The 52,892-nt window shown below is 43.6% G+C and overlaps 1 long non-coding RNA gene across 1 annotated transcript; it reads right to left on the reverse strand.

Annotated features, from left to right (window-relative positions):
- Window positions 1–10,021: 10,021 nt before the first annotated feature.
- Gm40857 lies at window positions 10,022–11,705 on the reverse strand. The gene is made up of 3 exons (XR_872550.1): window positions 11,663–11,705; window positions 11,400–11,460; window positions 10,022–10,064 (listed from the first exon to the last, which is right to left on the reverse strand). It is a non-coding gene; the product is annotated as a predicted gene, 40857 (long non-coding RNA).
- Window positions 11,706–52,892: the final 41,187 nt, after the last annotated feature.

Genomic DNA, 52,892 nt, shown 5'->3' on the forward strand with positions numbered 1-52,892 from the left:
CCCAGAGGAAGTCCTGAGGACACCCTGTGCCATGAAAATCCCTCTATGATTGCTGTAGGAGCTTGGGTGTCTGGGGCTAGAGGTAGGGGTGAGGGAGACCCAGCCACTCCCAGGTCTGCTGGGAACTGCTGGTCTAAGTCTCTAGAGAACTAGCTGCATTTACCAGAGCCAGGAACAGAAATACCACTTGACATTTGCCTCTGCATCTTGCAGACCTCTTGAGGTAGCAGCCATTGGGATTAGAAAGAACCATGACACATGCACAAGCTCTGAAACAATGGTGGTGATGCTAGCCTCAGAGTTAAGTAGGCCTGCCTCATCCTGGTACTTACAGGGTTCTTCTTACCTCTCAGCCTTAGTTCCCAGACCTGTGCTCTGAGATCACTGAAGAGACTGTCCCCACAGTCTCTGCAAATGGCACCCCTTTCATCCATAGCTCTAATGCTCTGCAGGACTATTGGCCTTGGGGTGACTTATATAGGACCAAGTGGAGGACAAGGCAGAGCAGGGATCAGAACCACTGAGGGATGATGCACAGGCTTGACAAGCTGCTAGACCATGCCCGTGGAAAAGAAGACCAGAGATCACATAGGGCACTGGCACCTGGATGAGCTCACAACATCCCTTCACTTACCCCAAGTACCCAAGTAAAGCTGACTGTGTGTGTGTTTACGTGAGTATGCACGTGTGTACCATATGTGCATTTGTGTATGCATGTTCTCTGTGTGTGTGTCTGTGTGTAATTCCTATGATCCCCCATTAACAGAAGCCTGGTGAGATACTGGTGACTCTCAGCTGGAATAACATTGTCACAAACCAATGTGGGTGATGGTCATGGCCATGGCTCTCTGGACTCAGAATATTAATTATAAATCAACTGGTGACTGGGCTATCCAGATGCAGCTGTGTGTGGCTCCTGGACCTTTTCCCCTTGTGGTCATTAGGATACCTGATGGAGCATCCTGGCTTGGCTTGGGAAGGCTCAAAGGAGCATCCAAGGTCCTGCTCTGGACCTTATTGGGGCTGACCTGAGCCAGGCCTTTTCCTCAAAGCCCATATTGCCCAGACGTGCTTCCCTGGCTCAGAAAATGGCACATAGAAAATGTACACATGGAGTAAAAATATATCCCAACTCAGACAGAACACCAGCCCTCACCAATCTGGGCAAAGATATACACAGTCAGCACCATGAATATACCTTAGCCACCCTTGTAGAGCCAGCTCTGAAGACCATCTCTTTCCTCCCTGTCTGCTCCCCACATGGGGACTGGAGGCCTCTTCCCAGTGAACAGTATTGTGGGAGTGTTCCTAAATAGTCTTGTACCTCACTCAAAGCTGTCATTGTCCCCTGAGATCCTCAGGACAGATCAAGGAGGGAGGCCCTGTGTTACCTCCATTTCCTTGAGAGGGAAAATGGGGCTCACAGGGAGGCTAGTAATTGACTCAAGAGGTCAGTGGCAGTCAGAATGGGACAGGAAAGTCCTGTCACCCGAGCACAACTTCTCTTCCTAGGCTACAGCACTGTCTCAGTTTCCCCTTATGGTGCAGTTTCTCCATTCATAGCAATGATCATACTTGCAATAATGTTCTTACTGATCCAAACACTGGTTTGCCCCAGAGCCTGTTCTAAAGAGCAGGAGGACCTAGGACTTCCCTTGCTCTGCAGACTGAGGGTAGGGGTGGGGACCGTGTGTTTGCCATCCTCCCACCCAGCCAGGTTGACTGGACACCATGAAGTCAAGAGGGCATCACTTCATTAATTACCTTGCATCAGTGCCTAGCCAGGAGCTATAAACAAAGCAGGCAGTCAATACTCAGTGCTTTACAAAGGACTACCCCTGAATTCAGACGCAGACCAAAAATCCAAGATCTGGACTAGAAAAGCCATGCACTTCCCTACCAGATATGTGCTCATTAATGTGGGAATATGCATGTTAGTGCAGGTGCCCGTGGAGGCCAGAAGAGGGCACCCGATCCCCCAGAGCTGGAGTTACCAGTGATTGTGAGCCTCTCAACATGGGAGGAAATGAACTAGGGTCTGCTCAAAGAACAGTAAGAACTCTTAAGCAGGGAGCCACCCCACCAGTCCCCATATGTATTTCTTATTAGATATTTTCATTATTTACATTTCAAATACCCCCTTTCCTGTTTCCCCTTTGAAAATCACCTATCACTTGCCTCCCTTCCTATGCTCCCCAACCCACACACTCCAGCTTCCTGGCCCAGGTATTCCCCTATACTAGGGCATAGCACCATCACAGGACCAAGGGCCTCTCCTCCCATTGATGACTGACTAGGCCATCCGCTGCTACATATGCAGCTGGAGCCATGGTTTTCATTTTTGTTGGTGGTTTAGTCCGAGGGAGCTCTGGGGGTACTGGTTGGTTCATGTTGTTTCTCCTATGAGACTGCAAACTGCTTCAGCTCCTTGGGTCTCATATGTATTTTTAACTGACTTTATTTTAGGGCAGTTTTAGATTCATAGAGACATTGAGAGAGAGGCACAGACATTCCCTGGGCCCATCTGGTCAACACCCTCCACCAGAATGTAGCATGGACAATCATTGTCTTCACTCAGTCTACAGCCTACACAGCATTCATGCTTTGAGCTGCATGTTCTGGGTTCACAGATCCATCTCCTCTACAATGTATACAGCCCAGCTTCACTGACCTCGGATACCCCATGCTCCACCTTGTCCATTCTCAAAGTGCTTCAAAGCCCCTAGATTCAATAGGTCCCGCGAGTTCTGATTTGACACTCATGGGGTCAAAGTGCAGGCAGATGGTAAAACCTGTGGAAGGTCATCAGACACACAACCTGGTGGTTGCAGCAGAAATCACCAGGCAAGTAGGTATACAAACAATGTCAGCAACTGATTTCCTCATCCTGCCTTCCCCACAACCTTAGCCAACAACCATGCTCCAAGGGGCTCACTGAGGGAGAAGAGACTCTGGGACACGACATGTCACTCTTTGCTAAGTGGAATACCCACAATGCAAATTCCTCAGCCCAGGCCCTGCTTTATACATTCATTCTTGTTAACCAAATTGATCACAAGGTGTACACATGACATGATTTCATGCAGTCAGGAAGAAAAGTGAAATCATGATACTTGCACAGAAACAGAAGGAACTAGAAATCATTGTTACGCAAAATGAATCAGAAACAAAAAGGGAGGGGTGTGTGGTGTGTGTGTGTATGTGTGTGAATGTATGTATATGGTGTTTGTGTGCATGTGCTGTGTGGTGTATGTTTGTGAATGTAAGTATGTGGTGTGTGTGCATGTGTATGTGGTGTATGTGTATATATGTGAATGAATGTATGTGGTATGTATGTGACTGTTTGTGTGGGGATATGTATGATGTGTGTATGTGCGTGACAATACGTGGTGTGTGTGCATGTGTATGTGTGGTGTATTGTGTGAATGTATGTATGTGGCATATATGTGTGTGCGTGTTTTTGTGGGGGCATGTTTATGTGTGTGTGTTTGGTGTATGTGTGGTGCATGTATGTTTATGTGTGTGGTCCGTGTGTATATGTTTTAATGTACGTATGTAGTATGTGTGTGTGTGCATGTTTGTGTGGGGGCATGTGTGTGTGTATGTGTGTGTGTGTGACCTTATTAGCAGAGACCGCAGAGGACTTTCTTCCTGTATCCCAAGAAAATAACTGTTGGCCATGTTTCTGTTTTGTCTGTTGGCTTCTGAGGTTACAAGTGTGTAAAACCACATCTTACTTTCAATTGCATTTCAGTCATTGGGCACAAGCTGTTTTTACAGACAACTTGTTGTGGTAAATATTACTTGTGGATTTCTTACCACCACATAAATTATAGAGGCATGAAATAATAATAAAAATAATATGAGTAAGAGGAGAAATGATAATAAACTAATGGTAAGAAATAATAATAAGAAATAATATGAAATAATAAAATAAGAAATAATATTAAATAATATAGTAAATAATAATATGAAATATTATGAAATAATAAAATAATTATTAATAATAATTATTATTATAAGCATTAAAGCACCAGCATGGGGTAGGTACCATTACACTATGCTAATTTCTCTAGTTCTTTACTAAGAACTGTGAGATATCACTCGCCATATTCTTTTTTTTATTTTTATTTTTTTAAAATTTTTTTTCGAGACAGGGTTTCTCTTTATTGCCCTGGCTGTCCTGGAACTTACTTTGTAGACCAGGCTGGCCTAGAACTCAGAAACCTGCCTGCCTCTGCTTCCCAAGTGCTGGGATTAAAGGCGAGTGCCACCACGCCCGGCTCACTTGCCATATTCTGCCCAGGCTGCTCATACTCTCAGGATAGCCCTGGCTATGCTCTCCCAATCCATCCACCCATGGGACCTTTTTCCTGCTTCCTCTTCCCTCTCCTTCATGGTCTCTTCCAAAGACACCAAGGCTGGGAACTGAAATGCCATCAACCTTTCTTCTTGCCAGCTGCAGGCATTAGATGTGTTTACTGATTGATCACAGGAGGTAGGAATGATGTAATCATAATCCCCAAAATTATCGTAAAATATGGGCCCAGAGTCGAGGATCTGGTATTAGATCAAATGTTACTCATACTGTTTCCTCTCAGGCTGAACGTCTAAAACTTAGAACATAACTGTCCTTTTAGACAAGGCTACATCAAGTGAAACATATAGACAGGCTTATAGATAGATAGATAGATGGATAGATAGATTAATATATATATATATATAATATATATACATATATAAATTTAAAGATATATAGACTTTTATATATAGATTTATATCTATATGAATATATAGATGATATATGTATAGATTTAGTGATATATGTATGGATATATAGCTATATAGTGTATAGATAAGTGTATAGATATATAGATATATACATATAGATGTATAGATATGTAGATATATAGATTTATAGGTGATATATAGATATATACATGTATAGATTGAAGATCTATAGATGATATATAGATATAGAGATGAATAGATAGATATAGAAATATATAGATCGATATATAGCTATATATTGATATATTGTTGTAGGGGGAAATGTCACATAAGGACAGGTCAGTGTACTGACTTCAGGGGCTGAAGAGGATGGCAACCGGATAGGAAGAACAAAACTGTGAGCTAACCTGGACATTTCAGACCTCCCAGCCAAAAACCAAGGAGCATCCAGGGTTGGCTCATTACACCAGGCACATGTGTAGCAGAGGACTGCCTTGTCTCTCTGTCCATATGTGTGTGTGTGTGTGTGTGTGCTATCTGGCAGAAAAAAATGGCATTAATTCAATACTCTTTGACCTGGCTCCTGTGTGCAATATCAGTTACTGTGATCTGTCACATGACACACAACTACAGCCAATGGCCTGTGTCATAATCGTCTGAGCTGACTAAACCCTGAAGGTGCATTGGACATATCTCCAAAATCAGAAATTCAATATTCCCTGGGTCAAGCTAAAGTCCCCAATTTGCATATATATCAATCTGGTCTTTCTTCATTCACCTGACATGAATAAATACACGCTGAAAAACTACAAAGTTGCTCACCCTGTCACCATCAGGTCTTTTTTTTTATAATGGTGACCCCAAGGATAGTGATAAAAACAGGTGTCTCACAAAAAGTAACTCTTTCAAAAAATGCCTCACTTGGCTACCTGTCCAGTATAAGGAGAAAGAAAAACCTTGGAATTAATCACACATCTGATTAAATCTAAGCTGAATACTTAGCTTAGATAGCGCCATTCCATTCCATGACATTGGTACTCGATAATGTAATAAGGACCAGCATTTATCACTCTCTGGCTAATGACTCTGAGCTCATTTATATTGTCAAAGAAGGTGTTAAATATTCCAACAAAGCTAAATTACAAGAAAAACACTATAACCCCAAATGTATGGAGATGACAGAGTTCCTTAAAGAGGAAATGACCAAATCACTTAGAGAAATCCAGGAAAACAGAAAAAAAATTGGAGGAAATCAATAAATTCCACAAAGAAGTCCAAGAAAACACAAACCAAAAAGTAGAGGAAGCCAAAATTCCTATAAATAAAGCCAAGAAAGAACACACCAACGGGTGAAGTAAACAAAACTATCCAATACATAAAAGTGGAAATATAAACAAAAAAGAAAACTAAATCTTAGGAAATAGTGGAAATAAAAATTTAGGACTGCAAAAAGCAACTACAGAGGCAAGGTTCACCCACAGAACACAGATACGGAAGAAAAATCTCAATCATTGAATAAGCAATAGAAGGAATGGGTAAATCAGAAAATGAAAACGATAAGTCTAAATCTTCCTAATATAAAATATCATGGAAATCCAGGACATTGTAAAAGGACTAAACATAAGAATACTTAGGAAGAGAGGAAGGAGAATCCTCCCTCAAAGTCTCAGAAAGTATTGACAACCAAATCCTAGAAGAAAAACTTCCTAACAAAAAGAAAACACAAGAATCATCAAAACACCAAACAGAAGGGACCAAAAAATAAAGATTGTTTGATGTGTTCTTGGATTCGGTTAGCAAGAACTTTATTGAGGATTTTTGCATCAATATTCTTAAGGGATATTGGTCTGAAGTTCTATATCTTTGTTGGATCTTTTTGTGGTTTAGGTATCAGAGTAATTGTGGCTTCATAGAATGATTTGGATAGAGTACCTTCTGTTTCTATTTTGTGGAATAGTTTGTGAAGAACTGGGATTAGATCTTCTTTGAAGGTCTGATAGAACTCTGCACTAAGCCCATCTGGTCCTGGGCTTTTTTTGGTGGGGAGACTATTAATGACATTGATGGATTTCCATATATTAAACCATCCCTGCATCCCTGGAATAAAACCTACTTGGTCAGGATAGATGATTGCTTTAATGTGTTCTTGGATTCGGTTAGTGAGAATTTTATTGAGGATTTTTGCATCCCTTATGAATATAGATGCAAAAATCCTCAATAAATTCTTTTTTTTTTCCTTTTTCTGTTTTCCCAAACAGGGTTTCACTGTGTAGCCCTGGCTCTCCTGGAATGCACTCTAGACTAGTCGGGCTTCGAACTCAGCAATCTGCCTGCATCTGCCTCCCGAGTGCTAGGATTAAAGAAGTGTACCACCAACCCCCAGCCCAATAAATTCTTATCCTTTGCATTGTCCTGGAGTGTGAGTTGTGTTGAACCTGACTGGACCCAACAATGCAAAGGCTTTACCACACTGCTGACATTCATAGCATCTGTCACCAGTATGAATAGTCTCATAAAAAGAAGAATATACATAAAAAGAAGCTCAATGAAAAAGCTTCACCATACTAAATAGATTCACAATGTTTCTACCCAGTTAAAATTCTTCCATGATGAACATAACTACAAAATTGTGCAAAGGCTTTACTAAATATACTCAGAGGGTTTCTCCCTCAGCCTTTCAATGGCTAGGAACAGATTTCATGACCAAACCAACTCTCAGAAAAGCAAACGTTTAAATTGGGGTTTCTCCACCTGTCGGTTTGTCTTGTGTGTGCCTAAAGAACTATGACATGCAAAGGCTTTACTACATTCATAACACTGACATGGGTTCTCACTTGTATGTGATCTTTTATGTCATCGTAGATGATCGTGTCATCAAATGCTTTACAACACCGATTACCTTCTTAAGGTCTCTGTCTTCTACGTGTTCTTTAAAAATAATGGAAACTATAAAGTTGTAAAAAGTCTTTAACACATTGATTATAGAGACAATAACTTTGAGAAAAAGCTTTATCACATTGATTACATTTCTAAGGTTTCTCTCCATTATGGGTTCTTTTATGATACTGGAGACAATTGTGACCTGCAAAGGCTTTACTACATTGATTACATTCATAGAGTTTCTCTCCAGTATGTTTTTTTTTATATTTCAATCTTTTATTAGATATTTTCTTCATTTACATTTAAAAAGCTATCCTGAAAGTCCCCCTATACACTCCCCCAACACTGCTCCCCTACCCACCCACTCCCACGTCTGGGCCCTGGCATTCCCCTGTACTGGGACTTAAAAATTTTGCAAGACCAAGGGGCCTCTCTTCCCAATGATGGCTGACTAGGCCATCTTCTGCTACATATGCAGCTAGAGACATGAGCTCTGGGGGTATTGGTTAGTTTCTATTGTTGTTCTGCCTACAGGGATATAGACCCCTTCAGCTCCCTGGGAACTTTCTCTAGCTCCTCCAATGACGGCCCTGTGTTCCATCCAATAGATGACTGTGAGCATCCACTTCTGTGTTTGCCAGGTATTGGAATAGCCTCACAAGAGACAGCTATATAAGGAAAGTATGTGTTCTTTTATGATATTGGAGATGACTGTGACCTGCAAAGGCTTTACCACATTGATAACATTCATAGGGCTTCTCTCCAGTACGTTTAGTTTTCTGACGTTGGAGATGACTGTGGCATGCAAAGGCTTTACCAATTACATTCTTAGGGTTTCTCTCCAGTATGTGTTCTCTTATGACATTGGAGATGACTGTGACGTGCAAAGGCTTTACCACATTGATTACATTCATAGGGTTTCTCTCCAGTATGTGTTCTTTTATGATATTGGAGACCATTGTGACTTGTAAAGGATTTACCACATTGATTACATTCATAGGGTTTCTCTCCAGTATGTGTTCTCTTATGACGTTGGAGATGACTGTGTTGTAAAAAGGCTTTACCACATTGATTACATTCATAGGGTTTCTCTCCAGTATGTGATCTGTGATGACATTTTAAACTACTGAGTCGTGCAAAGGCTTTACCACATTGATTACATTCATAGGGTTTCTCTCCAGTATGTGTTCTTTTATGATATTGGAGATGACTGTGACCTGAAAAGGCTTTACCACATTGATTACATTCATAGGGTTTCTCTCCAGTATGTGTTCTTTTATGATATTGGAGACAACTGTGACGTGAAAAGGCTTTACCACATTGATTACATTCATAGGGTTTCTCTCCAGTATGTGTTCTGTGATGACATTTTAAACTACTGTGTTGTGCAACCGCTTTACCACATTGATTACATTCATAGGGTTTCTCTCCAGTATGTGTTCTTTTATGACATTTTAAACGACTGTGTTGTGAAAATGCTTTACCACATTGATTACCTTCATAGGGTTTCTCTCCAGTATGTGTTCTTTTATGACATTGTGAAACATTGTGATCTGCAAAAGGCTTTACCACATTGATTACATTCATAGGGTTTCTCTCCAGTATGTGATCTTTTATGACATTGGAGATGACTGTGTTTTGAAAAGGTACCACATGAATACATCATAGGGTTTCTCTCCAGTATGTGTTCTTTATGACATGGGAGATGATTGAGATGTGCAAAGGCTTTACCACATTGATTACATTCATAGGGTTTCTCTCCAGTATGTGTTCTTTTATGATATTGGAGACCATTGTGATTTGTAAAGGCTTTACCACATTGATTACATTCATAGGGTTTCTCTCCAGTATGTGTTCTTTTATGACATTGGAGATGACTGTGACGTGCAAAGGCTTTACCACATTGATTACATTCATAGGGTTTCTCTCCAGTATGTGTTCTTTGATGAGATTGGAGAACATTGTGACCTGAAAAGGCTTTACCACATTGATTACATTCATAGGGTTTCTCTCCAGTATGTGTTCTTTTATGACGTTGGAGATGACTGTGACGTGCAAAGGCTTTACCACATTGATTACATTCATAGGGTTTCTCTCCAGTATGTGTTCTTTTATGATATTGGAGACCATTGTGACTTGTAAAGGATTTACCACATTGAATACATTCATAGGGTTTCTCTCCAGTATGTATTCTTTTATGATATTGGAGATTACTGCATTTTTTAAAAGCTTGACCACATTGATGACATTCATAAGGTTTCTCTCCAGTATGGGTTCTTTTATGATATTGAAGATGACTGGGTGTTGGAAAGGTTTTACCACATTGGTTATGTTCATGTGTTTTCTCTCCAATTTGTCTTTTTTTATGACATTGGAGATGACTGGGACATGAAAAGGCTTTAGAACGTTCATTACATTCATAGAGTTTCTCTCCACTATGATTACTTTCATACCTGCAATGAAAATTGGCACATGTGATATGTTTACTACATTAATTTCGCTGTTCAATCATTTCATCAAGATGAATAAAGTTTACAAATTGGTTTAATGATAATGATGTACCAGATCATCTGGTTTTATCACTTTATATGTTCATGCTGCTTTTCCTCATTATGGGTTGTTTTGCATCTTTTGAGATATCTGTGATGGTTATTACATGGCTAACATTTATAACATCCTTTTTATACGGGATATTTGTTTGATGTATTGCATCTATATGAGGAAAATAGAACAACTCATAGCTTTATAACAGTAAATGCTTTCATATTTTTTTCTGTAGTGTGAATTGTACCACATTTGAATGTAAACCAGGACAAACAAAAGAATTTTCAAATTCCTAGTACCCATAAAGATTTTCTACAGTGTGAGCTTGGGGAAGTTCCCAGTAAAATTAGAAAACCAATTCATTGCAAACTTTTATCATATTCAGAATGTCTACCAAAGATAGAATCTGACAATTTTCTCACAGTTCTGGGATAGAAAGCAGTACATTGCTTCTTTCAATATCCCTATGCTCACATGGCTTTTATCACTTGTGACACATGATATATATATTAATAGAAGAGTAACAGATGAAAGGTTTCCACACTGCATTCACACTGTTTGACTTTTTGTTCCTCATAGACGTGTAATACATGAATTAAGGTTTCTCCTATGACAACACTCTTGACTCTCATAAACTGTACCCTAAACAAATGATCAATTTCACTATAAGAATATGAGTATCACCAACTTTCCCATGGATTATTTGCTTATCGGGAGGTTTTGCAAATATATTTATCACTATTCGATGTGCAATATCTAAGTCTTGTGAGTCTATACACATTGTCAGATCAGTATAGCTCTAGTAGAGGTACAAATTGAATAAAGGTATCCTTTAAGGCAATGTTTCCTTGTCTTTTTTTTAAAAAAAAGGAATGCTTTGATAGATAAATCAGATAACTATATCTAGGTAGTACATTTTTTTAAGAATAGTATAATTAGGGCTGGTGTGATGGCTCAGTGGTAAAGAGCACAGAGTGCTCTTCCTGAAGGTCCTGAGTTCAAATCCTGGCAACCACATGGTGGCTCATAACCATCTGTAACAAAATTTGATGCCCTCTTCAGGAGTATCTGCGGACAGCTACAGTGTACTTATATACAATAAATAAATAAATATTAAAAAATATTGTAATTATAGTTATACTTCAAGTATTGACATTTTACACTCCTGCTTTGATTTAGAGCTTCCATATCATAGTAAAATTTCCTTAGAGGCATAATTGCATACGCTTTCATGCGAAAATTACCTTTCATTTCTTCTTGAACTTTGACAATGTCTTTCAATATGATGGTTTTCCCAAGTGTAGCCTAAAAGACAATACCAGAATAATGAATGATACAGTATTGGAAATAAGGCAAAATTAAAGGTACTGTGAATTTTCACATCACTGGACACTATTTATTCAGCTCAGTCTTCCTTGTTCTCAATTGTAATAACAGAGCACCATCACTCACCAAGAGACATGTCTTCCCACTATTTTGAAAAGCAAAAGAAAATTCACAGTCATACCTATAACAGTGAGGTTCCAGTAGGTCTCCAGCATCACATCTTTGTAGAGACTCTTCTGGGAAGGATCCAGCAAATTCCACTCTTCCCCAGTGAAGTTCACATGCACATCATCATAAGTCACTGCATCCTAAAATATCCCATACATGTGTACATCACAAAGCACAATACTGACATCACTGTGAAGCAAATGTACGCTTCCTTGACCATATATTCATGTAATTCTGGTGCTTCCTCCACTGACTTCCTGACACAGAAGTTATAATGTAAGTACCATAACATTTTAAAGGAAATTGAGTTGAAGGTTCACCTGTGTTGCTTATGAACATTTTAAATAAATAGGGTAAAGACTTTCCAGAGGAATTCCAATTGAGAGGGAGATGTAGGGTGAAATAGATCAACAGTAATGAGGACACATCCCAGAAATTGTAAGAAGAATCACTAACGAGAAAAATCATGGACAAGCAAGATGTATGTGTTCATTCATGTCTTTAATCCCAGAGTCACGGGCAGGTATACGTCACTGAGCTGGATCCCTGTCTGTTCTATGTAACACATTCCAGGACAGCAAAGGTTACATATTAAGACCCTTACTCCACTGCAAAAATCAACCACGGAGACAAAAATGATAGAAAGAACTCAGTTGTTTACTACAGTTCCTACAAAGAAGTATACATTCCCTGCACTTCTGTACTCATCTAGCAGAAACAGGAAGTGTACCGCTTTAAACTGCAACATTAGTAAAACTTTACTAGCAATCAAGGCACATTTAATGGACCAATGGACAGATGAAAATATTATTAATATAAGTGTAGAACAAAAAAGCAGCATAAGGCAGCTTTAACTCAGAGAGCGATAACTCAGCCGTGGAAAGCTCTTGCTGGTCTTCCAGATAACAGTTGTCAATTACTAGCATTTACGTGACCCATGGCTTTATGAACAGGAGTTCTGATTCCACCTTCAAACAACACTAACGATGTGGCACACATGATATTCATATTCACACACACAGGCCAAACACTCCTATTTATTTAAAAATTTCAAAACAAATACAAGAGTTTGGGGAAACATCAACACCCAGAATACAATGACTCTGAACCCTCAGGCAGTATTGATGTCATGAGCATATGCCATCCTAAAAAATAGACTATAATCTATGTGCCCATGGGGTACATAGGGGGCCCCAACCCCACTCAAAGGAGAAACAGAGGAGATTGGGAGGAGGGAATCTTGAGGGCAGGGACCTAGAGTAGGGACAGTGATCAGGGTGATAATGAATTTCTAAATTATAGGATAAACAAAAAAAAGAAAGAAAGAAAAAGGAAAATTTTGAGTGTATATACACTTTCATATTCCTCACGATGAATCTAGAAAGGCTCCTGAACTGTTCAAATGTCTAAAGTCTCTGCTGACACTCAAGACAATATCTTGACAGCCACATCAGAAAGCAAAGTTGCAAAATCAAACAGCAATTTATATCTTTCCAACATAAAATGGCATTGAATACCCCTTCCCATTCCAATCAATAGGAATGTGCACACAGGGAGAGAAGATTGGACAAAGGCAAGAAAAACAGCAGGGCAAACACCAAATCCTATAGCTTTGTCTCAAACACATTGGACTTCAATTGCTTAAGGCATAGATGGTGCTCTTCCTATAACTTCTCATACATCTCTCAGTTTGGGTATTTCATCTCCCTGTAAGCATCTCTCCATGGCAGATTTCTCAATGTGTTAGTTTTCTCCACAACCTGTGGTCACAAAATGCAACTCAAGCATCAACTTCACCACCTAAATGCAAGGAACTCAAACAAGAGTCTTCCCTGGGATCCTGACTTTGTCAAAAGATGGCTGGAGTGGTGCTAAACTGAAACCATAGAGAAGGTATGTATGACCATAGTATTTTCATCTTTCAGTTTCCAGAAGCGGCACAATGTGGATGATCCTGTGAAGTTTGGCTTCTAAATTAATGGACCCTGCCTCCCTTGGACCACATTTGCAGCAGCTTTTGTTTAAAGTTCCATCCTGGGATGAGGAAACACGTTGAATACTCCTTCCATTAATTTAAAACATACAAGCAGGAGGAAGTGCTACACTTAGGGTACCTTCATAGGTATATACACACAAGGGCATTTGCTCCACTAAGTTCATAGCCACTTTATTTATAAAAGTTAGAAAAAGGAAAGAAGGCAGATGTTCCTCAACTGAAATGTGGACACAAAAAAACATGTTTCATTTACAAAATGGGATGCTACTCAGATATAAAAAACAAGGACATCATGAATTTTGTAGAGAAATGGGTACAATTAGAAACTAATATCTAGAATGAGGTAACTCAGGCCCAAAAGGACATGCATGTACATACTCACTTACAAGTGAATAAAATCCATAAGTACAGGATACCCACACTGCACTTCATAGTCGGAAAGACAGTAAACAAGACAAGGCACAAATGAGCATGGTTGAATCTCACACAGAAGGGGGTATGAAAGAGACAGAAGAGGCAGGTAGAAGGGAGAAAAGTGGATGGGACTGTAGTTAAGAAAGAAGACTCAGAACAGACTGAGAACAGGGTTGTCTAGAAGGGGGAAAAATGAGGTCTTTGTCCTTTCCACCCTGTTTTGCAGAGTCTGATTTTGCCCTGAATGCGGTCATAAAGAGCTCTCCGTCAGGGGCAATTTAATGGGTACAGGTCCTCTTGATAAGAAGGACTTAACCCAAGTTGGAGGGTGAGTAACTATATCAATTGGGATGGAGACAGTCTCACTTCCTCTCTCAGTAAGGGAATACTAAAGTGGCACACACATAATAGAGGGCCACGAGGGGCGGTGAAGGCTACTCAGCAGATTCCACCACTTGTACAGAGGAGAAAATGAAGACAGGATGGCAGCTGTGAGCCATGGAACACGGTTCCAAGACTGCTCTAACTTCCCAGAAATTAAGACCAGGGGCACACGACCCCTGTTCCAGGCCCTGGAACATCTTCCTAGCCCTTTCATGCCATGACTCTCCAGCATTTCCACTTCACTGGAGTTCCACATTCAAACAGCAATGACACATCTTAACAGAGGTCTTTCAACCCTTCAGATGGGAGTCCAGAGGGTCTTGGGGTTCCAGTCAAAGCATCAAGGTTTTATGCCCAACTCACAGAAACTGCAATGACCAGCACAGAGCCTATTGCAATGCAAACACACAGAGGTCTTTTTTATGAGCTCAGTAACAAGGACTCTCAGCAGTCAAACTCCCATTAGGTACAAACTGAGAGATCAAGTCTAGAGGTTTTGAGTATTTATTGTAGTTACAACAAGAGTGGGGAGTTTGCACACAAATCAGCATTGTTAATATTTTAAAAAGTGTATGTCTGGCATAATGTGCAGGAACGAAGCAAGGGGGGAAAAATCTGTCAACCATGATGGGTAAGCTGTTTCTGTTTTTGTTTTCTATAGGAGGTCTTAGTTATCTCTATGTAGCTTGACCCTGCTGATGTACCTTAACTGGCTGTTCATAAGGGGATTTTGTCATGGGATTTTTGCTGGAATGTACAAATGTACATTCTCAAAAAGCAAACTCTTTGGGATTTACAAACTCATCTCTGTTCCTAAGCCCCTGATTATAGACAGAAACTCCTGGTTAACCACAACCATGCCTGTCTGTAGACTAGACTTTGTCCAAAGACCTACCTCACTATCTGTTACTGCAGACACTATTATCAGCTGCCGTTACCACTGGAACAGAGGAGCAGTGGAAATTTCCTCTCCTCCTGTGCAAGCCTCCTATAAACACCATAGACGATCCCCACTGCCCATCCATTCCTGCCTCATCCCTGTGTCTCAGCCCCCACTTGGGCAGATACTCCCTGTTCAACCACATTCCATGCCTGAAAGGACACAAGGTAAGCTTCCATAGATCAACTTCATGATTGATTGATTTACCCCAGATTCAATTTTCCCAGTTGTTCCAACATTGTATTAAACACCATGGGCTGCTTGACCTCTCTCCTGACTATGTCTCCTTGTGGATTACTAAGATCTTCTGTTCCTGCCTGTCTCTTCTCCCAGATTTTAATATCACAAAGCATCCCCTGTTGACCATACCCACCAAACAGGTCAGTAAAATAGGAAACTGTCAGTGAACACTATCTTCAAATTCATGCATCAAAGAGTAACCCAGGAACAAAACTCCCACCCAAAAAGCCAAACCCAGAGGCCAGTATCTAGGTCAATAATCACCCAAACAGAGATGGCTACACACCAGCATAGCAACATAGAGTAACAGCCAGGAACAATTGCAACCAAGAAATCCAAGCTATCTCATCACAGCAGGTCTGAGAAATTAGAGCATGCAACAGATAAAGTGCAAAAGAGATTTTTTGGGGGAAGGGAGAGGAGTGAGAACCTGGGGAAGGGATAGAAGTACACAAGAGGACCTGCAGACAGGCACACAGACAGGGAGGAGAAAGAGAGCCATGAGGGGAGAGATGACAGAGAGTGTACATGTGCAGAGAACAGAGACAGGGAACAAAAACAGAGAGCTGCTATAGCTGGTGGTCCATGTATATAAAGCACACCTGACAACAAACACAGGGGATGGAGGCAGGAAATGACATAAGCTGTTGCTAAGTCCCTAAGAGCAGGACATGAGATTAACTGTACACTGACAACTACAGAGGCAAGGTTCACCCGCAGAACAGGAAAGGAAGATAGAATCTCAGGGATTCAAGATGAAGAGAAAAAATTGATATTGTAGGACCCCCAAATATGGGGACCCCCACTCTAGTCCAGGGACAGGAAGCACCCATGAACACAAGAATCCTCTCTTGTTGCAAGACCTGCGAGGCTTTATTGACAGAGCTCTGGGCTGACATGTACCTCATGCAAGAGGCAGGGGAGTCGACCCTGGGGCTGGGAAGCTAGGGGTTTTTAAAGAAGCAAAGGGTTAGGAGTAAGAGTTATTTTGACAAAGGTATGGGATTGGTTCGTTTAAACAGTGACAGAAAGATAAAGGTTACAGGTCAGCAAGAAGAGGCATCAGGGCTTTGTTCCTTGGGTTTTGTTCCTGTGGGCTGGGGGCTTATCTTTGTTCATATAACAACCAGTTGATGTATGGCTTTACCGGGCGCCAAGGGGTAATAGACAGAGGGGAGGTTCCGGCCAGGTGGTGATGACTCAGAGGAGATAACCCTGCTTGTCCTCAGATTGAGGGGAGGTTCCGGCCAGATGGTGTCAACCCAGATAATGTAGCCCTATTTGTCCTTGAATACCTTTTCATCTTTACAGCCAAGATGTTCTTAGGAATGCCTTAACAGCAGCCCTGCCCTGGCATGCCTGGGGGCTGTTCTGCTTTGTTCTCAGTCCCAGGCCGGGCCCGTGGGCTCTTAAACAAGTTACAATATTTCATCTTCCTTCAATATCTCAGTCAAAAAAATGTGGATTCTAAAAGGTTCATGGCAATAAACAACTGGGACTTCGGAAAATATGTGAAGGCGAAAATTACAAACGATTAGAATAGAAGAATATCCTCTCAGAAGTCTATCATTTTTCAATAAAACCATAAAAAAATTCTGAAATTATTAAAGTCCCTTTGCCAAATAATAACCAAATCACTAAACATATGAAGTAAAAAATATGAAAAACTGCAACAGAAAAAAATTAACAAAACCTAAACAAAACAAAAACAAGTATAATGTATGAAATCAGACCTATTAGATTTTTACCTGTCTTTGTAATGTATACTAAAAGACAAAGGGGTTTGGACATGTGTGCTACAGACTCAAAGAAACCACCCGTGTTTTCACAAGCCAGCCTAACTAAGGTCCAAAGGATTTGGGCAATGATAGGGAAGTTATTCAGAGGTCAACCCTGATGGAGCAAGTCAGGAGCAACACCAGAGACCTCACAGGTGCTCACATATGGCTTATACTTCCCATCCAGCCCCAGAGAGGACTCACCACCCCAGCTTCCACTGCTCAGCACCCTGCCCCTACCCTCTGTGGGCAGTAACCCTGTGCTCACCATGCCTTGAATGAGCTTCCCTGAGGTCCTCTCACAGCACCCAACAGCATAGCTCAGAGCAGGACACAGAGAACCATTCAAGCCTGCACAATCACAGTGAACTTGGGAAAAGACACCCGGAAGATCCCACCATCTTGTCTGACTGGCAGGCGTGCCTGTGGAGACCTTGATTGGCCAGTGGATCTCACCCTTCCTCAAGGTTGAAGTGTGCTTCAAGTCCAGGGCCAGAGCTTTTCCAGATCTCAGGTGTGGTTTGCACTATATTAGCATTTGAGCCTGTCCTGCAAGAGGACTCTCACCCCTCCCAGCCCTGGGGGAGAACTCAACATTCATGTGAGGAATTGGGCTATGCACAGACAAATTGGTCTCCAGTTGAGCTGAGGTCTGAACCCCAGAAGGGTGATAATTCCCTTACTTGACAAGGAAGGCATCAATTCCCTCATGCTTCTGGAACTCAGGCTCCTGCCTAAGTTACAGTCCACCACCCCCACCCCAGCCACCACAAGAGAAGCCTGGCTAAAAGTCACAAAGGCAATGTCCCAAGCTTCTGACCTTCAGGCTAAACTCCTCCCCAGTTACCTAGCAACAGTAAAGACCATAAAAAGGACTGTTCAGCCCAGCCTATCTCTCTTGATCTCGCTCCTTTGTTCTCTTACCTTTCACTTCTCTCACTCCTCTCTCCACCTTCTTTTCTCTTTTTCTTCTCCTCTCCTCTCCTCTCTCCCTCTTGCTTTCTTTCTATCTAGCTTTCCCCCTTCTAGCCTTCTAGGGGGGCCTCTCTTTCTCTTCTACCTTCTCTCTTTCTCCCTGCCTTTCTATAATAAAGCTCTAAAACCATAGAATGTCTCTGCTCATCAAGGCCCACTGTGCTTGGAGGATGGGATAGGCTTTCTTGTAATGAGCCGTTTCTAATCTCCAGATGGAAGGCCTTCATGTGCTCCAGTCCAGATCCACTGTGCTCACTCTCACCAGTGTGGGAACCTCTCATCCCTCATCCCTCTCTCACATAACCCCAGGGCTTTAGAAAGTAGCCCCGGGGCTCCCAGGTTGGGCTGCCCCTTGTTCAGACCCAAAGAGTGGGTCAAAGGCTTAGATGCACACCCGGGGCTGAGAAGGGAGTGTATGGCAGCTCTCCCACATCTCTGTCCAGAACATAGGTGGAACTCTGGCAGGGTGTGGGCCTTCCCCCCTTTCCTTTCTTCCCCAGGGCCCCCTTTTAGTTCTCAACACATTCCAGCTCAGGCTAGTCAGCTGCCTGCTCCTGCCCTCTGTGAACAATGATCCTGCATTAGCAGGACCTGACTTCAGACCTTGCCTGAGCTTGCCTCACAGCACTTGCCTTCCTCTTCCTGAAATCCAGGGGAAGAGCTTGCATAGCCCATTACCCAAGGTGCAGTGGGGTTACTAATCTGGGTGGAGAGTGCCCAGGCAATGAACATTAAAGAGGGATTTAGGAAACAAGAGTTTGTTTGTGGCTCAGTACTGGGCTCAGGGAGACTGCAGGTCCCTTTCCCAGATGATGGGTACTAACCAACCCTGGGAGGAAAGCCAGAAATGTAAGGGAAACACTGTTGAGCCCTCTTCTTATCCATCACATCGCCATCAGTGGCTAAGTAGAGAAAAATCACACTTGTATTAGGACAGGTTCTCTAGATAAACATATCTCAAATCAGAATGAATTTCTCTGTGGATACAGAAAGGAAATTTAATAGAATGTCTCTCTAATGTCTAATATAGAAAGGCTCTCAGCCAAGGGAACTTAGAAAAATCAAGACGGGTTATCTCATGCTGCAGTTTATTACAGCTGATATTCACTATGTACCAGAATTCTGAAGAAATAAGTTCTTAGTACTTGCACTAAGGAAACCCACCTCTATACAGTGAAAGGCCATAGAAGAACCAACCAGAGTGGTCAGAACTCCTGTTTTGTCAACTGGTGAAACCCAGAGTCACATGACTCCATTGTGCCTATATGACCTCTCTCAAAAAGGAACACTCTTAAATAAGCCCATTTAATGCTTTCTTACTTTAAAATTACTTTATTTTTTGAAAGTGTAATATAATCTCATCGTTTCTATTCTCTAAACCAACCCATATATCCCTGCTTGTTCTCTTTCAAATTCATTACCTCTCTTTTCATTTGTTATTTTATACATATATGTATATTCCCTAAATATATAAACACAGCCTGCACAATCTGTATAATATTATTTATATGTCTGGCTGGCAACCAACTGGCAAAAGCACATTTTCTTAACATAGAATTAAAGCACATAAAAATACTGGTTTTAGCCAGGCGTGGTGGTACACGTCTTTAATCCCAGCACTCGGGAGGCAGAGGCAGGCAGATTTTCTGGGTATGAGGCCAGCCTGGTCTGAGTGAGTTCCAGGACACACATGGCTATACAGAGAAACCCTGTCTTGAAAAAAAAAAAACAAAAAACAAAAATAAAAATAAAAAACCAAAACCAAAGACAAACAAGCAAGCAAAAAAGGACTGTTTTCAATACAAGTCCTCCAGCCAGCCAATCTTCACAGTAGAGCTGGTCTCTACCACTAAGGCATGCTGGACAGTGCCACTTTTACCTTGGAGATGATAGGAGACCCATGATTCAAGTATCAGAGAATGACTCCCAGTTCAAAGGACATTTCTACACTACCACCACTGCAGACACAAATGAACCCCTACTCCTTTGCTGGTCTCCCCACTTTTCTCTTGGGCCTATGAACAAGCATTGAAATGTCTTTAAACTGTGAAACAGTGACTGGAGAAATGGTTTATTGTAAGAGAACTTCCTGCTCTTCTGGAGGTTCCAAGTTTCATTCCCAGCACCCACAACCAAGCAATTCACAGCTGCCTACAACTCCGGCTGCATGAGCTCTGAGGGCATCTGCACTCCAAGTGTCACACACAGATACAAACCAAAAAAAAGTAAATTCTAAAGAGGAAATCAGACCATGGGAGTCTGAGCCCCAAACCCTCTAACAGCTTTGAGCCACTCCACAGCCAAAGTGCAAATTCTCTCCCCAAGGTAAAGCCCAGTGCTATCTGGACCTAAGCCACCCCTCCACACAGGCCCCTCTACTCTCCCTCACCTCTGATCACAGGCCTTCTGTCTGCCCTGATACTAACGTCTCAGCCCTTTTCCAGGACTCCTCTATGCCTAGGTCTTTGCAAGCAGGCAGCCTCTACATTCCAGACTGCTCAAAGGTCACCTCTGCAGAGATGCCTGTCTTGACTTCAGTTTCCTCCCTTCTAAAACCACATCCTTTCCCCAAGTTATGAATAACCTTGACTTATCACTACCTGGCACACAACTTGACATAATCACTTGTCTATCAGTGATTATCAACTAGGGAGGAGCCTTTTACAAATATAAAAGCTCCAGGCCTCAACCAAATCTTATGAAATCAGAATTCAGGAGAGCAGAACCAGGTTCTTCCAGTCCACAGACACCCCCTCCCCCACCAGGCAACTCTGAACACAGCCAGGACTCAGGGCAGCCTACAACAGTACTTTCAAACCCTGGTGCACACACTGCTCCTGAGAGTGCTATTAAAATGCAGACTCTATTTCCACAGCTCTACCATGGAACCTGAGGCTCTGCAAGTTGCACACCACACTGACTGGTGCTTTCAGGTGAAGCATTTTGCAGTTGCAAGGGCCTATGCTCATAAACAGGACTTTCTGCAAGTAGAACAAAGTCCTGAATCTACATCATGCAACAGAGTGGCCACCAACCAATGTGGCCACCAAGCATCTGAGACCAAGTAATGTTAACAAAGAGCTGACTTCATTCTTGGGCTACAATGCTGACCAAAATCCAAAAGCGCAGTCCCCCACCATGAAAGGCCTCTGTAAATTCTTGGCCTAAGCAGCCTTCTGCAGCCTGGATGGATAGGAAAATTCCACCAAAGGCCTAGTTGATCACCAGCCCAAGAGTGGATAAAAATTTCCCTAAGGTAGGGACACAGATATAGAAGACTGGATTAAACCACCCTGGAGCCTCTTACACCAGACTTCCATTCAAGGCCCTTTCATCCACATCCCGGATCACATGTAAGCAGTCCAGTCTTCCTGTTCTCTATATCATCACCATAGATGCTCTGATCACATGTAAGTGGTCCAGTCTTCCTGTTCTCTACATCATCACCATAGATGCTCTGATCACATGTAAGCAGTCCAGTCTTCCTGTTCTCTACATCATCATCACAGATGCCCTGATCACATGTAAGTGGTCCAGTCCTCCTGTTCTCTACATCATCACCATAGATGCTCTGATCACATGTAAGCAGTGCCAGTCTTCCTGTTCTCTACATCATCACCATAGATGCTCTGATCACATGTAAGTGGTCCAGTCTTCCTGTTCTCTACATCATCATCACAGATGCCCTGATCACATGTAAGTGGTCCCAGTCTTCCTGTTCTCTACATCATCACCACAGATGCTCTGATCTCATGTAAGTGGTCCCAGTCTTCCTGTTCTCTACATCATCACCATAGATGCTCTGATCACATGTAAGTGGTCCAGTCTTCCTGTTCTCTACATCATCACCATAGATGCTCTGATCACATGTAAGTGGTCCAGTCTTCCTGTTCTCTACATCATCACCACAGATGCTCTGATCACATGTAAGTGGTCCCAGTCTTCCTGTTCTCTACATCATCACCATAGATGCTCTGATCACATGTAAGTGGTCCAGTCTTCCTGTTCTCTACATCATCACCATAGATGCTCTGATCACATGTAAGTGGTCCAGTCTTCCTGTTCTCTACATCATCACCACAGATGCTCTGATCACATGTAAGTGGTCCAGTCTTCCTGTTCTCTACATCATCATCATAGATGCTCTGATCACATGTAAGTGGTCCAGTCTTCCTGTTCTCTACATCATCACCATAGATGCTCTGATCACATGTAAGTGGTCCCAGTCCTCCTGTTCTCTACATCATCACCATAGATGCTCTCGCAGACATGACCTCATGTCACTGATCTGCCTGGAGAATCGGTTTCTCCCCACGGAACCACAGATTCTTTCAAAGAGATGTCTAATCCCTTCACCTAACACACAGCAGCAGGTCCCAAGTGAACCACAGCAAGAGCTGGGATGCACAAGGAGTGGTATCATAGTAACTGCACTACTAATCATAAAAGAGAAATTGAATTCAGCTGGAGGGAAACCAATTCCACCCTAACTGATTCAAGACGTTCCAGAGACACCAATTCAGATTTCAGGGCAGCATAAAATGATCGCCTGTTAACCTACTCCCTTCCAAGGATACACTGAGAAAAAGGGGGCATCCTTCTGACCATAGATTCAAAATCTGTTAGGCTGGGATTCTGAAGGAGCTGGTTTACAAACAAGTCACAAAGGACTACAACTCAGAATCAAATGCAAGGCCAGTTCCCACGGGAACTGCTGGGCGGAGCCTGGCCCCATGAACAGCATCCCCCTGAGAGTCTGTACAATCCAGATGTTCATTCTCCTTTTGCAGTTAGAACAGCAAAGCGATTTCCAAGGTAACCAAGGACAACAGAATAAGAGACTCATGGCCATGGAAGGAAAAAGTTAAATTTTAATACTTAAGAGTCAATATCAAATTTATTTTTAAAACTACATCAATGCCAAATAAGCAGGGTAGGAATGAATGGAGCTATGAAGAAGCCCGAACAAACAACAGGAGTGTCCCAAGAATGCCCACAATGTTTCTCTATTTCCAGAGTATTTTGAAGTAACCAGAGGCTTAAAAAAACTAAGATACAAAAATCAAAGCTGGGAAGAGGGTGGGGGGTGGCGCAGCTCAGTTTTCAGTTTTATGTCACAACTACTTATTTTCTCCCTTATTTCCAAAGCACAAAGCTGACCCCAGTTGCACTCTGCACTTTGCAAACTGGGCAAAGTAAGTCACCCAGAGAAAGTCATCAGGAAGTGAAAAGTTTCAAACCAGCTACACTCTCACCTGTTACCAAGACAATAAGCTCCTTAGAGAGAATGCATGGGGGCGAGGAAGGCAGCTTAGGGGGTCAGGTGCTTGCTGCACAAGCTTGTGAACCTGCATGGGGATCCCCAGGATTCAGGGGAAGCAGAAACAGGCCGTGGGGAACTGATTCAGGAAAGCTTTGCAAGTTCTGCCTCTGTGCTCGGTCAGCACAGGAGCCATCACACACACACACACACACACACACACACACCCATCCACACACAGGCACACCTAGGGGGAGGGATAACAATTTACATTTATATGCACACCTTCATCCATTCATCCATTTTCTTCTCCCCTGCTCCATTCTCATTCCAGGGTCTATACAGTAACTACAGTGAAATCTGGTAAAGCAGCTACCATTTACTAAGTCTACTGGGTACTGTACCAGAACCTTCAGAAATAGACATGATTATCTAGACTGTGGACTGGACTGAAAACGGTAAAAGTATATATGGGCGGTTAGGGTCTCATCCCAATTCATACAACTGGAAAGTGATGGAGCCTGACTTGGAGGTGGCTGATCTAGCTATGGGCAGTTTTGAAAATGTACCATCACTAAGCATTAGAAAAAGCCATACAGTTTGAGTATGCAGCATCCAGCCAAGTTCAAACTCCACTTGCTGTGTCTATAACCTGAACTAATCTCCTAGCCTCAAATTCCTTATCTGCACAGCAGGGATAGAGATTAAACACAACAGTTTGATACCTGTAATACAGGTCAGGCACTGGCTAACTACTGACATTCTAGTTACAGATGTGCAAGTCTAGAAAGCCTATGTCAGGGGCTGGTGAGATGGCTCAGTGGGTAAGAGCACCCAACTGCTCTTCTAAAGCTCTGAAGTTCAAATCCCAGCAACCACATGGTGGCCCACAACCATCCTTAATGAGATCTGACTCCCTCTTTTGGAGTGTCTGAAGACAACTACAGTGTACTTATATATAATAAAAATAAATAAATCTTTCAAAAAAGAAGCCTATTTCAGTCAGAAAATGACAACAGCTAGACATATTCTCCATTGGGAGCAATCAGGTTTGCCAAAGTTAATCAGATAAGTTTACTAATTCCATAACTCATTTAAGTAGAAGGCCAGGGACTTATTTTTTTAGTTGTATTTCTATGAAATTCATAACTTTTTGTACATCACAAAACCTACCCTGTCTCATCTGACCAGAAAAAGACATTTGCTTAAAGTCTAAGTATTGTAAACATGGTGTGTTATTACACTAGACAGAGAACAACTTTTTGTTTTGGAAGTAAACATTAAATAATGTAGGAGGAGAAAGACAGCATTATTTTAAGTAATCCACACTGAGTCCTTTCACCCTTCAAATCAGTTCATACACACTATTAGCTTAGAGTGGATGCTGGCCTCACTTAAAATGAGATAAGCCTGCAAAGAGTTCAGGTTTTCCCTGTTTCCAACTCAAATCCATTTTCTGCTTTGGAGGCTGAGTGAAGCCAGCCTGCAATTTGACAGAATGACCAAATCCAGTCTCTCTTTAATCTACCCAGTAACTGAGCTCTTGGGTAATCTCCTGCACTGCATGGAAAAGCAGCTTTGGGTTCATCCAAAATAAACTAAAATTAATCAGAGAGAGGCCATGCCAACTTTAATTGCAACTCCTATTTGCCAGGCTTTCCAACATCTGCCAGTATTACTGACACCTAACTGATTCAATACAATGAGAGAAGCGTCCTAACTTTATAAACATGGGCTGTCTTTTAAGGACATCAGACACAAGTGTCCTTTCCACAGAGGGAATCCTACCTTTTTGGATGTAATCATTTTCATAAGCATTAATGATGTATTTTCAAAACACTGTGACTATCTTCCTAGTGCTTTTCAAGGGCCCTCATGGGGGAGGGGCTCTCATCCCCCTAATCCCCCGCCTGCCTCATTAAAGGCATCAGTGGCACCTAAAGTCCAGGCTGTCAAAAGTGGACTAAAGCAATCTGCTCTCACTGAATTTGCTACAAAAGATTTACAAGCAGATCTTTGGGAAGACAGGAGAGAGAAAAGAAAGGGGACTAGGGTGAAGGAGAAGAACGGATACCCTAGCTCACTTACAAGAGCAGGATGCTGAACCTAGTATTTTTCATTGAGTCTAGTCCTGACTGTGTAGGTCTACAAAGACAAATATTTTACACGAAAGAATAATAGTCTAGTCCCCCACCCCACCCCCTGCCCAGGCGAAGCTTAATAGCAAATGCTTTGTTCAAGCAAGGGGAAAGGATGTAATGACATAGCTTAATTTAAAAGCTCTGTGAACACCAGCCTCTGACACAAGTATTTTAAAATATGTACCTTGATGTTAAAATTCTGAGCAAAGGAAACGTAGTCATCGGTTCACTACTGCTACACATGTGTGTCTCGTTCTCCAGCTACCTTTTGTGAGTTCAGCTGGACGAACAAAGCCTACAGAGCTGAAAACACGAAACTCTAAATTCTGTTGGGGAGGTAAAGAAAATGACGTGAGGCTTTCCCAAGCCTGCTTCAATTTTCAACCCAAACTGCTTCCTTCTCGCAGTCCCTCTTCCCCAGGATCTGGAGAACTCGTTGCTTAGCCACTCAATAAAATGACTATGCAGGCCCTTTCCAGGTTAAGGGCACAGGAGCTGATCTTACTGTCAACAGGCACCACACAGGTAGCCCAGAAGCGGCCACCAAAGACCTTTTGGACCTCAAAGAGACCATTCTCCACATCCCTCTACAGCGCTGCTCTGTGGCAAGTAGTGGGCACTGCCAGGCCTCCCAAGATGGGATGGGCACCCGTGCCTAAGCAGCTTGGGGTCCCTGGATCTGCTCTACATGTTGGCTCAGAAGCCACAGCTGCCCCCGCTGGGCTACTTCCGGAACAAGTTGGAGAGGTCCATGCAGGGAGAGCCATCACTCCGGGGCCGCAGAGCTCGCAGGGGTCCCCGGCTCGAAGCCGCCACATACTCTGCAGCCGAAGTTGACCTCTCCGAGGATGGGAGCAAAGAACCTGAAACCCTGCGAGGGAAATGGGAACAGACAGGAGCGGTCCCAAAGAAGGCCCAAGGTGGCCAAGCAGCCTCTCCCTAGAGCAGGGAACAAAGGCCTTCTGTGTTGGGCACTGCTGGTCCGGCTGCGTCCGGCTTTGGGGTACCAGAAACTTTTCCCGGGTGTGGGCGCAGGCGGAGGGCACTGGGTATCGGGCACCAGGCGCGGAAGTGTACCGGGTGCCCAGGGCGCAGCGCGATCCCCGCGACCCTAGCCTCCCGCCCGGCGCGGGCTACGCTACCGCTCACCTCCCCGATGGCCGCCACGGTGTTCCGGCACTGGGCCGTGCGCGTGGTGAAGCTAGAGGCCGTGGGCGCCATGTAGTCCTCAAGGGTCTCGGCCACGAATTCCGACACAGAGATCTGGTCCGGCATCGCCAGGGCTCCAGGGCGCCAGGGCGCGGACTGCGGCCACCTCAGTCGCCCAGGGCGCGGGCTCGGACCCCACCGCCGATCGGGGACTTGAACGAAGGGAAGCGCGGGCGCGGAAGTCGCCGCGGGGCGCGGGAGCCACCGCTGGAGGCCCGGGGCAGCAGGGGAGCGCGCAGTCTGCAGCTCTGCCCGCTGTGCTCCGGGAGCTGCAGCTACCGAGTCCTCTGCAAAGGAGCCAAGACGGGGGCGCGCACAGTCAGCGAGAACTGCGCGCCACCAAGCCACTACACCGGACGCCTCCGGCGGAAATGGGAGGGCACGACTGGGGAGGGCGCGGAGTCCCGCCCGGCGGGGCGGGGCGCAGGCCTGGCCGCCAATCGGGTCGCCCGCCGCTACCGCGCCGCCAGGAAGCGGAGGCCTCAACAAGGAGGGCTAAGTGCGCTCAGGGCCTGTCAGTGGCTGTGGGCTGCTGCGTTGCATCTGCCTTCCGGACATGCTGGGGTTCGAGGGCGCACCCTCTCATGAGCTGCGATTCCAGGCTCCCACCCCGCACCCGCCATGACCTCTAGCAACGTTGCCCAGAGGGCGTGGAGTGTAATCGGGGATACTGCTTCCCGGCTGGAAGGGAGCCCACCCTTTTGCTCCCCAATCCCACCTTTAGCCTCAGAACCCCCTGAATTCCCCACCAGCACCTCAGGAAAGGGCCAGTGAGACAGTGTGGGTAGCTCGCCCCCTACAAGACAGTGAAATCCTCCAGGTCACTTTAGCGGGACAAGATGTAGGGACAGTTAGTTGGGGATGCAATGATAGGGACCATATTCTGTCTGTGGTCCTTCTCACAGTCTTAAGAAGCCAGGGATAAAGGGTAAAGGCAGGTGTTTTGCATAGGGAGTTGACCATGGTACAAGCCGAATGGGAATTCAAACCCATGACCTTCGCCTTGGAAGAATACTCCAACCCCTATTAAGCATCCTGTTCCCTAAGCTTGTACAATTAGGGACACTCCCAGTTACCTGAAGACAGTTTTACAGTGCTAGGCCAGGCTTCACCGTGAGAATATCGTAGAATGCAGTGATGTGCTGTGGGAAGTGGGGGATACCCAAGAGAACCAGAGGTAGAGATGGTTCTCAGACAGTACTCCAACGCACAGCTGACTGATCACAGACACAATTGGGCCAATAAATCATCTGAATTAGGACATTTTCATCTATATCTCATTCAGAAATTCTCAGCTGTATTTTAAAAACCCAGAGGTTCTGAAGACACTAGTCAAAAATCACACCCTCTAACTCCCCGAGGCAAGAGGCATGGTTACTGCTGCTGCCAACAATACAGCCTAGAGAAACTTTAAAAAACCTTTTGTGTGTCTGAAATGAAGGGAATGTGAGGGACATTATAAGCCCAACATGGGAAATAAAAGTGGTCTCCTGCTGCCATAGGACAGTAGACCAGTCCATCCTTTTAAGACTCACATGTACAAATATGCTGTATGAGGTAGCAGCTGAGGTCAGACGTTATGTATGGCTTCTGGTATTTTACCAGCACTACCTGTGAATAAGTTCTGCCTTCAAAAATAGCTGTGACAGTGGGTAGCTTTTATTCCTGCATAAGGCAATAAACTGCAATCCCAAAACTCTGCAACTCTCTGCCACTTTCCACCATTGTGAACATCCTTCCATTTAGTGTCTCAGGGACACACCTATCTCAGCATGTATAACTTGAGGATATTGTGTTATAGTACAGGCTCTCCTTCACAAGGCATTTTCTGATCCCTCTGCCTCTCTTCCCACCTATAAGTCCTTTTGTTCTTCTCTGAAATTGAAGAATATTCCCTGTGACTTTTCAAGGTTTTATTTTTGGAGACATGGTCTCTGTGATGCCTTGGTAAGTTAAAAGAAAGTAGTGTTTTTCCTTTACATAATATAGTACCAGTCAAACTAATCAATGTGTCTAACACACACAGACACATAGACACACAGACACACAGACACACACACAGAGACACACACACACAGACACACACACGGACATACACATAGACATATACACACACATACAAACACAGGGACACACACAGACACAGAGACACACACACATAGACACAGACACACAAATACACAGAGACACACACACACAGAGACAAACACAAAGGGATACACACACAAACAGAGACACACACACACACAGAGACATGAACATAATTTAAGGTTTAAATGTTGAACAGGAATCAAGAGAACACTACCCACTCCTTTGTATGTGGTACTGAGGATTGAATCCAAGGCCTTGAACCTATAGGCAAGTGCTCGAACACAGAGTTACTACCCCAGCCCTCATTTACATATTTTAATGCATCGAGAAAAGAAGATGCTGATATTACCATTAGAGACATGGACACCACTAAGTTTATTTTAAAAAATACCTGAAATATCTATTTTTAAAAATAATTCTTGTTGGGAATGGTGTCACATCCCTTTAACCCCAGCACTCAGGAGTCAGAGACATGTGGATCTCTATGAGTTTAAGGACAGCCAAGTCTACAAAGTGAGCTCTAGGATAGCCGGGTTCTATACAGAGAAACCCTGACTCAAAAAAAGATATAATAATTCTCAAGGATAAAATTGTTCTAAAACTGATTTGAGACAATATACAAATTCACTTATTCCATACCATACAAACATTTATGTTTTGCTGTAAAATATAAATGCCTTTGATCATACAGTATTCTTGTAGACCTCACTAGGGGCTCGTTCAAAATACATACCATGTAAACCTATGTTAGTTTTAAAGTCTTAGAAATCATGAATCCATATATATTTGAGCCTGTATTTTTCATATAGAAGACTATAGTCCTATTATTTTTCCCTTGGGTGTACTGGTCTGTTTTTGTTGCTATAATATACCTGAGGTTGAAATTTTTGAAGAAGAAGAGGTTGGCTAGGATGTTGCCCAAATGGTACATTGTTAGTGCTTATCTGGAGTATATAGAGCCTGTGGGTTCATCTCTACACCAGGAGATAATAAGAACAGCAAGGGGGGGGGAGAGGGGAGGAAGTTAGCTAGTGGTTTTGAAAGCTGCCCTGGTTAGTTTTGTCAACTGGACACAAACCTAGATATAACTGGAAGGAGAATCTCAGTTAAGGAATTGTTTCCATCAGATTGGGATTCAGACATGTCTGTATGACATTTTCATGATTATTAATTGGTGTAGATGGCCCAGTCCACCGTGGGTGGCACAATTCCTAGGCAGGTGAGCCTGGCCTGTGTAAGAAAGAGGCTAAGTAGATCAAGGAAGGGAAGCCAGTAAGCATCATTCCTCCACGGTCTCTGCTTCTGCCTCCAGTTCCTGCCTTGGCTTTCCTGAATGATGGTCTATAACCTGTAGCCCAGTTAAACCCTTTCCTTCCTCGAGTTCCTTTTAATCAATGTTTTATCACGGCACAGAAAACAAACTAGGACAGAGGTGTACAGTCTAAGATCAAGCAGCCCCTTCCATGTAGCTTCATGTAGGTGGAAGCATAATGTTGACATTATTTACTTGTAAGATTGATCACAGGCTGGAAGCCAGAAAAACAGACATCGAACTTCCTACTTTAGAACTCGCTTTAATGAGAACTAATGGAGGTTCCCAAGAAAACTCCCTTAATTGCTTCCAAGGATAGTACCCTCAGTGCCCTAACTCCTCCTAGTCCCCACCTGAGCCCCACCATGACACGAAGGCCTAGGCTCCAATACAAGGACCATTAGGGGACAAACCACATAAGAGCAGTAGCAGAGAGAGAAAGGGTTTGTTATTACAGAAGTTGGGATAAGCAAGAACTATGCATAAATTCATACAAGTTCATTTCAGATCAGTTTTTTTTGTTTTGCTTTTGTTTTTCTTTTTGTTTTTGTTTGTTTGTTTGTTTTGTTTTGTTTTGTTTTGTTTTGTTTTGTTTTTTTGGAGACAGGGTTTCTCTGTGTAGCCCTGGCTGTCCTGGAACTCACTTTGTAGACCAGGCTGGCCTCGAACTCAGAAATCTGCCTGCTCCTGCCCTCCTGACTGCTGGGATTAAAGGCATGCACCACCATGGCCCGCACTTCAGATCAGTTTTACCACTGAGAGTTATTTTTAAAAAGTAGGCCTTTGCCAAGTGTGGTGGCAATACCTTTAATCACAGCACTCTAACAAAAGAAACAGGCAGATCTCTCTTAGGTTGTGGCTAACCTGGGCTGCACAGTGAAACCTTCTCTCAGACAAGTGGATTCTTTTTGAGACTTTGAAGAGCTAAAAAGTTCTGGATAAAGACTTGTAGACCTCTGATGACATCATCCGCATCCTCTCAACAGTGCTTCTGGGAGGTAATGGAAGCTAGCAGACAGGCCTTTGTTGGGCAAGTGTTACTAGATCCTTTCAGGGAAGAAAATGCTGGAAGTCTGTCTTCTATCCTCTCTCTGATTCCCCTCTGTCATGCTGTGAGCATCTCCCCTACCCTGCATTCTTCCACCACAATGTCTTGCCTCACCTACAGTCCCCAAACCAGCAAGACCAAAAGACAGAAACCTCTAATCCTGTAGGCAACATAAGCTTCATCCTTTACTCAATTCAGCTAAGGAAACCAAAGGAAGAAGGATAGAATAGCCCATGCCTGGTGCACAGTAAGATTGACTAACAGCCCATTTTCCAGAGGAATGTTCTGCCTCTAGTTATTCCCAAGAACCTGAGATTTCTCACTGTCCAGCCAAGGGAAAAGTTAATGTTCTCAGCTCTGGAATTTTCTGGAGGCTTGGCTGGTTTAACAGACATTTCCAGTTTGCTCGCAGTTAACTTGTAAATGATTACTCTTGGAATGAACAGATCTGAGTCTTAAAGGAACTTTGTGGTAAACAATACAATAAAATAGGGACACCGACAAGGACCCTTGATGTGAACAGGGAAATGTCACTTGGACTTTCTCCTCCACCTCATAGAGTACTTGCCCCCAGATAATGTTGTGAAAGCAACAGATTTACACCCCAAGGTGAGAGACAGCCACATGTATGGGTCACTCGCCTCACGGTTTGTGCTTTGGGGACAGAAGGAGGGAAGGATTTGGCAGCACACAATTATAACACAGATGGAAAATTAGGTTTGGGGGTCAATTTTTTGCTGGTGTGCCCGAAGACCAGAGAGGGTGTCGGATCCCCTTGAACTGGAGTTACAGATAGTTGGGTTTTTTTTTTTTCCGAGACAGGGTTTCTCTGTATAGCCCTGGCTGTCCTGGAACTCACTCTATAGACCAGGCTGGTCTCGATCTCAGAAATGCACCTGCCCCTGCCTCCCAAGTGTCCCAGTGGTGGCATGTGCCACCACTGCCTGGCCAGATAGTTGTAAGCCACCATGTGAGTGCTAGGAGGAGCAACAAGTACTTTTAACTTTCAAGTCATCATTTTCTACGCTACCCCTATCACACACACATGCACAAGTGCACACATATACATGCACACATACACACACATTTTAAAGTTCTTGTCATTATTGTATGTGGCTGTTTTGCTTTCGTGTATATCTGTGCACCACATGCATGCAGTGCTCTCAGAGACCAGAGAGGATATCACATTCCCTGGAACTGGAATGACAGATGATTGTAAACTTCTGTGCTGGGAGTTGAACCTGCTCTCAACCTCCCCCCTTTAAAAGGTGTTCTTTCACTGAGCTATGACCTAGATGTGCTCATGCCTACACCACGAGTCTCTGCTCTAGTGTTCACGATCCCATTATCCATGTTTTGTGTTTGTTTCTGAAAAGAAGAAAATACCTTAGGAAGCTCATCCTTGGGCCCAGACACTTGTGTTTGTTCTTATTTTTTGAGACAGGGTCTACTTTGTAGCCTGGATAGCCCTGAATTTTCTTGTAGACCAGGCCGGCTTCAAACTCACAGAGATTTCCCTGCCTCTACATTCCTGAGTTCTGGGATTAAAAGTAAGTGCCACCATGCCCAGTTTAGGCCTCAACATTTGAAAATGTGTGTTTTCTGGGTCACCTTTATGACTGACTTTAGAAATTGAATGACAAGCACATCTATCCTCAGCTTATTTTACAGAACAGCACACAAAGACTATTCATTTTGACATTTTAATAAAGTATGTAGACTCTACATGCTGAAATAAAGTAGACAGTCGTAGATAATGGAGCCTTAAACTGGAGTCTGTGGGGGCAACTCAGGTGAGCTCTGCACACAGTCAGGAAAGCTGGGTTTGGGAACTTGTGTATGTGGTAGAAATACTACGTGGTGGTATATCACTGTGCATCTCTTCCCAGTTCCATAGTCTGGCAGCTTGAAATTGCTTCATAGGAGTATTTACACCAGAGAAATGGGCAGCCACTGATCATGACTGGACTTCTTGCTTAACTGATTGTCTAAGCCAAACAAGGCAGCAGAGTGTTGTGACTTTGTTGAGGATTATATTCACAGGCAGGCACATCTGAGCCACCGCATCATGAGTAGCAAAGATGTTTGTGGAAAAACGCTGCCAAACCTCTCTGTTATAGCAAGGAGGGCACAGGTATCATGGGCAGATGAAGTTATACCAGACATCTTTACCAGCCTTGCTTGCTCATTAACATAAACAAATGCCAACTGACATTGATGTCAGAAAGAGACTCATCTGTCAATGACAGCAGCTACTTCTTTGCTGACTGAGTTGGATAATAAGCATTTCTTCTATGTCTTATTTTGTCCAGGCATGGTTAAACTGCAGACTGGGTATTGATGTAAGTACTTGGCAAAAATCAATGGAAGCATGTATGAAAATCAATTAGCTACATGGGCTTCACTATAGTGTAGCAGATATCTGAATGCTTTGCAGGCTGTGTGCTGTCCAGTCTGTAAGTCAGCAAACATAAAATAAGTGTATTTATGGATATACACACACATCTATTTTCAGAGTCTAGGCTTTCAGTATTTACCAGCCCACTTTGAATACAATTCTATCTTTCCTGCCAACAGGCAGAGCAGTGGCCCTCCCAACTCTGATTCATGCTCCTGGAATTAAATACACATAGGATTAAAGCCCTGATATGCTGAAATGCAAGCAAAGGCAACTAGTGTTATAAATATTATTTGTCTTTCAGCAATTAAGGTAATGCCATTTGTTGTTTTCAAGCACTTAGAATAATACAAACAAGTGCCATCGGAGGGCGGGGTTTGTTTTCATGGGAAAGCAAAACAAAAAAAAAACAAAACAAAATAAGAGTTTAATTAGCACTCCATATGCAGATAGCTTTTGCTAAAGCTTTTAAAGAGTGCTTGCATACTTTATTTCTTTCTTAGATCACAGCACTCTCTTCATAGCTGGGTGCGGTGGTGCATGCCTGTGATCCCAGCACCTGTGAGGCTGAGTGGGAAGCTTAGGAATTTGAAGCTACAAATTCCGGGCAGCAGAGCTGATTAGAAGCCAGATCCTATTTCTAGAAAACAAAACAAAACAAACAAACAAACAAACAAAATATCCCTCTTCAGCGTGTGGATGCATTCATAGGTTTCTCTCCCTCTCCTTTAGATGGGGCAGGCATTTCTCCAGTGTTTTCCTATTGTCTATGAAATAAAAGTGAAGCTCTTGATTCTACACTAGCCCTTCCCCCATCCCTTCTCCCAGCTTCCCTCTGACCTCTAAGCACCTCCAAACCCTGCCTGCATGTGGAGGGGCCTTCCACAAAGAATAACTTTGACAGGTTCTGTGGGACTCAGACATGAATTACTGGGAAACCTTTTTATTGTGCATTTCATAACATGCGCATAGTATATAATATGCTGCATAGCCTTCTAATAGGAACAGATGACCATAGCTGAGTGATTTTTCTCATCAGCCAGGAAAACACTTCCTTAGTCAATGTTCTCCAGGCCCTTGGGACTGAACTTGAGCAGCTGTTTCCTTGCCCCTGTTGTTGAAATTGTGGATGTATGCAGTGGACACACCAGGGATGATTAAGCACACCCACATTATGGGGAGGCAAGGGAGAATCTAGAACCACAACTCCACACCATTACTCACACTCCAACCTGTCACTGGCTCCTCAGAGGTGACCTGGCTTTACCTCTCTTCCATTGAGAAACTTACTTACTTTTACTTTCTTTCCTTCCTTCCTTCCTTCCTTCCTTCCTTCCTTCCTTCCTTCCTTCCTTCCTTCCTTCCTTCTGTTCTTCCTTCCTTCCTTCCTTCCTTGCTTCCTTCCTTCCTTGCTTCCTTCCTTCCGTTCTTTCATTCTTTCTTACTTTCATTTTTGTTTTTTGAGACAGGGTTTTTGAGTATAGCCCTGGCTGTCCTGGAACTCACTTTGTAGACCAGGCTGGCCTCGAACACATAAATCCACCTGCCTCTGCCTCCAGAGTGCTGGATAAAGGGCATGTGCCACCATGCCCAGTCTGAGAAACATTCTTGACCACACCATTCATTCACCTGTAGAGAGTTGAGAAGTTGCAGCACTCACCCAAGAGCCCCACACTAAAGCATCTACAGTACACTAGTCCTGCTCAGCAGAGAGTGTCAGCCACATCCTTGAGACTTCAAGCTGCCCTTCCCCACAGCTCACAGTGCCCCTCTGTGTTTCCCCCACTGAGAGCAGCTCTGCTCCTCATTGGCTTCCTGTAGGACAGGCTACCTAGCTTCTGACCCTGGAACATTGTTGTGAGCTTCCTCATTGTCACACACCTTCATACCCTTGCACCAAATCCTTGGCCTGGAACACTTTCTTTTTCTTGACTGCTTGGGAAGTGTCTTGGTCATCTTTCAGAATCAACCCCAAACCTGAGCCTCTGAGGGTCCAGCTCTTTTCAATTCTTTCTCAGCCTGTCTGGGCAAAATTGGTGGTCTTGGCTACTCTCCTTCCTTGAAGCATTAGACAGAGAATCTGTAAGGCAGCAGAAAAGAAACAGAGCAGAGCACAGCACTAAGGTCTTGATGCATGGGGTAGTGGGGAGGGACATGGTCTTGGAGACTGGGAAGAGGAAAGGGATGAGAAACTGTTGGAGGTTAGAACAGGAGGAGGATAATGACTGGACTGTAGAAAAAAGAACTATTATTAATAAGAATAATACTAATAGATCTTGGTGCACAGTGAGACGTCTACCACCCATTTCTCTGCCTGTCTCCATTCTCACTGATATGTGAAGTGATTGGTTTTTGGCCAAATATTGAGTCAGACAAGGTGAGAGCACTCATTTCACTGAACTTACAATGCATCTCAACCCCAATCTGTTCTAGAAGCTTCCATTATAGAACAATTTGCACTTATCGCTAAAGCATCTGCTTCTTAATATTTATTTATTTATTTATTTATTTATTTATTTATTTATTTATTTATTACATGTAAGTACACTGTAGTTGTCTTCAGACACTCCAGAAGAGAGCATCAGGTTTTGTTACCGATGGTTGTGAGCCACCATGTGGATGCTGGGATTTGAACTCAGGACCTTTGGAAGAGCTGTTGGCACTCTTAACCACTGAGCCAGCTCACCAGCTCCAGAATCTGCTGCTTGATGCTCACCTCTTGCACTCAGCTTCTGGGAAGCTCTAAAATGGGGCAGACACAGAGTAGGACCTCCATAAATTTCATTAGTCTTTTTGAGACTGGGTCTTTCTATGGATTCCCTAACCACTACTAGAAAACTAATTGCATGGCACCACTTAGCTTTTGGAAGGCAGAATGATAGGCGACATGAAATCCTTACTGAGAAAGCCATTGATCTGCCATCTGCCAAGACACAATGGGGTCTTCACCCATGATAGGTTAGGCAAGCTGCTCAAGTAGGCTGGGAAACTTATTTACAGAGGAATGTACATGCTGGTTGGGAGGGTGGCAATTGGACCACCTTGAACTTCCCGACACTGCCCCCAATCAGACACAGTAACTTTCAAGCCTCCTCCTCCTCCATGTTGGAAGCCTAAGGCTCAAGATGACAGCCATGAACACAGTTCCATATGAATAAAGGAACTCCTGCCTCAATCTGTGGTGTGCCAACTGTGGTCTGGAGAGCAGCAGCTATCTGGGAGCCTGGTAGAAATGCAGAACTCACTCCTACCAAGACTTAGGGAGACCTCGAGCTAACTCGTTTGCACTTAACCTTTGAGAGATGTTTTTCTAGCTTACACAGGGATACACCAAAAACAAGGACTTTGTTTTCTCATCTTGTCAGAAGGCTACAATTTCAAAGCATGTGAACTCTATTGTACTATTGGGATTTAATCTTAGAAAAATCAGAGGTTTGGGTCTCTATCATATGAATGTGTCATTTTGAATTTGTGTGTATATGTGTGTTTAGGCTCATGTGCCCCCCAGGTTATCCTCTAAATTGATACATAGCTAAGGATAACCTTGAAATCCTGAGCCTCCTGCCTCTACCTCTCATACGTGGGAATACACTCTATGCACAATTTATTTTGTTCTGGGGTCAGGGTGGGGGCAGGTGTGGGTGGAGTTACAACTCAGAGTTTTGTGCGTGCTGGAGAAGGACCCTATCACTGAGCTACATCTACAGTCCTCCTGTGAGTCCTTTTGAGAGAAACAAAATGAGGTGACATAATAATAACTGGGGCAGGGGCAGGACATCAACAGTGGCAGTCCTAGAGGAAGCAACTTTCGAGCTAAGTCTGAGATGAAGAGAAGAAACAGCTGAGCCTAAGGGGCTGGGGAGAGTCCTCCAAAGGAATGTAGAGAGCCAAGGCCCTGAGGTGGGAACTTGTTAGCTGTGAGAAAGAAGGCCTTACCTGGGTTAGAGCCCTGCCCTCAAAGGAAAAGAAAGCCTATCCGTCCTGCGGGATTCAGTTATTCGTAGTTGCGCGGGGGACCACAAACCTGGAAGGAGATGAGAGGAATGAAAGAAAGCAGGAGACCAAGCAAATTTGTCCAGGTCTCCTTTATTATGCTGAGGTGCCTTCTTTTTAAAGCATACATCTTGGGGAGTAGGGGAGGGGTCGAGGGGGGATTTTACAAAGAACAAAGAAGCTGGCATCTGCTGACATGGGGGGCGAGGTCAGGCACCAGGCAGCGGGCACTCTGCATCTTATCTTCAGAACATAGATCCTCCTTGACAGCCTTAGGTGTCAGACTGGGCTCAGGTGTAACTCCTATCCTTGGATGGCATGGGAATTCAGGAAGAGATAGGGAAGAGGGGACTATAATTCAGCTTTTACAGCCTCAAGTGCCAGAAAGGGAATAGGGAGGAGGGGGTGATAACCAGCTCCTAGCAAAGGCCATTTCGCCTAAGGAGATTGTGAAGGGCTCACTTTCTCATGGGATGGTCTCTGACAAAAGCCACTGCTGCAGACATTGGCAGGCACTGACTGCACAGGGACCTAGAACCTTCTAGAGTGTGGTTTTTCATGTCTGCAACTAACATAACTGTCCTTTCACGTTAAAAAAAAGAAGACTTGACTCTGGGAAGATGGCTCAGCAGGTAAAGTGGTCACTGCTCCAGCATGGGGAACCCTAACACTCGGGTACAAACTAGGTGTGGCAGCTTTTCATCCCGTTGTTGATAGACAGAGGCAGGAGAATCCCAGGGACACACTGCTCAGCACTGTAGCCAATTGGTGAGCATCAGGTTGAGCAAGAGACCCTGTCTAAGCTTAACAAGACAAGAGGGCAGGGGAGCAATGAAAGGGGATATCCAACAATCCAATGTTAACAGTACTCCAGAAACTCACACACATGCATACACCACACACTACACTCACACACACACACACACACACACACACACACACACACACACACACACACACATTAACATTCCTTTGGCTGCTTGTAGAGAAATGATTTCATCGGTTAAGGGCGGAGCCAAAACAGATGGTAAAGCACTTATTAGTGATAGAAAGTCAGATTACATCCACCTGTTAAATTAATTACCTTATATTATTTGTACAAAATGACAGGGTTCATTATCAAATTATACTGGGTGTGCTTTGGCAGCACACATCAAGGAAGTAAAGGTAGGAGCCACAGTGGGCTCCAAATAAAGGGGGCTCCTCCCAGTGCTGGCCTTGCTGCCTGCTGCTAAGCTCACAAGCGATGGAGGTGGGCATTGTGATGAGCTACAGGCCTCAGAATGCAAGAATTAGAAGCTTTTGTTGAATCCTGGGTTTTAAGAGCCTATCAGAGCTCTGGAAGAGTCCCTCCTGACCAAGCACTAACTTTTCATTGGACTCTTAATTCTCATCATGTCTCCTCCAAGACCAATCTGGGACTTCCTAAAAGCTTTGCTGAAAAATAGCTGGCAGAGTCAACTGCATGTTAATCACAGACTAATTAATTAATCACTAATTAATTACTCACAAATTAAGAAAATGCCCTACAAACTTGCCTACAGTTTATATAAAGTATATGATTCGGATAGTTAGAGAATACATATCTGGAGATATACATATACACAGATATGAATATGTGTGTATATCCATCTACAAATATTATCGCAATCAAAATCGTAAATCAAATGGTTTGGGGTATAGCCTAAAAAAATTTAAGAATGATTGAAAATTCAAATTAAAGCTCAGTGGAAAGAGTAGACTATTTAGCATGCAACAAACCCTGTGTCTTAGTTAGGGTTCCTGTTGCTGAGACAAAACACCATGACCAAAGCCGGTGATGGTACACACCTTTCATCCAGCACATGGGAGGCAGAGGCAGGCAGATTTCTGAGTTTGAGCTCAGCTTTGTTTACAGAGGGAGTTCTGGGGCTGCTGGGCCTACATAAAGAAACTGGTCTCTGTCTCCAAAAACGAATAAAACAACCCCGAACAAACCAAAGAACAAAAGCAAATTGGGAAGGAAAGGAAAGGGTTAATTCCATCTTTTGCTTCCACGTGTCACGGTTCCTTATTAAAGGAAGTAGGGGCAGGAACTCAGGGCAGGTACTGAAGCAGAGGCCAGTGAGAAGGGCTACTTACTGGCTTGTTCCTCATGAGTTGCTCGGCCTGCTTATACATTCCAGGACCACCTGCCCAGAGGTGCCCAGATGGGTAGGGCCTAATCCTAATAGTCACTAATTAAGAAAATGCCCTACAGTCTTGCCTACAGGTCAGTTTTGTGGAGGCATTTCTTAAAAATTGTGGTTCACTCTTCTAGCTTGCGTCAAGTTCACATATGAAAAGAGATAGATGAATAAATAAATACATTTACCCAGGAAACACTTGTTTCATCCCATATACCACAAAATAGGAAAGTAGATGATGGTTGACAAATATAGATTATAGATGATAGTGGTGAATAATAGAAGACAGTTTACCAGATAGATAGATTGATAGATAAATTATAGATAGATAGATAGATAGATAGATAGATAGATAGATAGATAGATAGATAGAGAAGATGATAGAAAATAATGATTCAGGTGATAGGTAAAAGATAATAGAAGAGAGATGGATGACAGATATGATACTATCTATAGACGATATGGAATAATAAGGTACATGACTGGCAGATGAAGAGGTAAGAAAAGAGAAGACAGAGCTAGGTAGATAACAAAGACAATAGATAAATAAAGTAGCCGAGCATGATAGCCTGATTCTTTAACCACAGTACTCAGGGGCCAGATCATTAGGATGTTTGTGAGTTCAAAGCCAGCCTGATCTAAATACTGAGTGCTACGATAAGTAGGGCTATTCAGAGAAAGCTTGTCTTGAAAAACTAAAACTAAAACAAAACCAAAATGCAGATGAAATAGATGACAGGTCTAGATCATAGAAGAAGTTATCACAGAGATTGATTGTCATACAGGAGATCTGTAGTTAATAGAGACAGATACTAGAAGATAAGATTAGCTGGATAAGTAGATGAAGATAGAACAAATATAAGGGAAGGTCTGGTAAGGGAGCATGGGAATTGTTAGACCACAGAATGAGAGGACAGCCTAGTTGGAACTGGGCAAGCATTCCACATTTCTCCTTTCATAAGGACAGCAGTCATATTAGTTACTTCCTATTGCTGAGAAACCCCCGCCCCATGACCAGGAGTTGAGAGCTCATGTCTATCTTTTTTCTTCATTTTTCCACAATAGTTTTCTTTCTTTTTTATTTTTTAAAGAAAATATTCATTTTCATTCTAGTGCAATAGTATTTCACCTGCATGAATGTCTGTGTTACACTGTCTGATCTCCTCGAGCTAGAGTTACAGACAGTTGTAAACTGCCATGTGGGTGCTTACTTCAGGATTCATTCCATCAACAGCAGCCCCACGTTATTTCAGAAGTATTATCCAAGAATGGGCTATAAACTCCAACACACAGAATAGTCCAGCAAAACCTCCCCTCTCCACCTGTTCAGAATGCTGTGTCTTTTCTCATGGCCAGCCTAGGCCTCTCCACTCCTGGGTTGCCATAGGTACAGTCCTCAGCATCTTTTCTCACCTACTGGGGCTATGGTTGCAATGACCATGGTCCAAGCCATGATCATCTCTTTGGATGTGATCCCGTGCCAGAGCTGCCATGATGCTGAATTAAAATATCTCTCCACATGCGTGCTAGGCTTTGAACTCAAGTCATGCTTGCCCAATAAATGCACTTGCCCTGACCTCATTTTCCAAATCTAGATTCTGGGAGGCCTTACTTAGACCTTTAAAATTATTCTTCAGGAGAGGAGCTCATGTAGCTTGTATGCTTAATAGGATTTCCAGGATTTTCCATCAAACAAAATTCAGAAGCTTTATGTGGCAGTTAGGTGCAGAAGCTCAAAGCCAGAATGTTGGGAATTTCTTTATGAGTGTAGGCAGGCATGGGGTCATTCTTGGAGGTAAGTGAGCAGTGAGCCCATTCCAGAGCCCACAATCCAGCAAACCTCTGAGGATCCGTCTACAAAATAATGACTGGAGAATAAACATGGCCAAAAAGTAGGGAAAAACACTTGCCACAAAGCCTAGTGACCTAAGTTCAGATCTCAGAACCAACGTGGTAGAAGAGAGAACCAAGTCCTGCAGAGTGCCCTCTGATTTCCACATTAGTGCATGCTCACACAAAGATAATGAGAAATACTTTTAAGACCAAAAGCGTTCCCAGTGGAGCTGAAAGTGTCTAATATCCATGCTTGGATCATGCCTTTGCTCTCCTGGTATGTGTTTGAGGCAGAGGGATTTGCTTGTAGGATTCTGAGCTACCTGTAAGTGGAAGCAATGCCCAAATCACAGAGGCGACCTAGTCCCTACAGACTGTTTTCTCAGTGCAGTGGAATTCATAGTGTCTGATGCCCTGTGGGGGGCTTTCTTTGCAAAAAGCTTACAGATTGTTTTCCTGAGTCTTTTTGACTTGCTTGGAAAACTAACTCTAGCAGCCTGAGGGTTGGGCATAATCCCCCCCAGACAGCAGTGGGGAGCCAGGCACTTTGCCCCCAAACTTTCCCTTTCCTGTTAGTGCTTAAAAAACAGGGTTACATTCTGGTTCTGTTTGTTCCAGTTCTCCTCTCTCTCTCTCCTGACCTCTCCCACTCAGCTTGGGCTTCACAGCCAATGCTGATCTCACTGGCTGACTCTGCATTGCATTTTGGTGAGTCCCACTTACTAGTGCCAAGAAGTAAACGCAGAAGCAGGTAGCTCCTGTCCTGGTCAAAGTTTCCTAGGGGCTCCCAGCCTCCCCAGGGCCATGCCCTGAACCCTCCCCTGGGTAGAATCCCTGAGTGTGGCAAAGAAGGTCACTATATGGGCCAGACCTGTAGAAATGTCTGGTTAGGCAGGCTCTCTGGGTCCCTCTGAGTAATTAGCTGGAGATGGGAGCCCAGCAAGGCCAAGACCAAGGGATTTGACAGCAGGGTTGCCAGCTGATCAATGTGGTCCTGTAGGACCCCAAATTTAGGGACCCCGCTCTAATCCAGGAACAGGGAACACCCACGAACACAAGAATCCTCTCGTTGCAAGACGCATGAGGTTTATTTGGCAGAGCTCTGGGTCGACACGTACCTCGCGCAGGAGGCAGGGGAGTCGACCCCCAGACTCGGAGCCTAGGGGCTTTTAAAGACGCAAAAGGTTGGGAATACAAGGAATTTTGGCAAAAGGCACGGGATTGATTCATTAACAGAAAGATTACATGTCAGCAGAAAAAGGGGGCACTAGAGCTGTTTCGGTGGGCTTGGGACTTATCTAACAACCAGTTGATTTATGTGACTTTACTTGGCGCCAAGAGGTAATGAAGAGACAGGAAGCTCCGGCCAGCTCCGGCCAGATGGTGTGGATGGCCTTGCCTGTCTCCGGATTGAGGGGTGAATCCAACCAGATGGTGTTAGCTTAGATAATATAGCCCCATTTGTCCTTGAATACCTTTTCATACAGTCAAGCTGTTCTTAGGAATGCTTTAACAACAGCCCCGCCTTGGCCTGCCTGGGGCTGTTCTGCTTTGTTCCCAGTCCCCGATCCCGGCTGTGGGCTCCTAAACAAGTTACACAATTTCATCTTCCTTCAGTCCTTGTCCCTTGTTCCAAAAAAGATGACACAGTGATCCAGCCTGAAGCTTTTAGGAACAAGCAGCATCCCTGGAAGATGCTGCTCACTACTGTGAACAGGAAGAGAGCACTGATGGCAAGCCAGGAGTAACCTCCATCATTCATGTCTCAGGGGACTCATAGCCCATATAAGCAGGCTTCTCCCTTGTCTGAAGTCTGATCCTACAGATCCTGTCCTGGCTAGTTTTATGTCAACTTAACACAAGCTAGAGCCATCTGAGAGGAGAAATCTAGATTTAGAAAAATGCTTCCATAAGATCCAGCTGTAAGGCATTTTCTTAATGAAGAAATTAAGGCAATTTCATAATTAGATGTGGGAGGGCCCAGCCAATTGAGGGTGCTGTCATCTCTGGCTGGTGGTCCTGGGTTCTATAAGAAAGCAGGCTGAGCAAGCCAGGAGGAACAAACCAATAACTAGCACTCACTCCTTCATGACCTCTGCATCAGCTCCTGCCTCCAGGTTTCTGCCCTGTTCAAGTTCCTGTTCTGACTTCCTTTGATGATGAACTGTGAGGTGGAAGCCTAAGCCAAATAAGCCCTTTTCTCCCCCACGTTGCTTTGGTCATGCTGTTTCATCACAGTAATGGTACCCCTGACTTCAACAGGACCCTTGTCAGATTAACTACTTGGGGCAGTAAAACATGCTCACTTTCACGGAGGTCCCAGTGGCTGCCAACCCACAGGGAGTGGACGCTTCTCTTGCCCACTGTTCACTGTCTTTGTTCTTCCCCCTCTAATTATCTAAGCAGAAGCTTCAGCACCACTTTTCAGGCTCTTCCTCTTCAACTAATGACAACCAGTTGGCAACGAATCCATGTGTCACTGGATTGGATATTTCAGTTTATTATCCATGGGCACTGTGGTCCTGAGCCCTCATTTCCCATTGTGCCTTTATCCATTTAGGTCTCTCCTCATCTGCAAGTGTTATTTTATAATAAATCTTCCAATCTCTGGGTTAATGAACTTTCCAATCACCCTGTTTACTGGGTGCCAGACTCTTTCCCATAGTGATCCTTCTAAGAAGCAAATGTAGTTTTAAGCGGCTCAAAATCTTCCAGGGTCTCCCTACAGTCTACGAATAAACCCTAAATTCTTCAATATGCTCTAAGAGATCCTTCATGGCCCAAAATGCCTGACTGTGCTGCCTCACTTCTCCTCCAACCTTGCTTGTACCCAGAGATTGAACCATAGTCTATTGACTCAGGTATTTCCTCACTCAGTTCTTGCTTTATTTTTTTAAAGGTTTATCTATTGTATGCATATGAGTACAATGTAGCTGTTTTCAGACACACTAGAAGAGACCATCAGACCCCATTACAGATGGTTGTGAGCCACCATGTGGTTGCTTGAAATTGAACTCAGGACCCCTGGAAGAGCAGTCATTGCTCTTAACTACTGAGCCACCTCTTCAGCCCCAGTTCCTGCTTTATTTATCATTACACAATTAGTGTTTGGGAGGGGTGGGGCTGGAGCATACATATAAGGGAGTGTGCATTTGCCCTAGCATGAGGTCAGAGGGCAACTTGCAGGAATTGGTTGTTCTATCTTCCCATGATTTAGGTCACAGGATCAAACTCAGTTTGTCTGCTCATGGAAAGTCACCAAACCACTTCAAGAAGGTTTGCATTTTCAAAGTATCTCCCTGATTGGAAATGAAAGAACATTTTGAAATCCAGGCATAGTGGTACATGCCTTGAATCCCAGCACTTGAGAGGCAGGGACAGATAGATCTCTGTGAGTTTGAGGCCAGCCTGATCTCCATAGTGGGTTCCAGGTAAGCCAGGACTACATAGTGAGACTCTGTCTCGAGAAAACATAATCCAAAAAGAATGCTTTGAACCCAGATTACCAGAATGCTTTGAACCCAGAATACCACATGGTGTTCTGTGCTTAACAGAAACCAACCAACCTTTCATCCACTAGGGCTGACTTCCACTTCAGTCTACCTGATGAAATCATTCCCACAGTTCAAAACTCAGCTTGCAAGCTTTAAAATTCAAGAGCACTCCTTCCCTTGCCATGTTGAGCATATCTTCAACACTTCCCATGGGACCTTGTTCTGTTATAGCATGTGGTAGTTTAGATGTGAAATATCTGCCGAAGACACAAGTTTTGAAGAATTGCTCCTCTGGTTGTGGCCTGAGGAAGAAAGTTAGATCATTGGGAGCATGCCTTTGAGGCACTGTTGGGACCTTGCTCCCCTTCCCCTCCCTGCTTCTCTGCCATGGTAAACCTGCTACATGCTGCTACCATGATGCACTAAGTTGCTAGATGCCCAAAGCTACAGGGCCAAGCAACCGTGGACTGAAACCATGAGCCCAAAACTAACTCTTTCCTCCTAAATTGATTCTTTCATTTCACCACAGTGATGTAAAAGTGAGTGACACACAGCACTCTCCACTCACAGATGAGTTTGCAGCAGATCAGGTATATAATCCTTTTTCACTAGATGAGTTTGCAGCAGATCAGGTATATAATCCTTTTAGCTTTATGTCCCTAAAACCCAGCACTTGATTTAATTGTATTTTTTGAATGGATACATTTATACTGGTGTGTGTGTGTGTGTGTGTGTGTGTGTGTGTGTGTGTGGTGAGAGTACAGAAAGGTCCCCCTTTGAATCATAGAAAATGCCTTTATTCGCTGTCTTTCTCTACTGGAGGACCCTGTCCATCTAAGACCCAAAAATCTTGTAAGGGATAGGTGGACCATGTGTGTTGCTCAATATTCCACAAACAGGCTTCTAGAAGAAAGGGAAAGAGGGCTTATTTTTATTGATTTGGTTAGGTTTGGCTGTTGCTGTTGATGTCCTGGGGAGTCAAACCCAGGGTCTTAAGCTTGCCAGACAAGCACTCTGCCATTGAGCTGTTCCTTAGCCCAAGGAGGGGGGGGGTTTGAGAATTCTCCCAAAATTGCATGATTTAGAATAGAAGTCTCTTGAACACAGACCCACATGGAAGGTGTAAACTCACAGCAGGCTTCAGTGAAGCAGGGCAGAAGGCCATGCAGACTGTGTGACATGGAACTATGGGGAGGAAGCGTTTCCTTGTCCTTTACAGTTGGCAAGATCGACCTGCAGATTTCCTGGGCTCCATGGCCTATGGGTGACATTGGAAATAAGAGAAATAGGTAACTTCCCCATGATGAAAACAGCTCCCCAAGGACTAGACATAGTAAAGCTTGTGAGGTTTGAAAACCAGAAGGGGTGTTTGGGTGAGAAGCTTGACTGAATTTGTGACTAAATCCTGTCAGTCTTTAGTTGACATTAATCAGTTTAGGAAGAAGCAGGTTGGGACTCGATTTCAGAATGCACCTAACATCTTTGCTGAAATGGTAAGCTGATTTCTATGTACGAATCCTTGAAAACTGAGATTCACTCATTCTTTCATTCATTTCTTCATTCATCCAGTCAACATGTTCATGAAGGACCGCTTTTCTAATATTTTTATTTCATTTAACACTTTAAAAACTATTATTTTATCACTTTTATCATTATTAATCTGTTTGTATCACACACATACCACAGTATGCATGCAAAAGTCAGGGGACCATTTTCTTTTCTTTTTCAAAATTTTTTTTTATTTTTAAGGTTTTATCTATTTATTATTTATGTGTATACTGTTGATGTCTTCAGACACACCAGAAGGGTGCATCAGATCCAATTACAGATAGTTGTGAGCCACCATGTGGTTTCTAGGAAGTGATCTCAGGACCTCTGTAAGAGTAGTCTCTGCTCTTAATGACTGAGCCATCTCTCCAGCCCCATCTGAGGACCATTTTCTTTTTCTTTTCTTTTTTTTTTTTTTTTGAGGACCATTTTCAAGAGTAAGTCTTCTCCTTCTACTGTGGGTTCCAGGGATTGAACTCAAGATGTCAGACTTGCCTGCGGGCACTGTTACCTACTGAGCCTTGTTACTGGTCCAAGCATCACTTTTGTGCCTAGCAATGACTCTGCACAGTTTATTTCTCACAACAACTCTTTAGTGCATCTATTATAATTGCCACTGTGTTACTTACAAAGCTAAATAAGTCGGGCGTGGTGGCACACGCCTTTAATCCCAGCACTTGGGAGGCAGAGGCAGGTGGATTTCTGAGTTCAAGGCCAGCCTGGTCTACAAAGTGAGTTCCAGGACAGCCAGAGCTACACAGAGAAACCCTGTCTTGAAAAAACAAACAAACAAAAAAAACAAAAAACAAAAAACAAAAAAAAGCAAAAACAAAACAAAGCTAAATAAGTGTGCTTAGTTTAGGACATAATGTAGGGTTTCAGTCTGGGTCCTCTCCCTTTAAGAACTGAGGCATGCCAGGAAATACCAATGACCTGCAATAGAAGGTCCTATCCTGGAACTCACTATATAGACTAGGCTGGCCTCAAACTCACAGGTTGTGCCTACTTCTGCCTCCCAAAGTGCTGGAATTGAATTTTATGCCACTATGCACTTTGATTGTTTTATTTTTTTCGATTATGTGTGTGAATGCATGTGTGTGTGCGTGTGCGTGTGCGCGCGCGCGTGCGTGTGTGTGTGTGTGTGTGTGTGTGTGTGTGTGTGTGTGTGCTCACCCTCAGGTACTTTCATGAGTGCACTTTCCCATAGAAGCCAGAAGCCAGAGTGTGATCCCCTGGTTGCGATCCCCAGTTGGGAATGCTGGGAACTGAACCCAAATGTTCTGAAGGGGCAGTAGATCTTAATTGCTGAGTCATCTCTCATTGATCATTGAGTCATCTCCCTGGCTCCAGGAAGAACCTTCCAGACTGGCAACCTGTGAGGCAGCTTCTTGGCACTGACAGAATTTGGAGATGCAGAGAAGAGGATGAGATCACAGAGCAAGTGATTGCATGCAACTCTGGTTCTCAAGCTCTATCATCCTGGAAGGATGCAAACATCAGGAGGTGTTGAAAACAGAAGGGTGGAAGGACTGAGTTATGCAAGCCCCCCCCCCCCTTGGCACTAACCTTTGAAATGTCATAGCCTCTGCTCCAGTGATCTAAAGTTTAAGAGGCTAAGAAGGGGCCCTATGCCATCCAAGCACACATCAGGTAGGAGGGCTTCAAATTAGCAGAACAACCTCCATATCAGACGCAGTGTTCGATTTTATCTTCCTAGGCAATAAAACATGAAGCACATTTTTTGGCAGCGAGGAGAAAGGCAGACTGTGGGCTTTTCCTAATTCTTTGGAGTTTTATAGCATGTCAGTTAGTATAGCTCTGCTTACCACAGAGCCTGTGTCTCAGGAGCTGGAGCAGCTGTGGCTGTAAAAGGAAGTGTGGCCAGAACAGTAAAGCTCATGGTGGAGGGAGCGCTTGGTATCCAGGCTCTTAACTCTTTCAAGATCTGTTCAGCGAACAACTGCATGTCTGACTGACTGGGGTTAGAGCTCACTCAGTCCTGGCTTCAAGTCCCAGCACTGCACAATGTGGATGTGGGGATGATACAGGCTTGTTATGACAGCCCTTGGAGGGTGGAGGCAAGATCAAAGTTTAAGGCCATTTCCCTCCTTGCAGCAAGTTGGAGGTCAGCCATAGTTATATTGAGATCCTATTATTGTAAACAAACAAATATAGAATACAGTTTGTATCTACATTACATACCAGGACTCCCCTGGGAAACACTCCCTAGTCATTAGGGATCCATTTTACATGAAACCTGTTACCCTAGGCTCTCTACTGTTATGGATGCTTTAGTGTGGTCTATGGTGTTCATGTCTAAGGGGTTTGCTACCATTCAAATTTATTATGCTTTCAAAAGTACTTGGTAGATGGGATTGCTTTCAATCTTATAATTTCATAGCTATCTTGTGAATAGAGTTTAGCATATATAAAATAATTATACTATGCAGCCTGATGATTATTCCTTCATGATAAACATCTGCTTACAAGGATCAGTTCTTGTATAGAGTAATGCTAAGTTTTCCATGTCTGGAACACAAGTTCTCAGAAAGAAAAAAAGACGGGATTACTTGGTGAGACAATTTTTTTGGTGCTAAAACACTGGTGTCCAAGCCTCTGTCTTCAGGCTTACCAAAGTGCTGGAGTCAAAGATGAAGAACAGTTGGCATGAGAAGTAGAAAGGAGCCTTCCGAAGATAGACCTGGGTCATTCAGTCCCACACCTGTTGCTGCTACTGTGAATGGTGCTGATCTCTGACCCTAACCAGGAGGGCTGGATCCCAACGACTAAGCTGAATAGCAGGAATCATGGTACTGGAATGCTGGCCAGAGGGCCTTTAGCAGGTGAACATTGTTGTAGAACACAGCCCTCTGACCAAAACAGACATCATCTTTATCATGAATTCTCCCTCATCAACCATGCATTCTCTCAAGAGATCATCAGAAGCAACCTGTGGAATACTGACCTTCCCTCAGATAAGGAGTCCCTGGATCCTTAAGTGAGACTCCAGCTTCTCCTTGCAGGCATTTAATTCAATTCTGCCCTAATTGTACTTAGTCTGCGCCTTAGGGATTACTAAAGCACAATGGCTGTGGAGGGGATGTAGTTAGATGGGATTTATCAGATGTGTGAAGAGTTTCCTGTGCGCCTTCTTAGGGTTCACCCATGTACCTGCTTGTAACTCTTCACCCCCACACTGTAAGGAAATAGTTTGCTTAGTTTGTTTTCTATTGGTAGGATAGACTGCCATTAACAGAAGTGACTTGGGGTGGAAAGGGTTTATTTCATCTTACAGCTTGTCATCCATCATGACAGGAAGTTGGGGTGGAGCTAAAAGCAGGGACCTGGAAGCAGGAACTGGAAAAGAAGCCATGGAAGTATGCTGCTCACTGGCTTGCTCCCATGGATTGTTCAATCTCTTTTCTTAGGCTGTTCAAGAGCATGTGCTTAGGGGAACACCATCCCTGGTGAGCTGGGTTCTCCTCTCTCAATTATCAGTCAAGAAAACCCTGCAGATTTGTGTATAGTAAATCTGATGGAGGCATTTTCTCAATTGTGGTTCTTTCTGTTTGACTCCACCTTGTGTCAAGTTGAGAAAAAACTAACCAGGATGTAACCTCAGTAAATTCATTGGTTCTGCTGGATGATCCTCAGTAGAAACATATGTTGGTTTGTCACTGGGGCCTTAGGAGGAGGGAGTAGATGCTGCTTATGTTTCTCCAGAGAGAAACCAAGGCCTATCATTGCATATCTAGCCATAGAATAAGAAGGAGGAATTCCCAAGATAATAAGACTAAGCTGGCACACTAAACCTCATAGAAGCAAAAATCTATGTTCTGTGTTTTTCCCCATCAGTTCCTTAGAAAGCAGATCCCTTGGGATGATAGAAAGGGAAAGTGGGTTCTTTGCTTTTCTGTTGCTATAACCCCTCACCAAAAACAACTCATGGAATACAGGGTTCATTTTAGCTCATAGCTACTGTGGGATACAAGTCTCTCATGACAGGAAGGCACAGCAGCAAGTGATAGGTATAGAGGGAGGAAGAGGAGGTTGAAAGATCTCATATTCAACTCCATTCAGAAAGAGGACAAGAGCAAACGGGGAAGTGGGGAACATTTATAAACTCTGGAAGCCCACCCTTATGCTATGCTTGCTCCAGCAAAGCTATACCTCCTGAACTTCCTCTGACAGCACCACCAACTGGAGATTTGCTGTTTAAATCCCTGAGCCTTTAGGGCAGTGGTTCTCAACCCGTGGGTGGCGACCCCTGGTGGGGAGTCACATGACCTTTTCATACTGATCACATATAAGATATTTACATTATGATTCACCACAGTAGCAAAATTACAGTTATGAATTAGCAGTGAAATACTTTTATGGTTGGGGGTCCACACAGCATGAGGAACTGTATTAAAGGGTCACAGTATCAGGATGGTGGAGAAGCACTGCTGCTCTAGGGGATATTTCTATTTCAAACCACTACAGAAAGGAGGTGTGGCCTGTGTTCTGTCATACTTCACCATTTTAACTATCTGAGAAATAGGCTCTCCATACACACCTTACAAACAAGAGTCAGCTGGCTTTCTGAGCGAACATCACTTCAAAGTGGTGCTTGCCCATCTGTAAGCACAGGAGCTTCCCTGCTGTCTGGTTGTCCTTCTGTGAATGTTCTATATAAGCCAGACTCTAAGGATCAGGGTCCATATGGAGGTGGTATAACCTAAGCTAAAGGAATATGTCTTTTTAGGTTTCAAACTAAGCTGGCTGCACAGTGCACAGTGCACCTTCCTTGGCAAGGGAATAAAAACAAGCTGCCTAAATCAGATGGGAGAAGAGATAGCCGTATTTGGTCTGTCCATGGGAGGAACATGCCAGAAGCCTACCTGCTCTTGGAGATAGCACTTCAGAGTCCTCCTTACAATCTTGATAACTACCAAGAAGAAGGATAGTGATACCAAAATGTTACTTCTCCCAGAGAAAAAGCCAGGAGTAGGCCTGGCCTTGCAGGCTGGCCACCCCCACCAACCCCCCTCTTCCTAGCTTCAGCATTAAAGGTTTCTCTGTGGAAGCTGGATGGTCAGTCAGTCCCACTGAGACTATTCAAAACTGCCTGCCTGAGCTGACTAAAATAGAATGTGATCTCAAATAGGTCTCAGCAACCAGCTTGCTCCATTGTCATGGTCACAAGGTAAAGATGTCCAGGGTTGCTATGCAAAAAAAGGACCAGCACATGGCTCTGCCCATATCAGGGAGGTATTTGTTTCATCTCCTGATGTTAAAGTTCTTTGTATAAACTGCTCTGATCACAGATGATTTAACAAGAGCCACATAGGAGAGTAACAAGAGCCAAGGGCACTGAGGTCCCTCCACAGCCCACAGGAGAGACCTTTGCCTCTGGATGAGGCACTGAGTGTGAACAGCAGATGTGCTGGAATTACAGGCTGCTGCTCGCTCTGGGGGACGCCCTGAGCGAGGGGAAGGACTCCAGGAGTCCATCTGAGGTGGGAAGTGAAGAGTTGGTAGTCTTCCTGGATTGGAAACACTTAAGCACTTTTTTGCATTTCTGAGTTGGTTTTTGTTTGTCCGTTAGAAGACAGGCATTTGTCAGTGTGTGTTTGTTTTTTGTGTCTGTTTTCAGGTATTTGTCAGTGTGTCTGTGTGTGTGTTTTGTGTCTGGTTTTCGTGATATTGGACAGACTATAACGACCCCCCCCTAAGTTTGACTTTAGACCACTGGACTGAAGTTAGATCAAGGGCCCATAATCTTTGAGTAGAAATTAAGAAGGGACCTTGGCAGACTTTCTGCTCCTCCGAGTGGCTGACTTTTAATGTAAAATGGTCACCGGAGGGGACTTTTGGTTTACTCTTATCTTTGAAGTAAAAGCCATTGTTTTTCAGAGTGGACCTGAGTCCCACCCGGATCAACAGCCTTACCTCATTTAGAATTCACCGCCATAAATCAACCCATGGATTCCACCTGCACCTCTCAGAGCCCTCCCCCAGCTGCTCCCATGCAAGTGAGTG

This window comes from Mus musculus, chromosome 12 (assembly GCF_000001635.26).
Source record: "Mus musculus strain C57BL/6J chromosome 12, GRCm38.p6 C57BL/6J".
Classification (NCBI taxonomy): Eukaryota; Metazoa; Chordata; class Mammalia; order Rodentia; family Muridae; genus Mus; species Mus musculus.